Source organism: Prionailurus viverrinus, chromosome F2, assembly GCF_022837055.1.
Source record: "Prionailurus viverrinus isolate Anna chromosome F2, UM_Priviv_1.0, whole genome shotgun sequence".
Lineage (NCBI taxonomy): Eukaryota > Metazoa > Chordata > Mammalia > Carnivora > Felidae > Prionailurus > Prionailurus viverrinus.
The window spans coordinates 63,474,868-63,546,956 of NC_062578.1; the positions used below are offsets into that span (position 1 = coordinate 63,474,868).

At 41.8% G+C, this 72,089-nt stretch overlaps 1 protein-coding gene across 1 annotated transcript; it reads left to right on the forward strand.

The window, feature by feature from the left end:
• Positions 1 to 13,278: 13,278 nt before the first annotated feature.
• Positions 13,279 to 42,199, forward strand: MAL2 (mal, T cell differentiation protein 2). Its single transcript, XM_047842750.1, has 4 exons — positions 13,279 to 13,504; positions 26,710 to 26,880; positions 36,955 to 37,110; positions 39,934 to 42,199. Exons 1-4 carry the CDS (start codon positions 13,373 to 13,375, stop codon positions 40,003 to 40,005), a joined length of 531 nt encoding a protein of 176 aa, XP_047698706.1. The 5' UTR covers positions 13,279 to 13,372; the 3' UTR covers positions 40,006 to 42,199.
• Positions 42,200 to 72,089: the final 29,890 nt, after the last annotated feature.

Below are 72,089 nucleotides of genomic sequence, written 5' to 3' on the forward strand. Positions count from 1 at the left end.
GTGCTGTATAGGGGCACTGGGATGGCTCGGCTCATAATCTCACAGTCTGTGAGTTCGATCCCTGTGATGGGCTCTGTGCTGACAGCTCAGAGCCTCGAGCGTGCCTCACATTCTGTGTCTCTCTCTTTCTCTGCCCCTCCCCCATTTGCACTCTGTCTCTCTCTCTCAAAAATAAATAAAAATTTTAATAAAATAAAAAAAAAATTTTAAACAGTTCTGTATAGCCTCTTTGCAGCCCATTTGCCAATACTCCTGTCTGCATTGGAAGGATTAAAAGGCACAAAGTGACGTTCAAGTATCCAGCAATCATTACAACCGCCATCACCACAACAGACCAAAGGTATCGGCACCCACACAAGAGTCCACTGTTATCACACCATTCATTGGCCTGCCCTGCAGGCCTCGGCCTCTGGCTGGAGAAACTATTTACAGCCCCCAGAGAGCTCTCTTTTATACCCACAAGGCAAAGTTGACTTTTGTTTCGGTAAAGAAACTCTTTTTTTTACCAGTTCAATTCCATGGTACCTCTCCTCTTACTCACGACTGGTCATCAAAACCCATGACCCTCTTAGTCCTAGCTTCCATTTGGCAAAACTGTTGAAATGATGACAACAGCAAAAATAACAGCAATATGAAAGAGTGATCACTTTATGAATGTGTCTGATGCGTAAGTGCCGTTCTAAGACTTGACACATTTACTGCACAGTGTGCGGTTTTGTACCAATCAAGTTTTCGCTAAGCTGGAACTTCTAAGGCAGCTTGATGTCTGTAGCTTCTAAGAAACTCCTTATTCATTTACCCGTGCCAGGGCTGATGGTTGGTGAATTTCCCCCAATCTTTTCAGACCTTTATTTCTCTAGATTCCTCCCACTGTTGTGGAGGTTGGGACTCCTACATGTTTATACTCCTATTGTTTATTCCATGCTCTCACAAGGTTTCTACTCCCTGATTGAACATTAACTCACACTCATTCTGACTTTAGGAGGGAGGTGCTATTATTATTCCTACTTCACAGGGAAAGAGGCACAAAGAGGGAAAATTATTTTCCCAAAGTCATACACCTGATGAGTACTGTAAGATTTGAATCCATACTAATTTTTTGACTTAATATCTGGTTAACTATCATAATAGACTGCCATAACAGAAGATATAGAGAGACAGGCACTATATAGTTGCCATTCCAGTACATATAGATGGTATATATCATACATATCATATATAATATCGATACTATGTGATATATATATAGGATGCATTATAAGTAGCAGATATCATATATATATATATATATATTACATAAATTATGTAACTGATTATATAGAGACATTCAACTTATATATAGAATTTAACTCTAGGAATTTATAGAAATTGATTTTTCAACTGTTTTCACTAACAGCTAATAAATCACCACCTGTGTATAATTAAAAATATACATACATGTACATATATTCTCAACTGTATACATTTGGTATCTTGATATTAGAAACAATACTTGAAAAACCAGTTTCTATAAAATCCCAGAGCTAAACTGTCCTACAAACCAAAAGGAATGGGTGAAACTGCTTTTTTGGATAATATTGGTGCAAGAAAGAAAGAAAGAAAGAAAGAAAGAAAGAAAGAAAGGGCTGAGCTTATTAATGTTCAAGCAAGGATGAATTTGAATCGAGAAAGTTAAGTACTCTGCGTGGGAGGATCCATGAGACAGTATAAGGCTGTGAAACAAATTCAATGTTTAGAAGAAAATGATAGATAATTCCATTTAATGAGTATACAGCAGACTAATTATTGCAATGAAATATGTTTAATTAAAAAGAAGTCTGCTTCCTAATGATTATACTGACTGTAAACCAGTTTGGAAAACCCCAAAGACAGCTAAAGACGATATATATAAAGGCTACAAGGAAGGTTTACACAAGAAGGGTAAATAAATGCATCTACTGTGGTCTAAAGTAAGCATTCCAACTATCCTAGGCTCTTTTCATGTACTACTCCCTGATTTCTGAGGGCAATGCCCAGTTGGAAATAAAAGAAAGTCTTAGGAGAATCATTTAAATACATTTTGATATAAATTTGGAAAAAATATATTTTAATATAAATTCTTAGAAAATGCAACTTATAGCAAGTTTCATTCAGGATAGTGTTAAAATCCATTCACATAATCAAAACATTAACCAAATGTGTACAGCTCCAGTTTGTAGTGGGACTTAGCAATGACATGTAAAGCATGTTTTCACATCCTATTTAGGTCACACAATCATTGGTGGCCCAATGGACAGGGAAGAGCATAGCGAGTGGAGGAGAGCAGAATTGGGGGTTTCAATCCAGGGCTGCAAAAAGGTGACCCTGCCTGGATCCTCCAAGAGATTCTGAGAATGTAATAGATGAGATCATCAACACAGATTAATAGCCTTTATTAGATGCAAAGTTCAAGGATTTTTTTTTTTTAAAGCAGGAAGGTCTTCAGCTTCCCATCTTCTAGAATATCTCATCCTTCTACAAGAAGGACAATTTTGAACACCTAGAACAAGGACAAAAGATTTCTTTTTTTCCAAAAGTGCCAACTTCTCTGAGGAAAAGAATGCTATGATTTATTACTATGTTTGCCATGGGTAGGGCGTAATAGGTAGTGTAACTCATGCCAAGTATTTACTTTACCTAACTTTTCTGTAAATTATTTTCCTCACTTCAAAAAATGTATCTTCATTTGTCTCCTTAAAAATCACAAGTCACGGATTTCTGCTATGATTTCTTGAAAGTCTATGCCTTCATATGTGAGATAATTAGAGGAAAATTAGCTTAATAGGCTATATCTATCCTTGGATAATCTTCTAGTGAGGTCAGATCTGATTGTGTCTAAGGTTTGAAGAATAATTACTAGTACAAATTCCCTGGGGAAAGATTTTTTTCTCTCTTCTGGTGTAATGAGGGGCTCAATGTAAAATTGGTCAGATGAAATGTGTTTGGGTTTTTTCCCTATAAAAATAATTGTAACACCTGCTCTCTCTTGCCTTTGTAAACATCAACCCATTTTTCTATTATATGGGTTGAAAGTCATTTTCTATCGGATACATTTAAATAAGTACCAAAATAAAGAACAAAATCATGTATATTTCAGGAATAATTTCATGACTCATGTATTATTACTAATGATGTTAAACGTTCATTAGGTGCCTACTTTGTGTTAGGTGCACAAAGCATGGAAAGCAATAAATGCTCTCCAGATAGGTGTCAATCTACAGAATAATACTGCCTCCCTATAGAAGTGTAGTTAAAAATATAAAGACCAAGGACTCATGAGAATAAATGACATTTTGTGAAATGTGAAACTAGAATATTTCTCCATAAGTTTCATAAACTTGTATACCTTTTACCATGCTTAGCAAAATAATTGAGCATTCACTAAATATTTATCACACCATCATATCTGAGAGCATTTTACAATAAAAAATTACATCTTCTGTTTCATTCCACTTTACAATAACCCAAAGGTAGATAAATACAGGAAACAAATACAGGAAAATAAACCCATTTTATGGGTGAGAAATGAGCCTCAGGGAAGTTAAATGATTTGTTGAAGATAAGGAAGCCCTCACCGCACTGCTTTCCCATTCACTGTTGGATGGTTTCAATATTCGAGTGCCAATTTATCTCTGAGCCCCAAGTTATCTCTGTAAAACTTGTGCTTTATAAGTTCGCTCTCCTCTAACCTTGCATTGTCCTTATGAGGTTCTTAGGATAAAGTTCATAGTCTTAAGTGTGACCTAGAAGGCCCTGACGAACCAAACCTTCACCTAACTCCCTGGCTTCATTTCAAGGTACACGGACTTCACTCAGTTCTTATCACCAAGCTCCTTCTTAAATACCAGTTTTCATGTCTGTTCTCCCTTTTGTTTATGACACCCCTTCCTCCTCCATCCTTCAGTCAGGCTAGCTTTTATTCACCCTTTGGGTCTCTGCTTAAGTAGCTTACTCTTCAAAATTTTCCCCAACTTTCCACATTAGGTGAAGACCCTGTTATTCATTCACATACATTCCATATATAAAGAAAACATTTGTCAAAGTCTTTTTGGCTGTCCTGAAGATGGACCAATTCCTTATTTGGTCAATTTCCCAAAGTATAAGTTATAGTGAAGGATAGAGCCCACCTCCCATTATGGAGGGCTAAAAGTAGATACTTGTTCCCTCCTGTCTTTTAGCTAGAACACAGATGCATGGAAAATTAGATGCACCTGCTTCCAAGCTCAAATGAGAAGCTCGTGACTGAAAGAAGCATGGACAGAAGAGAATTTATCCCCAGTATGGTGACAATGGCTGTGCTGACACCCAGTTTTGAGAAATCACAGAGACATCAACAGGATTGTTGTTGATGGTAGAATCCTTGATCCCATTCTGGCAATGTAAGGAGTACAAGTCATGGATCCTGGTGATTAGTGGAGTAGTTGGTAGTGTCCATACTTGACTAGTTTTGTAGCTTAATTTTGGGTGTGACCCAGCTATGCATCCACCCTTATCCATTTTCTCAGCTTGGTTTCCCAACACTCCTGACAAATCTATAAACTAACACATGTCTTTTCAGTAAATTATATTTCTGTTTCAAGCAGCCAGGTTCAATTTCTGTTGCTTGCAACTGAGAACCCTGAAAAAAAACACTATTTCCCTTTTAATCTTATGATTTAAAAGGAATACATATTTCACTGATGTCTGCTTCCCCAACTGAACTATATGCTGGAAGACTTGTACTTTGTCTATTACATGAGCCACAGCTGTCTAGCACAGGTTTGTCACATAGTGGACAAAATCAATCTGCTGCATGAAAACAGTGAATTAATATCTGCAAAGCACTGTGCCTAAGTGATAGAGAGGGTAGGGGATAATAAGGTTCAACAATGGAAAATCATATATATGATACTCAATAGAGAGGATCTGTTTATAATGAATTATAAACAGCCACACACACACACACATATATACTAATGAATGTATATATACATATGAACTAATGAATGACCATTATGTAAGATAGAACGTGAAAAGTGTGGGAAAGACAGAAAAGTCAAAAGGAGAAGAAATGAAGGCATTATGAAAGAGATATCTTTCAGGCAGGATCTTGAAGTGTATATCAAATTTTGATATTCAAAATTTGGAAGAGGGATTATTCAGTGAAGTCTGGACACTTGGAGGGATGAACAAAGACACGGAGGTCAAAATGCAGAGAATGTAATGGGCACCCTACTAACAGCTATTCTGGAGGGGGAAAGCTATTAGGGAAGAAAATGGCATGTCTAGGCTGCACTATGAAAAAGTCAAAATTACAGAATTATTTAAAATTTAACAGAGTAGAAAGAGTAGACCAAAAAAAATCAGGTTTTAGAAGCTGTGGGTATAATTCAAAGGAGAGGTAATAGGACACTGTTGTAAATAGTAGAAACAAATGAGTGAGACAAATTATGAGCCACCAAGAAGGTGGAATTGCAAAGATTTGGAAACTGGCTAGGTATGGGAAGTTTTTTTTAAAGAAGAAAAGTTTTTTAAAAGTGAAAATAGGGGCGCCTGGGTGGCGCAGTCGGTTGGGTGTCCGACTTCAGCCAGGTCACGATCTCGCGGTCTGTGAGTTCGAGCCCCGCGTCAGGCTCTGGGCTGATGGCTCAGAGCCTGAAGCCTGTTTCCGATTCTGTGTCTCCCTCTCTCTCTGCCCCTCCCCCGTTCATGCTCTGTCTCTCTCTGTCCCAAAAATAAATAAACGTTGAAAAATAAATAAATAAATAAATAAATAAATAAATAAATAAATAAATGTGAAAATAAAGCATGGATAACCAGGAAAATGGTACTACCAAGAACAGAAGAAAGAAATCATAGGGAAAGGTGAAGTTTTATAGAGAAAGATCAAAGTTTTTTGTAGGATATTTTGAGCTTAAGGTACAGATGCATTCCTACAGGAACTGGAAGTAGAGGTCTGGAGCTCAAGAGAGAAATCAGAGTTAGAGGTCCAGATTAGGAACAGAAGCAGATGCTGTCTTCTAGGTCCCCTCAACTCCCTTTATATCATTTCTGTGTACCCTTCTCCCCAGTTCTGTGTGGGTTCAGGCATCAGCCTCTGTGGCCCACTTTGGAGGACAACTGTGAGTTACTAGAGGTGTACTACCTGCGTGTGCAGATTGCTACAAGAGTTTGGAGTTTACGTGCTCTTCTCTTCTGTCCTTAGCCCTTTCTGGTGCCAATCAGGTAAAGAAGTATGAAAGCCTTGCCTTGAATTGTGCAACACTGAGATGTACCTTACACTCCAATTGTTCTGCAAGATCAGGTTGACTTATGCCTGAGATCATACCCTTGCCTGACCTCCTCCCTTCCCTGTCCTGCTCTAATCCTTTCCAGTCTCCTATAAGAGCACTTCTTCACTGAATCATTTGTATATGAATCCATTTCTCAGGGCCTGCCTCTGGGGAACCAGAAGGAACACAGGGAGTTGTTCTCACAATGTGGCTCAAGTCCTCCATATTGCCACCGATGTTCTTCCTGTTTGTTTTATCAATTTTTGAGTGAGGGGTGATGAGATCTCTGATTCTAATTGTGGATTTCTCTATTTCTCCTTACACTCTACTGCTTATGCATCACTTATTTTTAAAACTCTGTTATAAGTTGCATAAACTTTTAAGAGTTTTAAGTTCTCCTGATTAAGGGATACGTTTTATCATTATGATATTACCCTCTTTATCCTAATAACTTTGTTGTGATTGAAAGTTATTTGGTCTGATGTTAATATAGCCCCTCAGGCTTTATTTTGATTACTCTTATCATGGTATGCCTATTTACATCCTTCTACTTTTAATATGTTTGTGTCTTTATAGTTAAAGCAGGCATGTTTTAATCGGTGTGTAGTTCAGTAAGAGTGAACCATAATGTAAAGTATGGACTGGGTGACTAACATGTGACAACGTAGGTTCACTCTTTGTATAAAACGTACCATTCTGCTGACAGATGCTGAAAATGTGGGAGGTTATGTATGCATGGGAACAGAGTGTACATAGGAAATCTTTATATCTCTCTCAGTTTTGCTGTAAACCAAAAACTGCTCTAAAACAATAAAGCCTTAGGGGCGCCTGGATGGCTCAGTCGGTTAAGTGTCCAACTTCGGCTCAGGTCATAATCTCATGGTCTGTGGGTTCGAGCCCCACATCGGGCTCTGTGCTGACTGCGCAGAACTTAGAGCCTGCTTCAGATTCTGTGTCTCCCTCTCTCTCTGCCCTACCCCTGTTTGTGCTCTGTCTCTTTCTCACTCTCAAAAATAAACGTTAAAAAATTTTTTAATAAAAAAAAACAATAAAGCCTTAGAAAATAAATTTTAAAAAAATTTAAGTGCATATTTTACCTTCATTTTTGAAAGGCACTTTGAAAGGCAACCAATCTTAGGTTGGTAGTATTTGTTTTGTTTTTTTTCTCTTTTAGTAACTTAAACATATTTTACTCTCTTCTTGCTTGCATTGTTTCCAACAACAAGTCTGTTGCCACTCTTATCTTTGCATCTCTGTATGTCATGTATCTTTTTGGCTTGCAGCTTTGAAGGTTTTTCTCTTTATCATTGCTGTTAAGAAATTTTATTATGATATGGCTTGGTATATATTTCTTCATGTGTCCATTGTCCATAAGTTCACTGAACTTATTAGATCTGTGGATATAAATTGATAAAATTTAGAAATCTGTCAGCCATTATGTCTTCAAAATTTTCTCTATGTCTTTCTTCCTCTTGAGATTCTAATTGCAAAAATATTCAAACAAGGTTCTCCCACTGATCACTATACTTTCATTGTCCAGTATTCCCTCCCTCTGTGTTTCACTTTAGTTCCTGTTTCTATTTCTGTGTCTTCAGGTTAACAAATCTTTTCATCTGCAGTGTCTAATCTGTTAATCCTCCACGAGTATTTTTCATCTTCAACATTGTAATTTCCATATCTAGAAGTTCAATTTAGGTCCTTTTTATGTGTTTTATATTTGTTTCTTTAAAAAAAATTTTTTTTACATTTATTTATTTTTGAGAGACAGAGTGTGAGCAGAGGAGGGGCAGAGAGTGAGAAGGAGACACAGAATCCAAAGCAAGCTCCAGGCTCTGACCTGTCAGCACGGAGCCCGACACAGGGCTCAAACTCACTAACCACGAGATCATGACCTGAGCCGAAGTTAGACACTTAACCAACTGAGCCACCCAGGCACCCCTATATTTGTTTCTACATGCTATACTCAATCCTTATTTTTTGAACATGGCATACATTTATACTAACTGTCTTAATAATCTTTCTACTAAAATTATCATCTGTACCATTTCTGGATTTGTTTATGGTGGTTGATATTATCCTCATTATATTTCATATTTTCTGCTTCTTTGCATGCCTTATAGTTTTTAACTGGATGCCAGACATTGCGAATCTTATCTTCTAGGGTGCTAGACATTTTTGTATACCTTAATATTCCTGAGGATTGCTCTGTGATTCAGCTGAGTTATCTAGAAACAATTTGAGCATTTTGAGGCTTTTTAAAAAGCTTTGTGAGGCAGGACCAGAGCAGCCATTCACCTAAGGCTGACTTTGTCCCAGTACCAAGACAATACTTTTCTGAGTACTCTATCCAGTGCTCCATTAATTAATCAATTTTTTGCTCTAGTTCCTGGAAACAAAAACTGTTCCTGGCCATGTATGAACTCCTGGAATTATTCCTCTGCTCCCTTGGCATGCTTCTTCCTTGGCCTCAGATAAGTTACTTACCTTCATGTGTTGATCAGCATTTATCTGAAGATTTAAGGAGAACGCTTTGCTGACCTCCCAAGCTTTCTCTGAATGCAGCTCTTTCCTCTAGTATTCTGTGAACTCTAACTCCTCTGGATCCCTCAAACCCAGCTTCACCATCTCAACTCATGAAGACAGCTAGCCTCCACAAGGCTCTTTCTCCCCCATACTCTGGAAACTTGCTCCTCAGTGACTCAGTGACTTTTTTCTTATTCCTAAGCAATCACTACCCTGCACTGTCTGATGTGCAATGTCCGAAAACCAGTGTTTCACATATTTTTTCTGGAATTTGTTTCAGCCACAAAGATGAATCCAGTCTTGGTTATTATATTTTGGGCAGAAGTCACGTGTTGCTGTTTTTGGTAATAAAGGAACTTTGTAAGTGCTCATAGAGGGGAAAAGATTGACTGTAAAGTAGAATTTGAAATTGAAGAGAGAGAAGGAAAAATTAATGAATGAATTTCCTAAAGGAAGTACAAAGGAGAAATAATGAAAAGCTGGGATGGGACTTAACTTTGGATAAGGAAAAAAAAAACCACTTCTTCTGAGACAGGAAGAAAGTAGGAGAGTAATAGCGATAAAGCATAGAAATTTAGACGCAGGCTTCATTTGGTCAACTGATACTACGTGCACTCCTATTATGTAATGTGAACAAATCTCAGCTCTTTTCTGCAGGGTGGGTCAGGGGATGGAGGAGGAGAGCGAAGCATGACACCCAGCACATGTCTCCCCCAAATCACCCTCATTCCAAATCCTCCCTCCTGAGCTTTCCATATTCTTGATAAAAGTGAGTGTTTTGTAGATTATCTAATGGGCTCTTAATCAACTTCCTTTAAAACTTCTGGTGGTCTGATTCACAGCTCACATTGGTAACTGGTATTTATCATCTTTTGGTGCCTCCACTGATCTTTTCAACTTAAAATCCTGTTATATAACATTACCTAAGGGGTATGAGACAAGTGAAAATACAATTTCAATTTAGCAAAGCAAGTGTTCTGTTCTGTAAGTGTTCTGCATATCAGGTTATGGAAATACAGTGGATGGGCCGGGGCCCTACATAAAATTCAAAGGCCAGATAGATAAGGGGAGTAGGAGTGGTAAGAAGGAAGGATGCTCCATTAGAGGGAGGAGAATGTGTGAAGGTCTGGAGGCAGGAATTTTTGGAACTGCAGCTGGATTAATAGGACAGGTGAGGTCAGAGAGCTCATCAGAAGCTACACCCCCACAAATACCCTGAATGCTTTCTGGGGTGTTTGGAATTGATCCTGAGAACAGTAGGGAATCCTAGGGGAGTTTTAAGTAGAGGAGTGACTGCAATCAATTTTGTGGTCAGAAATCATTCTGATATCAGTGTAGAGACTATACGGGAAGGAACAAGACTGTTAGAGTAGTTACTGTGACAAGGGATACTCTCATATCCTGAGATAGAAGGAGAATAGTAGGGATGGAGAGAAGTGATATATCCTCGAGAATAAGATGGTGGAACTGCCAGATCTTATAAGTGATTAAATATGTGGCATAAGAGGAGCTACCAGGGGAAACACCCAGATGTTTGTCTTGGGTAACCGGATTGACGGCCCTGTTTTCAATGAAACAAGTATTACTGGTTAGATGTCCTAAAACTCCTTGTAAAGTAAGAGATAGTAGGGACGGTTGGAATGGTTTAGACTTGCTTTCGTTCACTGAACATATTTGTCTACTGTGCCAGGCTTAAAGATGGGGAAAGTGAAAGAAGCTATGGGATAATAAACAAGACACGTAGTGGGGAGGGGTGGTGGCAGAAAGTGACAACCTCAGGAATCCTTAAGTCCCAGTCAAGGTTAGATAACATGAATTAGTGGAAGCAAGAGTCTTGGTTATGATCTTCTTTCAGTAACCCTGGACACTATGAAAGTAGCATCAGAGAAAGCAGATATTGATGGCGGGTGGAACCCAAGCTGCAGAATATGGGGGCAGTGTGGGTAAATTTACAGTAAAGTACAAGATGGAAGGCAATATCTGGGACTAACATGAGCATCTCTAAAATGCCTTCCCATGAGCATAGAAAGGATAGGGAAGCCAGAATGGGGCCAATGGGAGAATAAAGGCAAAGTGAAAGTCTGGAGGCCAATGCACTGAGAATGAAGGAGAGTGTGATGAATAGGAGACAGCCATCAGAGAGAATGTCAGCGTTGAAAGGAATGGCAGTAGTGAAATTCCAAAAGGTGTGTGCAGATGTGATTTCACTTCATAGAAGGCAGCAAGTGGTTGCGAGGCAAGATTGTTAGAAGTGTCATGAATATGAATGATGACATTCCAAAATAGGGGTTCCACAGGAAGTCTATGAACAAGGTAAAAGTCAGGCTGGAAGTCAGTTATGGAAACAGGACAGGGAAAGAGCAGAAAGTAAAAAAGAGCGCAGAGTCAATTGTGTGGAGGAAGAGACACCGTGGTGAGGTGGAGGTGGGGGTGAGTGCTTTCCTTCCTGAGTCCAGAGGTATTACTTTCATTAGAAGGAAACTGGTATTATCACGAGAAAGGAGGTATGGGTGGCGACCATGAGCAGGGAAAAACATTCTAAGAAGGGATTAATTTTCAAGCAAATAGTATGTTACAATAATAGATAAGAAACCTCGAGGATAATTCTTTTCATTCCACTGATCATTGTGGAAGCAGGTAGGAGAGGGAAAACAGGGATGGTCAGGGACACATGGGATAGCAAGGAACGTGCTGGAAGGGACACAGTGAAAAGTTTTCCCCTCAGTGGCAATTTTTAAAATAAGTGAAATTGAGGCTCTCTGGGTCATTTGTATTTCTGGAAACTCCAAAGTCATTTTAAGTTTATTGGCTAAAATTTGGGGGGCCCATCATAGTTGCTGAGCATCTCCCTAATGAAATTCTTTGAAGAGGTCTTCCCTTTGAATTTTCCTTTCATTTCTTTAATGTTTATTTATTTTAGAGAGAGAGAGAGAGGAGATTGTAAGCGGGGCAGAGAAAGATGCGGACAGGATCGAAAGCAGGCTCTGCACTGAGAGCGGAGAGCCCGATGCCAGGCTGGAGATCATGACCTGAACCGAAGTCTGACGCTTAACCAACTGAGCCACCCAAGTGCTCCCTTTTGAATGTTCTTCAAGTGCTTATGGAGAAACGTTAGGCAGAAAATACAATGTGATATGATACACAGGAAGATTATTCCCTACTGTCAGGGTCTGAACACAGAGAGAGTTCACTAATGAAACAAGTCAGAGGAGAAAACTTTCTATTTCCTATGAAATAACTAGCTCACATTAAATATCAGAAAGTAATGACGAAGAGGTGGAGAAGATGGGAGGAATATACAGAAGGTTTCACCCACACCCTGTTTTGTGGTTTTTGCCCTCATCCTGCCACCACACCTATGAGTTTCGCTTATTAAAATAATGAAGAGGTGGAATGACTAAAAACTGCTGACAATGCATAGAGCTATACACAGTCCCATAAAGGCTAGTACCAACAGACAAGATCTCTATTCAATTTGGGGAATGCCTGATGATGTTAGCTAATATTTTTTCCAGCTTGGTCTATCTGTGCATACTGGTGTGTGTACTTTTGTTTATCTTCAGCGGATCCTTGAGAAGATTAATCTCCTATCCTTCATTTCACTTACAAGATGTTGACATTAAAATCAAAGATAAAACGGGGATGAATTGGGGTAGGGAATCTAAACTATACATAGCATCCTTTTAAAAAAATCCACTTAAGTGTTTAAAAGGCAACAGCAATTCAAAGTTTGGAACAGGTAAAATCAATTAAAGTTTTATGCGGAAAATACAGCCTGGGCAACATCATAGGTACACAAGAGCACGATATGAACATGGGTAAAAATTCAAAAAAATAGCAGTCGTCATAGAAGCTACCATTAAAAGAGCACTTCCCATGGTCTAAGCTCTTTCCATGTTAATGTAATTTCGGTAATGACAGGAGGTAGATAGCCTTAACCCCATTTCACAGATGAACACACCACAGGCCCGCCAAGAAGCCTTTGCAGCATCCACCACCAATAGGTGTTGGAGCTGAGCCATCTGACTGCCCTAGCGGTGTTTAAAAAATCCCACTAGAGTCTCACTTAAGGCAGATCTACTCCACTTTTTAGGTGTGCCTAGTGACCTTCATTTTACCTGCCGAGTCACAATTTCAAGACTTGTCTTACAGTTACATTGAAGAAAGTAGGGTAGAGAAGTCGTGAGAGTAGGAGGAGGGGTAGGGCAGGTGGAAGAGAACAGGTGGAAACGAGGGGAGCTAGAAGAAACAAGTAAAGAGCAGGGCGCTGGCCCGCGGAGGGGCGAGGAGGGCGCGGGAAGGACCGCGCCGGGTGGCCGCCGCACCTGTGCACGTGACCGGCGCGGGCGCCAAGGCGGCCTCGGCGCGCTCACCTGGACCCACGTGACGGGGCGGGGCCCCGCGCGGCCCTAGACAGCGCGGCCACGCCCCCTCCGCGCGGCGCGCCGGGACCCCGCGGACCCGAGCGGCGGCGGCGGCGGCGGCGGCGGCGGGAGCCCGGGCGGCGGAGGCGGGCGGCGGAGGCGGGCGGAGGGAGGCGGCGGCGGCGGCGCGCAGAGACGCAGAGCGGCAGCGGCAGCATGTCGGCCGGCGGAGCGCCAGTCCCGCCGCCCCCGAACCCCGCCGTGTCCTTCCCGGCGCCCCGGATCACCCTGCCCGCCGGCCCGGACATCCTGCGGACCTACTCGGGTGCCTTCGTCTGCCTGGAGATTGTAAGTGGGGCAACCTCGGCGCGTCGCCCGGGGAGCGAGGACCGGCAGTGGCATCCTTGCTTCCCGGGGCTGGCTCCCTCTGCCCGCGCCCCAGCTCCCTTACATTCGACGTGGCCTTTACCTGCGCCCCTCCCGGGGTCCTGCCCTCTCCATGCCCAGAGCAGCCCGAATCTGGGCCCTCTCGCCTGGCACCTGTTACGCTGGCACCTGCTCTCCCGCTGGCGACAGAAATGGCCCCGAGGGAGCGAGCAGACGGCCCAGCGCCGGGGCCCAGGATTGGGGTCTTTGAGAGCGGAAGGGTGCTTGGGCTTGGGGCGCCGTGGAAGACCCCCGGTGGCTTGGCCAGGGGCCGCGCTTGGCTAGGGCCAGAGTAGGCTCTCTGGGCCTCGCCTGTTGCTAACCTGCCATTTTGTTGGGTGGTGCAAAGGTGTAGCCGATGACTGAGTGACCTGAAGGCTGCCACGACGTGAAAAGCCGGAGGCGGGAGGTGCCAGGAAGAGAAGGCGGGCTTAAGACCTGAGCCTACCCACCCCCTTCCCTTTCCATTGTTAGTGCCCTTTGGATTGGGGAGAGGAGCAGAGCTCTGGAGGCAGGGCAGGGAAAAAGGTCAAGTGAACCGTGCCCTTGGCAGTTTCTAATAAAGTGGGCCTGAGAGTGGCTGGGACGTTGGTGGGGGAGGTACAGAGGTGGCTGTCAAGTTCCTCGCTGCCTGCCTTTGCGCCTACTGGCTTCCGAGCCGACCTGTGCAAGTCGACACTTCTCAGCCCACTTTGTTGGGCCTAGGTGAAGGTGAGGTCACCTGCCCTGCCGTGCACCTTATTGGGCTAGAGATTTTTCAAACCTTTTTAAAGCTATTTTGTGGAGTTGGAAGCTTTTGGAGCTCTTTGTGGACCAGGGGGAATGTGCAAACATAAATTGGGCAACCCCAGGTTGCATCATGCCCTGAGAACGGCAGATGCAGAGTGCAGTGCTAGCCAGTCCCTGCCCTTCCTGTAGGCTGATGTTGTTTGTTCCCTATGGAGTTTTCATCTCTCTTTTCTCACCTCCCCTGAGTTTGCATAACCTGGATTTATTTGGTCGCTTCGGTTTCGCTTTTGTGCTTGTGGGGCCGGAACGCCTTGTGAGCATTGGTTTTCTGCCCTATTGTGTGAAGGTGGCTAAGGCGTGCTAAGTTAAGTTTAGCTCAGATTTGAATCTGCAAAAGGAGACAAGTGAGTTACAGGCTACGACATCAGTAATAGGATCGTGACTGCGAGGCTGGAAGAGGCTGGTTTTGAGTCTGAGCCCAGTTCAGAAGCATCTGAATGCTTGGGATGAGGCGCGGGCATCCATGTGAGGAGAGTAGAGAGGGGATGGCACTGGGCCCGGGCACCGTTGCGTGTGTGTGTGTGTGTGTGTGTGTGTGTGTGTGTGTGTGTAGGAGGGGAGACACTCTTAGAACGGTAGAAAGCTTGTATAAGTTCTGGGCTGCTTTAGTACCATGTTCCTCAAACTCTACTCATTTGCATATCGCTTTTAGAAGTTTTTGCCATATCTGCATTCCACCTGTTCTAGGATTTACAGAATGTTCACTTCGATTCACTTTCTAAACTTCAGTACCTACTTTAGCCTCATCCTAAGCAACAATATACATTAATTCTCGAATTTGATATACTGGGTATATTTTTTTAATATTTACTCAAATATATACTTTCGCGTTTGCATACATGTATGCATACATGTAAAGATATGTAAGAATACATGTATGTATATAGGGACCTGTATACATACATACGCAAAGAAGGCTCAAACACGTGCCATCACATCAAATACTGTGCCAAGGGCCATCTGTGGTCTTGTCATACTTTTGGAAACACTGCCTAATTCTGTGGGAAAAAAGTGGAAGTGATTTATTTTCTCTCCCCTGCCCCCATATCTCTTTATCTAGCCCAGGAGTTAGTTCTCAACTCTGCTGTACTTAATTACTTGGGCAGCTTTTAAAAATACGGTGGCTGGCCCAGACTAATTAAATAAGAATCTCTGGGGGAGCGCCCTGAGTCGGCTATGTTCTTCTAAAAGCTCCCCAGAGGGTCTAGTGAACACATGGCTGGGAACCCCCGAGGGTGGCCTTTACCAGGGCTCTGTGGACAAGACAGCCCTCATGCAAAGCCAGAGCTTCTACCCCTCCCCATTCTAATAGGGACCCAGGCCCAAAGCAGTATCCAGACTGTTCCCCTTATCTCTTCAAGTTTTCTTGTTGCTTTAAAGTGTTCAGTCTTCCACGGCTCCTCCTCAGAAATTCCTCTGCCTGTGAATGAGACGTGACAGTTTGCTAGGAGCAGTTCTAAACACCAGGTGATCTCCTTTCTGGGGGCCTCTTCCAGTGTTTCTGGATATCCCCAAACTCCTTCTCAATTTTGGCCTTCTGTTCAAATGCATTTGTCTTGGTGAGTTCTCTTTTTGCGTCTTGTTGCCATCTAAAGCTTGATGTGGGAAAACAGCAATTGACAAGTGGGCTGGGCTATCAGCAGCTGACTAAGCTAATGAAACCGTGATCTTGGAGTTCACTTCTCACACTAACTGGAAACTTTGCTCAGAAAATTCAGTGTCACAGATGGTGCCTATACTTACTGTGGTGAGTACTCAGTAATGTATAGAATTGTCAAGTCACTGTGTTATACACTGAAACTAATAGAACGTTGTATGTCAACTATACTTCAATAATAAATTTTCTCAAATTTTACATTAAGAATTCATTTTCATTCCCTCTTATTATATCCATGCATAATCTCTCAAGTGTAAGCCGTTTATTGAGAGATAATTCAAAAGATGCAAACAGTGCCTGCCTAATGGCACCAGGTAAGGCAATTTATAGCACTGGCTTCATAGGTGGAGAATATTGCAACCACATAGACGTGGCATGGTTTTTTGAGACAAATGTGGTCCACTCCCAGATATTTAGGTTGTCAGCTCCTATGTTTTTGCCCTGAGCTATACTTACCAATGCATGCTTGCCTTGAAGAGTGTAATACTAAGTTATTTTTGCAATGCTAAGTCTTTTAGTTTAGGATGGAAAACATCACCTTCAGAGTTACATTTTCAAATTCTCTCAGTGTTTCCTGGTTTAGTGTTTTCTAAGTCTTTTGTCAGGTACTGATTGAATACCTACTGAGTGCAAGACACTCGTCTGGGGGGAAAAAAATGGTAGACCCTTCCTCACCTGAAAAAACATCTAACCTAGTTGAGATGATCTGCATAAAAATAACTGCCATTCAGGGACGAGGTGAATATGGAGAGTGAGCTACAGCTAAAGTGTTTTCCAGGCAGGTCTGTTTATAAGAAAATGAACGTCAGAGCATCTGTCCTATGGGGCCGAACAAGATACTTGAGGTCCCTGTCCTCAGTGAGCTTACCTTGTATAATCCGCAAGATAGATCAGATGTTACAGTTAAACATGGAAAAGAAGAAAGGTCAATATGTTGAATTCAGTGCATTGCATGGTTTCGGTGTTTGGGAAACTATCCACATTCCCCAAGATGTTCACTAGCGTTTTTCTTTATGGGAGATATTCTAGGACTCCTATTCACATGCTCTGACCTGCAGTGGTGTGGATGTCCCAATAACTTTCACTCATCCAAAAAATAATTAAGAATCTGCTATGCATCAGGCCTTATTTTATGCCCTGGGAATAGGATAATTAACATAGCTCCTGCCCTTAAATTCGTGTATAGTGAAGTATACAGTCAAGAAAGAATTCCAGTGTCTGAAGTGATAAAATTGGTCATGAAAAGTACTATTGAAAAACGGGGTAAAGCATATCTGGCCACTGGGGAGTCCGAGCCAGGCAGCTCGCATGAGATGGTGACACAGGAGTTTAGTCTTAAGTGATGAGTAGACATTCAGTAGACAAGAAAAGTGGGAAAGAGAATTCCAGGTAGAAACAAGGGCATGTGTAAACGCTAGAGACAAGACAGACCATGGCACGAAGGTTCCAGCAACTGTTTTTGTTTTTGTTTTTTTATTTTTTCTAAATTTTTTTTAATGTTTATTTTTGAGAGAGAGACAGCAAGGGAGCAGCAGAGAGAAAGAGAAGGAGACACAGAATCTGAGGCAGCCTCCAGGCTCTGAGCTGTCAGCACAGAGCCCAATGCGGGGCTCGAACCCATGAATCACGAGATCATGACCTGAGCCAAAGTCAGAGTCGGATGCCCAACCGACTGAGCCACCCTGGTGCCTCTGGTTTTTTATTTTTTTTACATGACTCATGGGAAGGTGGCAGAAGAAGGAGAAAGAGCAGAAAAGGCCCGAGTTGTGATTTGCTGAGAACTGACTGGACCAGGCATCACATGGGGAGCTGCTGAAGGCCAGGGGCAAATGTGATCGTACTTGTGTTTTAGAAATCTTTGAGTACGGGCACCTGTGTGGCTTGGTCCAGTCAAACGTCCGACTTCAGCTCAGATCATGATCTCGTGGTCCTTGAGTTTGAGCCCTGCATGGGGCTGTCTGTCATCAGCACAAAGCCAGCTTCAGATCCTCTGTTCCCCTTTCTCTCTGCCCCTCCCCCACTCATTCCCTACCCCATCTCACAAATAAACAAACATTCAAAAAAATCTTTAAGTGGTGAAGTTTGCTGATAAAACAGAGGCTGAAGGCAGATCAGTTAAGGGACTTATGTCAGTGGTTTGAATGAGGGATAATGACAATGACAAATGACAGAAGTACAGAAGAAGAGAGATCTGACCTTTAGAAGGTCAACCAAGTATGTAAAGTTTGACATGTTCTGAAGTGAAACTACGGTAAACTTAAATATAAGATGTAACTCAGTGGAATTACAGCAGGAGCACAAAAGTTAGAGGATGGTGGGGAGGTAGGGGCTCTGGAGCGGGCGTGCACAGAGAAACCTGTGGAAGAGATTTCAGGTTATTGTCAACCCAAAGTTTTGACATTATACTAACATATAAACAGTCAGATGTGTAGGGTTGTCTTTTCTTGCCCAGAAAATAGATTTGAGTTGCACAGGGACACTGTGTGTTTGCAGCAGTGAAGAGGGGCTCTCTGTGGGTATGTTTCCTTCTCTGTGGGGGTTTTAATTCTCTAAGTAGGATTTTCCTTTTTCCTCTGGGTTAGAAATCTCCAGCCTTGTGAAAAGAGTCCTTAAAACTGCATAAGAGAAAAGGAACTGATGCCCTTGCCAAAGATTATTTTCGGCACTTGCTTCGCCCTGACTAGCAGCCCCTTACAAAATAGGAAGAACTACAGCTCAGAAAAAGTTACATCAGTTTCCTGAAACTCTTCACCTGGAGCTCCAGAGGAAAAGGTCAAGGACAGGAGATTGGTTTTGCAGAGCCCTACAGAAATGTTGGACGTGGTGGTAGGAGCCGTGGCCGTCGCATGTCTGCGTGGATGTGTCCGCATAGAAAAGACTGCGTAATGACAAGGACAGGGACCGGGCTGTCATACACAGTATTGTGCATGCGCAGCACCTGACCCCTGCTATCTGATCTGGAGGACGGTCTGGACAGTGTGTGAAGATATTCTAGAGAAACTGGCTGGAGTGGACAAGGGCAGCTTTGAGGTAGATGTCCTGAGCAACTCTTAAAACATCATGGTTCTTCTCCAGGAATCTGCAGTCTGACCTGAATTTCCTGTGTCCTCTCTAACATGAAAGGGGCCATGTCCTTTCATATGTGACGTTCTTAACTTTTGTATAATGGCTTTCAGAAGGAGGGAGGTAAAAAGCAAGAAAAGAGGCATGAATGATCTGTGTGGTCCTTGCTGACATCAAGGCATTGACCTGCATGAATGTTTTTAACCTAGGTGATAACTAGTTACCTGCAAACAGGAAAAGAGGATTTGAAAAAAAAAAAAAAAAGAAGAAATCAAGGGCAGTTATAAGTAAGAATAAAAAGGGGCCAGAATTTATTTCTCCCCTATAAAGATGCACTTTCCATTTTAGGACCTTAAGTAGCCTCAGCTACTTAAGAAATTGAAATGGAAATTTGGGGCAGATGGGGAGGAAAGGCCTGTAGTAACAAATGCTTCCCAGCATCCTCAAACATATTTTTGAAATTTTCAAATGTGAATCTAAAAAGCAAAACTTCCTTTGCATTAGTGTGTTTTGTACCTAGGCCCCTTCCGTATATGCTATTTCCCATTGCTTCCCAGAACTTGTCTTGTTCTCCTTTCTCTGATTTAAAACAAAAACACCTTGCCAGCTTGTAGCTCTGAATCAGAACTGCACCAGGGCTAGTCCGGGGCCAGGACCAGTTTGGATGGATGTCCGCATGGTGAGAGAACAGATGGGGATTGATGGAGGGCTCAGGAGGGGGTCGGGTAAGGCACAAGATAAACACCACCCTGGCCAAGAGTTCCAGTCACAATTGCAGGAGAATAGGTGAATTGAACACATTTGAGGCTCGAAGAAGGGTAAAAATGGAGTGTCATGAGCTAGACTGGCAAAAGCTGCCACCTTCCCCATAACTTTCCATCCCCGCCTCCTGAGATCTTGCTAGTACAAGATCTGGGTGGGTGTTGCCAATAATAACTTAAAAATTGAGAAGTACATGTTCCTGCTTCACTAGACTTCATGCCGATTTTTGAACACCCACCATGTGCCAGCGAATGAGCTAGGCTCCAGACAGCAGTGTGTTCTTAGCATCTCAAGCTGCACTTCTGGATCATTTTCTTCTAGAACCATTCATTACACATACCGGTTGGTTTCCGTTTCTTTCAGGGAGAATGCAGTTGAACGTCTCCTGTAGAAAGCTGTCCTGGGTTCTGAGCGTACAGAGATATTTAAGGCAATGCTGCCGACTCTGACTTCACAATCCAGTGGGCAAACAGCCGTATGAGCCCATGATTTCAAACCAATAGATGTCAGTGCTACAGAGGATACACCTATCAGTAACCATGGAAGGACCAGGTGGTGGCATCCAGCCAGGGAAGTCTGTGTGGAAGACGTGCTGCCAGAGTTTAGTTATCCAGAGAAAACTTCGACGGCAGCATGCTAGGCAGAAGCATGAACCAGTGTGATGGACTCGTGTGCAGGGGGTAAGAGACCAGAGCCCGGAGTGCCAGGCGAGGGTGGCTGGGGAAGCAGCAGTGCCGGGAAGAAGGTGAGCTTGGAGTTGACTACAGTCCCACAGTGAACGAATTTATATACTTATGGGCTGCCTTGCAAGCACATCTATCTGCCGACCAAAGTATGTTCCCAGTTAAAAAAAAAAAAAAAAAAATCTTGGAATACAGGTTATGTATAAAGAGCTAACTGTAGGTCATCTATTCATTAGACTATAAATAGTCCCAACATACTAAACACTCTTTAACCATGTTTAAACCAAGTTTATTTATTTATTTTGAGAGAGACAGTGAGGGAGCATGAGTGGGGTAGGGCCAAGAGAGAGGGAGAGAGAGAGAAATTCAAGCTCATGGCGTGGAGCTTGACGCAGGGCTTGAATCCACGAAACTGTGAGATCATGACCTGAGCTGAAGTCAAGAGTCGGGCCCTTAACTGACTGAGCCAGCCAAGTGCCCCGATATTCTGAACTTTTGGAGGCCACAAACTCCTTTGTGATCCTGATGAAAGTTGTGTCCTCAGAAAACTGCACGTGCACTTTACCCAGCTGGATATGACTTTAGGGAGTCAGCACTCCCACATCCACCAAGCTACTCCACAGCAAAAGGATAGAAACCCTTTGGGGGAGACACAATAGCATAGTATCGAGAGCATAGGCTCTGGAAGCCAGGTGTCAGTTCGAGTCTCATTCTAACATTTATTAACTGTGTAACTTAGGGCAAATTATTAATGGCTATCTGCTTCAACTTATCTGCAAAATGGGAGTAATAATAGTAATTATCTCTGAGTGTTTGTGAGGATTAAGTTGGCACAAATAAAACCCTTAGAGCAGTTCTTGGAACATACGCATTCAATAAACGCTGGCTAGTATTTCTTTTATCCTCATTAGCTTCAACCTCTTAGTCAAACTGACTCTATAAAACCAGACTAAGAGACCATTTTTTTTTCCCTCTATGCTTGCTGGTGGGTTCATTCTCACTGCTACAGTGATGAAATGCTCAATATATAAATTTTTTTAATGTTTATTTTTGAGAGAGAGAGACAGAGCACGAGTGGGGAAGGAGCAGAGAGAGAGAGAGAGAGGGAGACACAGAATCCGAAGGAGGCTCCAGGCTCTGAGCTGTCAGCATAGAACCCGATGCAGGGCTGGAACTCACAAACCACGAGATCACGACCTGAGCCGAAGTCGGCGCTTAACCGACTGAGCCACCCAGGCGCCCCTGAAATGCTCAATATATAAATTGCAGGAAAATTGGAAACTTTCTGTTATATACAGAAAGTTCCAAACAATTAAATATTTCTCCTTAGGGGTAGTCTAACCAGTCCTTCCTACCTTCAGATTCACTTACCTTTCCCTGTTCTCATTCCAAACATTGACTAAAAATAGGTCAGAGTAGGGACTGGCCTGTTTACTTAGTGCAATAATAAGAGTGCACTAAGGTGAAGGTGTCAGATTGGTTTGAAAACTGTCAGCTAAGATGTTGGAGGGCATGTTTAAAAGCATGCTATTAGGAAAGAAGTGACATTTGAAAAGACATAGGCTATTTGCAAAATGAATCCTTTCGAGACACGAAACCATCCAAATAGGAGACAAGTCGCGAAGTGTGTCATCGCACAGCCAGGATGGCCAGAGTTGTTTCTGGCACAACACCCTGTTTTCCTGCGGGGTTACGGGTTTTCACCCATCCACGGTTTCTAGTGAAAACACGTTTCAAGTCCAACTCGGAGGGCTCAGTTCAGTGTGATGGGCGGATGAAAACGTCCGTGACTTTCTTATGGGAAGGCTTCAATCGAGTCACACCCTCGTGGGCTGCAGGAGCCAAGCTGAAGTGGTCAACACATGGGAAGCCACAAAGGAGATCTGTGGTTTCAGGGATGTGTAGCAGTTTAACAACTGCAACTCGACACAGACATGAACACTCCAGGTGGCTGCCAGGGACCCCTGAATTTGAGCGCAGAAGGGAAGGGGAAACTGAGACACAGGGGAAGGCTGACACCTACTTCTAGGAAATGTTTGCCTTTGCAACATACCTGGAAGTCTGGTTGTCTTTTTGTTAGAGCTTGAGGTACAGAGTCATGCGCCCCAGCTTTGTTCCTGAAAGAAATGTCAAAATGTGGTGCATTGGGGAGTTTTGTGTGTAATTATCAGACTTTTCAGGACACTACAGTGATGGAAGGCAGTGATAGACAAGAGGTCAGAATGTGGATTCAGATCCAAGAAGAGAAAACGTGGGCGGACACAGCACCCCATCCTTCTTTGCAGTGTGTGTGCTGTGCAGTTGCTACGATACTTTATCAACTGTTCTCCCTCAGATTGTAACCATTTTTGACTCTGCTTTTCACCTCTACAATCAAGGCTCCCTCCAGAGTCACCTCTACTAAACAGGGATGCTAATATTTACAGTATGGCTGGTAAATGCTCTCAGCTTAGTAACACCCAGGATTAGAAGAGGTGAGTGTGGTGAGCATTGGTAATATTATTAAAAGATCAGTCGTTACAGTTGCAGCCAGGTTGGGAAGCTCAGGAGAAGGGGAAGCTTTTGGCAGAAGGAAGTCGTGAAGTGAGGAAGAAAAAACTGTGTCAGAGCCCTAGTGACCTATATGCCAACGTGAGTCTGTGCAGTGAGGAAGGTGGAACTCTGTAGTGAGCTTAATTACGTTCTCTGACCCGTCCCTCCAGTATCTCCCAAAGCCACCGTGGTGAGCAAGACTTAAATCCGGATTTCACAGACTTTCCAAGCCCGGGATGTGGAGTATGTTTACGTGGGGGAGGGGCATTCGCACCCCTTCCTCCCTCTCCTGCCCCCTTCCCACACAACACACACCGCGAATGAGGAGGCCAATCTGTTCTCTTTCCATGTAAGTGCTTGGTTTCCTTCCCAAGCCTTTGAGGTGTTGGAAGGGCTCTGGTTTTGAGTAAGAACGGTTTATCTGTACTGTTTCACATCAGCATCTGCTGTCAGAGCCCTGGTCTGCCCTGTAAGCCTGCTTCAAAACCCGCCTCCCTGCCTCTCTTTCTCCATGCCTCCCATTAGATTTCTTCTCTCCTCTCCCAGCCTCTCAGAGCACACTGCATGGAGCTCTTTTTATAGCACTCGCCACAATCTGCTCCGGAATCAGCTTTGATGGTGTCTGTTTCTCCCTAATCTAGAGCTCCAGGATACAGAACCTCGCCTTTTTGTCTTTTTTCCCCGAGTATTCTTCTGCAATACCTGGCAGTAGATTTGAGGTCAACTAGTTTGAGATCCAGTCTGGGTTTGTTAAATGTTATGCCTAATTCTGGGGGATCATATAGCCCTTCTTCAGAGTGTCAAATTTATCATAATCCCTGTAGCATACATTTATGCTTTAATATCTGAGTCTGCCTGCCCCTAATAAACAGGTTCTTTATTACCCTGGTTGAATGAATAGATATTTATTAGTGATGTATATTTCTTAAATAGTATTTAAAGTAACGTAAGTTATTTGTGGTGGGAGAGTAAGAAAAGGTTACCAGAAAGAGGATGCTGAGAAAAAAGGAAACAATTTGAAGATCTTATCACCTTCGGATATTTAGTAGACAGTATGAAAGAGTAGAGAATCTTTTTAACAGGAACATTATTTCTTTCGTAACAACTAATCAGTTTGTGGTTAAATTTTTTAATGTACATTAATATTCATGACTTAGATTTATTTCATAAAACTTTGTGGGTTGATTGTTAATTTGTTTATTGTTATTTTTTTAATTTGAAATCAGGACTTCAGGTATACCAGAAACCACAACTGTAAATGTAATGATTGGTGCTTTAGTTATCATACTCAAGTGATAATTCATTATGCTTTCAAAAATATTTTTCAAAGTGGTAGTGAATTGTATGACTTGGCCTTTGTGGAGAAACTTGAATTAAACTTGTGGTTTTGACTTTTAGCGACTTGTGCAATTTGGATATTATCTACACACTTAAGCCAGATACATGGGATTACTGTTTGTTAATATGTGGAGCTCTAGCTATTCTTGGAAACTTGGAGCTTTTTTTACTAAACAAATATGGGAGAGCCTTCTGCCTGCCAGACAGACGTGTTTCTATGATATCACTTCCATGTATATGGGGGGGGGGGGCGGGGGAGGGAGGGGGGGCGGGGGAGGGAGGGGGTGCTGATTCCTACTTGCCTATAGGTTTCTTCAGAACAGGTTTCTTCAGCCTCAGCTTTTGGGTCACCAAGTCCAGCCCAGTGCCTGACTGACAGTTAGGAAGGGATCATTATGTTGATGGATGAATGGCTTAGGATGCAGAGGCCTATAAGGCGGCTGGCTGCCAAGAAGGTCTCATCGTGCAGTTGGCGTGGAAGCCAGGACATTTACAATTACAATTACATCAGTATAACATATCCATACAGGGAGCTTGCCCAGGGGACAGGGTACCTGAGCATGGGGTGGGACTCAGGAAAGACTTTGGGGTGTTGTCCTCTTCAAGATGAGCTATGAGTGGAAGTTTCTCAAATACTCATGGGGAGGGAATGACATTCTTGGCCAGCATATGTGAGGCCACTCAAATGGGAAAGTGCTTTGTCTTTGGACTATGGATTTTTTTTTTCTTTAATATGAAATGAGAGGGGCTTAGTGGCAGGAGACAAAGATGGGAAAGACAGGTTAGAGCATAAAGGGCCTGGAATGCCATGCAAAGGACGGGTAGCCTCTATTAGCAGTAGCATAGAGGAGAATTGCTATGGTTAGGTTCGAGAAACTGGCCGTCTTCACCCCAACACCATTCCTCCTCCTATGATGTCTCACTCACCCCTAGTGGCCCAAACCAGAAATCTGGGTTTCTTCCTTATCTGTTCTTTTGCTGGCATGTTCCCTACCTGCCACCATGCCTACTTCTAGGCATGAAACTAGAAACTGGAAACATTCTAGTTTCTGTCTAATCCACTCACTTTCCTCTGTCCTCCGTGCCCGAGTCTGGACTGTGCTCTGTGGCTCACAGTCTCCTCTGTGGTCCCCCAGCCCTGCATCCATTCCTCTCCAGCCCTGTCGCTCTCTGGCCAGAGAGAAGCATCTAGATACACGTTAGATGGTGCTCACTCCTGCTCAGGCATTCTGTGGCCTCCCATTGCCTTTGGGAGAACGCAGGACCCTTCAGCTCAGCATCCAGCCCTCGCCTGTGGCCACCCCCCATGTGGTCCCTGCTGCCCCTGTAGTGCTGGGCTCCGCTCCTCAGCTCCCCCCCCCCATCCCCCCCACCCCCAAGTCAGGGCTCATCTCCAGCAGGAAACAGCCTTCTCCTCCCACCTCTACACTCCCTAGCTTTGTCTTTTGGGTTGCTGCTACTGGGGCGTATTTCCTGTCTTTTCAGCTCTGGATTTTTAGAGCCCTCACTCGGTGAACCTGCAGTGCCCAGTATTTGCCCAATTGTGACAGGTGTGAAGCAGCATTTTACACACTTACTTGTCTCTTTCCTGTAAGAGACCAGGAATTCTGCGATGGCGGAGACCAGGTGTAGCTTGTTGACCATCTTATTCCCAGCATCTGGAACAGTCCCTGACAGGCAGCAGCTACTTACTGAATATTAGGTCTGTGCCCAGCATGCAGAAGAGTATCAAAAATCAGGTAGACCTTGTTCACTACCACATACAGCCGCTGCGGCTTTTACTCGACAGATGGGCAATAATCTCACATGTTCAAATAGGCCATGGTAAGGGCGGACATGTGGCCATTAGTGCTGACAGGTTAGAAAGTCATGGCTGATCTGTGCTAGTAAACTCTCTGAAGTGGTAAGAGCGGAAGCCAGAGGTGTGAAGAATCACAGCAAGGATAGGAGGTGAGGACCAGGCACAGATGAATTTGCAAAAATGGTTGACTGAAGAGGAAATAGTAGTTAGAAAGGCCACGGGGTCAAAGGAAGATATTTTTAGGTGATGCAAGAGTTCTGTGTCTGTTCATGGACTGAGAATGAGCATCCAACACGGAGGCAGGTGCAGAAACAGGTGTGGCTCCAGGTCAGACCTGTGCATGGAAGTTCTGGCCTTGCCCTTGAGGAAAGCAGGTGTCTGTGTAGGGGGCTTGCAGCATGTGTACAGGGGTCTGGGGGGAAACAAAGGTAGAGGTAGAGGTGTAAGCATGGACGTTCAGTTCTGTTGCCCACTCCTGTGACATCTTTCTTTCTTCCTTCAGCTGTTCGGGGGACTCGTCTGGATTCTGGTTGCCTCCTCCAACGTTCCTCTACCTCTGCTACAAGGATGGGTCATGTTCGTGTCCGTGACAGCTTTTATCTTTTCCCTCCTCTTCCTGGGCGTGTTCCTCTCTGGCATGGTGACTCAGATTGATGCCAACTGGAACTTCCTGGTAAGGGATTTTTAAGTCTATTTCAGGAAAATGAGAGAGACGTATAAATATCTTATTCTGTCCTGAAATGCCTGATCCCCTCTTCGATCCACAGTGAGAGAGAGAGGTCTGACCACCGGGTCTGCTGTGCTAGTGCCTTGCTGGACAGCAGGGTCCCTCTTTGTGAAATTTCTGTCAATAGAGCCGAGCAATCTGTTACTCCTTTATGAGTTAGGTGACCTTTACTCAAAGACTCTTTTATTTCGTACAGTAAATGAATTGCATTACAGTTATTGAACTATCGAAGAGATGCTTTTGGGGGATGGATGCTATGACATACATCTTGAAATTTTCCATTGATTTCTGCTTCAGATATTAAATATATATATCCTTTTCAGAAAACAAGGAGCGATATATTCTCTTCTCTAAATACTTACAAAAGGGGATAGTTTGTATTTGTTTTTAATTCCTGTCCTAAATTATTAAGAATCAGTCAATTTTAAGAGATGAATTTACAATCAACATAACTTTAAAAATTATGACACCATTAAATTGGATCCACTTACTTTCCCTTTTCCCATATAACATAGGGGTCCTTTTTCATGCTTATGCTTATTCATTCTCTGGGACCATTTCATAATGGCCAGTGGAGGTTGAATTCCAATCAGTTGGTAGCTAGAAATTTAAACCAAGCCTTAAATCAGGCTTATATTGTTCCTTTCAAGTATGGTAACATTGTATTCACCAGCTTTAGGACAGAGGCTAGGCATATTAAAAAATGTTCTTTGTTACAGAGTCTTAGAAGAACCATCATCCTAAATGTTACTAGCAGTGAAGTCTAGTGAATGTGGCTGCCCATTAACCCAGCCCAGGGGCAAATGGATAGTGTAAAAAGTTAAGGAGGGAGTGTGGTACAGTGGTTATAATCCTGCACAGGCTTTGAACTTAAGTCTGGTTTGCTTAATAACTATGTAGCCTTGGGCAAAATATTGAACCTCTTGGGCTTTCAATTTCTTCCTCTGTAAAATGGTAATAATGATACCTACCTCCCTTAGATGCCATTAAGGAATAATGGCATGAATGCATTCTAAAGCGCTCATCAGCTTTGTGATTTATAGTAAGTGATCAGCAATTGTCATAATTCCATAAATACACAAGGCTTGCAGTTTGAAACTTTAAAAGCCCTTCTGTTGAGGGATGCCTTGGTGGTTTAGTCGGTTAAGCATCCGAATTCGGCTCAGGTCATGATCTCATGGTTTGTGTGTTCGAGCCCCACGTCAGGCTCTGTGCTGACACCTCAGAGCCTAGAGCCTACTTCACGTTCTGTGTCTCCCTCTATCTCTGCCCCTTCCACTCATGCTGTGTCTCTCAAAAATAAATAAATGGTAAAAAGAGGAAGAAGAAGAAGAAGAAGAAGAAATAAAAATAAATAAAAGCCCTTCTGTTGAATTACTAAATTGTACACCTGAAACTAATGTTATACCGTATGTTAACTAGCTGGAATTTAAATAAAGACTTAAAAAAACATATTCTCATTCTCTCTCTGTCTCTTTCTGTCTCTCTGTCTCTCTGTCTCTCTCTCTCTGTCTCTCTCTCTCACACACATACACACACACACACACACACACACACACACACACACACACAGGAAATCCTGTTTCTGAGGTTGCTGCTGCAGTGTGTTCCTACATTTTTGCCTTGATTTCTCATTAATGATGAGAAAATATTTCTAATAAATGGTCAAGTGATGAAGATCAGAAATCTCAGTCTAAGTTATAGATAGACACTTAATCTCCTCTCCCTAATTGCCTGGCTTTCCTGTAATAATGTATGAATGAACCATCGATACCTAACGTTGATACAGCAGCAGCCTCTTTTGGCTGTATTAGGTTCAAAGATGGTGTTTGGCCACCATGTACCAGTATAGACTTCAGTCCTAGCTAATACACAGTCACTGCCCCCACCCTGCTACCTCTTCCCCAGTGCTGTGCTCCCCATCATCCTGGCCCTTCCTCTGGGACTTTCCCGGACTGCCGAATAGCTCAGCAACTAAAAGGTTAATGCCTGGAAAGGTAGTGAGTCTCCAGGAGCCTGCACTGCCCAGCATTCCTTCTAACTGGTTGATGCACATGCTGTACCAATGTTTAAATGTTTTGCCAACATCACTCCTGGTTTTATTAGACATACAATCTTTTTTTCATTTATTTAATTTATTTTCAAATTTTATTCAGATTCTAGTTAGTTAACATATAGTACAATATTGGTTTCAGGAGTAGAATTCAGTGATTCATCACTTGCATACAACACCCCGGCTCGTCATAACTAATACCCATCACCCATCTAGTCCAAAAAAACAAATAATCCAGATATGAAAAGGACAGAAGACATGAATAGAAAGTTTTCCAAAGAAGACCTCTGGATGGCTGACAGACACATGAAAAGATGCTCAACATCACTCATCATCAGGGAAATACAAACCAAAACCACGATGAGGTACCACCTCCCACCTGTCAGAATGGCTAACATTAACAATACAGAAAATAACAGGTGTTGGCAAGGATGTGGAGAAAGGGGAGCTCTCTTGCACTGTTGTTGGGAATGCAAACTGGTACAGCCACTCTGGGGAATAGTATGGAAGTTCCTCAAAAAGTTAAAAATAGACTACCCTATGATCCAGAATTGCACTACTAGGTATTTAACCCAAAGGATACAAAAATACAGATTCAAAGGGGTATGCACTCTGATGTTTAGAGCAGCATTGTCAACAATAGCCAAACTATATAAACAGCCCAAATGTCCATCAGCTGATGAAAGGGTAAAGAAAAGGTGGTATATATACACAATGGAATATTACTCAGCCTTCAGAAAGAACGAAATCTTGCCATTTGCAACAGCATGGATGGAGCTAGTGTGTATTATGGTGAGTGAGAGAAGTCAGAGAATGACAAATCCCGTATGATTTCACTCATATGTGGAATTTAAGAAACAAAATAGATGAACATACGGGATGGGGGTGGGGAGGGGAGAAAGAGGGAAACAAACCATGAAAGACTTGTAAACATCTGTTTTCCTTTTGTTTATATTGAGTCTAATTTTTGATATTGAGTTCGTTGTTAATATTCTTATAAATGTATTAGGTTTCCTAAACTTGTGTTCCTCCCCCCGAGCTGTAACGTTATATCTGTTGTTCGGGCAATAAAATGTAAGAGTGGGTTTTGGTTTTTTGGTTTTTTGTTTTTCCTAATTAAACCACTTTATGGAAGAGGCTGTTGAAATTGGAAGACCTCCCAGTCTGTTGCACGGCCCCCTGCAGAGTGTATCCTGTGGTTTTCTTAGCTGCGGCCGTCCACTCTGAGGGAGCGAACGGTGGTGGCCACACACAGCACACGGTGCAGCGGGGTCACTGCGCAGCCTGGTGACGGCAGCCACGTTTTACAAGACCTGGCTCACGCCTTCAAGGAGCAGACTTAAACGCTTGCCATGTTTCCAGAGGGCCCCTTTTGTTTCTCCTCTTGTGTGATTTTCTACATAATCAGTCATTTTTCGACCACATGGCTGCTTTTGGTGGGTTTCGTAACCTATGTTGTGTACTCCTAGCCAGAAAGAGTTTTGAGCCAAACGTACTGTGGGAGTTGCCACCAGATGGTAACAACTCTTAATTGCTGTGTTCTGGAACTGTTAGACATTAACTGCTCAAAAGATAATCATTTCCCCCAGTGGTGACAGTTTAATGCTACCTGCATACAATGCACAAAGGAAGCAGAAATACATTTTGATGAAGAATTTATTTTCTAAAAGTATTTGTTGTGGGATATTGACTAAAATATTCATAGCTTCTAACTGTTGTTGATCATGAGATTGAGTTAACATCCGTGGTGGTAGATGTCCTCAGTATTTTTCCCCAAGCTTTCTAGCTTCGGTATAAATGATGAAATAAAAATATAATATATAATATATGTAATAACCTATATTAAATGCGAAAAACTTGCCCTATTCTGAGAAAAGAAGCAGGTTTTCATTTTGAAATGGTTTTTCTGTACTCTGTGTGTGTGTGCGTGTGTGTGTGTGTGTGTAAAGGAAATAACACCATTCTGCTTAACTTTAAACAAGGGATACCATACTTATTTTCCACTTTTGGAGAGGAGGGGTGTGAAGGAAAGATATATTTTAGGACAATAAAAACTACAAAAAGAAGTCCTGTACAATTAAACAAATTCACTTTATTCCCCCAACATAGTTGACCCACATTTGCCCATTATGGACATCACTTAATACTGTGAATGTCTTGATCTGTATTTTCTGTCCTGACACTTCATTTACTTATTTGATCTTTAGGTCGATTCCTATGGGACACCATTTTCTCATTTTTTCAGATGAGAAAGCTGAGGCTCTGTGTGGCCATCACCCCTTTTCATGCTGCCGTTGCAGAAACCAGGATTCCCCTATTTATGATGTAGCTTTTTTTTTAACTAGTAAAAATTTCACCTTGAAGTGTGGAGCAAAACATGGGCTTAAGATAAGAATATGGGGGGGGGGTGTCATTTGTTGCTGAAAAAAATCAAGCTATGCTTGAGGCCATTTACCTGAGCAAAAGGTGAAGACAAGTGGGCGGCACTCTGGGGTGTATGAATATTGGAAAGTTTGGCAGGAGAGCAAGGGTATGCGAAGGAGACTCAAAGAGGACGGGGCCATCTGCTGATGGGGACGTGCCAAGGACTCAGGACAGGTGGTTCCCAAAGGGTGGTCCCTGACCAGCCGCAGCAGCGTCAACCTGGGAACTTGGTAGAATGTAAACTCTCCCATCCTACCCAGACCTACTGAGTCAGGAACTCAGAAGGTGGGGCCCCATAGTTTGTGTTTTAACAAGCTTTTCAGATGATTCTGAGGCATGCTTACCTTTGAGAACCACTGGTTTTGCATAAACAATCTGCGTTGTCCAGAATGAGCAAAACGTGTGGAAGACCTTCTTGCACACATTCCACACAGAACAGCAGTTGGAATAAGGTGACGAGGATGGCCAAATATAAACATGGGCGTGGCTCTCCAGTGGCGGGGGATCTTTACTGAGCACCTAATATGTATCTGGCCCTATCCTAGACCCTAGCAATAGAGTGGTGAACAACACAGGTCTGCAGTGGCTCTCAGAGTTTGTTGTAGCAGGCAGTGGCATTAAAGAAATGATTACACGATTGATGCATTAATCAAAATGATGTTAATGGCCAAGCAGGGAATGCTCAGGGTACTAGAAGAACATATCTGTCATCTCGGGTCCACTGGGAAGCGGACTGTAAGATGGATTTAAAAGTGCAAGAATTTTTTTTTTTTTTAGAAGGAGGGGAAGAGATAACACCTGTCAAAGGCAATGGGCAAGGAAGTAGGATAAAGCAGGAAAGTCTTAGAGTGGGATGTAGATTGGCAGTCTTGGCCAAATTAACGAGAAGCTGAAGAGCACAGTCCTTCCTTCAAAAGTCTTGTATTGGGCAAAAGTGGCCAGGCACCCAGCATCCCCACTGGAGCATCGTTAGCTGGGGGCTGCCAGGAGGAATGTGGCATTGGCTGAAACACAGCAGTAGGTCCCCAACCCACTGAAGCCGGAGCTGTCAGCTAATGCCAGGTTCTTTCTTAACGGGGAATGCGTGCAGTGCGTGATTAGAGGCTACTGTCCACTTCTTGCACCGGTGGACCCACTTCTCTGTGTCCGAGGAACTGCTCCTCCAAGGTTCTCTTCCTGAGTGAGCACTTAGGCCAGATGGACAAAGCACAGCCCCTCTAACTGGCGTTGGTCTCAGGGACACAACCGGTGCTCATCATCTCCCTCTTCCACGAGCCGTCTTACTGCCCTTGCTCGGCACTCAGGTCTGCTGGTCTCGGTGGTTAACCTGGCGGTGTCATCCAAACCCTCCTTCCTGAGGGTGGCTGAGCCCCTGGTAACCATATCCTTGTTTTGCTGCAGCTGTCCATTTTTAGTCCCAACCGGGCATGAGAGTTCCAAGAGCAAGATCACCTGAGTTCCACATGCACTGCCCTCCTATGTATCTGCAGCCTTCCCTTCCCTTGATGATACGGGCAAGCTACCCTTGTCAGGATGGTGATTCCTTCTCTTGCCTTTTGTTCCCCAAATTCACAGGCAGGCAGCATAGCTTATAGCTCAGTGGGACCCTTGCTGTATCCTCCAGCAGGAGTATACCCTTTGGGGGACCAGGGCCTCTGGACATGCAGAGCTCAGAGTCACAGGGGCAGCAATCACAAAGTCATCAGGTTATTGGGAGTAATAGTAAGTGGAGAAATTCCTGCTTCTACCCCTCGTTTCCCGTTCTTTCAGTGGGGATATAACACCATGTAGAAAACTCATGTGCCCTATACCTACCGCATCCCAAAAGATGGCCACACGTTCTCCAAACTGTGCCTTTAGCCAGTCATTCTGTCATGCTCTCAGGCCAGCAGCTTCTAAATGGTGCACTATGACACAACTCATGGTCATGGGCCCATTCCCACTCTTCCTCTGCTGAGAAGTTGGTCCTTTGGTCACATGCTCTGTTGAGTAGATGCCTGTGAATCAGGCATTCCGTAAGCCCCTGTATAGTGGTGGTGGCTGAGGCTTTCAGGAAAGGAATAGCTAATACAAACTCAAAATGAGTGTTTGATTTATGAGTATAAACCATATGCCTTCCAGGAAGCTAGGAGCCCAGTTTCATCATTTTGCTACCAGGTAAGGATTGTGCTATATCAAAGTCTCAGAGTTAGTCTCTGCTGTTGGCAGGTTCAACATTCAGAAGAGGCAGTAACTAAATCAGCTTTGGCCATTGGAAGTCAATGCTACTAGGCGTTACATAGCCTCCTTCTCCCAACTATGGTCGTTCTGCTCTTGGGCCCATAATGCCAGTAATCAGGTGGCTGGTGACAAAGCCTGGCTTGCATCAACTGGCTGGGCCAATTTTTCTGTGTGTCATTCCATGCCTGGATGCTGCTGGTGGGCATCACCATGTGACAGACAGATCACACTTCACACCAAATCCCATATGTCCATCTCCCTGCTCTGTACTTCCTTGTCTCAGAACTTTCAGTCTTTTATTCTCCCAGGGCCCTGACCATTACCACTGACCATGAGTCTCTGTATATCCTCACTCTGGGCCACTTTGTTTTCCAAACAAAGTACATGGCATAATGCACCATTCACAGTTCAACCCATTAGGAAAATATTCCCTAACCACTGTCTTTCAAAGCCAACCCTGACTGTGGCTACAGTGCACATATGATACAGCCACTGTCCCTTGTCACCTTGCAGCCACGAGTCATGCCACCATAAAGAAGCGCAGGTGTTTTCTTTCTCCTTCAGCTAGACATAAGGGAACCCCTCCTTCATGTGGCCACAAGTGAGTGAGGAAGGGGGACAGTTCCATTGTGGTAGGTGATTGGGGGTTCAGGCAAGCACCTGATGTGCCCTCTAGCCCGGCTCAGATTGATCTCTGATGTGCCACCCCCTCTTAAGGATTGCTGTTGACCTGTTTGGTGGTAGTTTTGACAGAATTCCATTCATGGTGGGATGTTCTGAATACTTAGTCCTTGGTGTCTCAAGTCGAAATGCTCCTTCTCCACGTGGGCCCCGTAGAACATCAGGAACAACTTGCTTTACAAGGACATGTAACCCCTTACTGCAGGTTACCTGCCTGACTCTAGAACTCCAAGTGCCTGCATGGTGATTTTCTCTCCAGTGTTGCCATGAATTCAATTCTTTTCCTCCAACACCTTAGGGTACATGTGGCCCTAGAATAATATGGGTAGCTGGACAGCATGGCCTAAGCCAAACAGAGTTAGGAGTGCACGAAGTTTACTGGATGGTTAACACCATGAAAGATGAAGAGGGAAGGAAAAGGGTTGGACAGGGAAGCCTTTACCACAGGTCAATTCTGATACTCCTGAAAAGGAGGGAGAAGGTAAAATTAGACAAGAATAGAAAGTTGGTGGGAGGTGGGGAAGGGTGCAAGTGGTAATTGGTTGTGGGAAGAGTCTCTCCAGCCACACGATTCTGTGTGTAAGGAGCATCAGCCTTGAGGCATAGAGTGCTTCCTAGCACCAAAGGCCGCCACCTTGAGGCCGAAGTGGCCGATATTCAGAGATGTGAGGGTGGCAGGAGATGAGGTTGGTGAAGATGATAAAGGCCTCATCGGACCAAGAGTGGCAGGCCATGTCACCAAACTCCTCGCCTCCTCAACGTAACATGAGCTGCTCCTGAGGATCCACCACAGTAAATTAGTTGAGTGCCTAATGATCTCAAACATATCCTCTCAATCTTTGTTACTAATTGAGATCCAGCTCTATTATTTTTAATCCCTAAAAGTAGTCACACGTGGACTTTGACTTTCACAATTAACATTGTTGAATAACTACATATATCTGAGCATTTCTCCTCTGGACTAAACACATGGTCAGCATGTAACACTGTTCTTAAAACTTTTGAAGGCACTGGTGAGTTAGCTTATGAATTAGGTGTTCAGTAGAAAGAATTTTTAGCGTGTACCTTTAATTCTCACTCCTGATGAGTTAACTTTTCCTTACTATTCTAGGTAGGGTAAGAACAATTCCTATGGATAATTTTGTTTGCTGAATGGGCATTTACCAAGGCAGAGCTGTGTTCTTTCTCTGTAACGTTGCTGTATCAGTAATAGACCATGTGATAGAGGAAAGAAAGTGGACTTTGGAGCCAGACAGACTTATGTGGTTTTGAGTTCTCCTTTCAGAAGTTCATCTTTGTATGATTTTAGAACAGTTATTTAATTAGGGGTGCCTGGATGGCTCCGATGGTTGAGCATCAGACTTGGGCGTGGGTCGTGATCTCACAGTTCGAGGGTTCGAATGCCGTGTCAGTCTCTGTGCTGACAACTCAGAGCCTGGAGCCTGCTTCGGATTCTGTGTCTCCCTCTCTCTCTGCCCCGCCCCTGCTTATGCGTTGTCTGTCTCTCTGTCTCTGTCTCCCTCTCTCTCTCTCAAAAATAAATAAACATTAAAAAAATTGTTTTTAAAGAACATTTAGTTAATTAAAAAAACAAAAAATTACTTGTTTGTAAAATGGGAATAATAAATGGTAGTTGTAAGGATGGATGATAATGAGTGTAAAGTACCTGGTATCTGGGAGCTGCTGACAGACACACACAGCAGTGTGTTGATGGATGTCATCAGTTCACGTAAGATGATGTGAATTCCAGTAGGGTCGCGCCTCACAATGCCAGCAATATACGAAATCACCTGATGACAATTAACTTTTGTATGAGAAGTTCCTATAGTTTTTGTAGAAGCCTATGATATAATATTTGCTTTTTTAGAATATCAGGAGATACGTTATTGAATTCTGTGATGTCATAGGTCGTCTGCATTTTTCAGTGTATGAGGTGACAGTCTCGTGGATGAAAATCATAATTGCTCAGAAATAAAAGACTTAATTATAAATGTGTGTATATTATTACATAATATATGTAGTATAATGTACTACAGTAATATTATTATCTAGTAACTATAAGAACAAGGTGTAATTTTTTTAAGTTTATTATTTATTTTGAGAGAGAGAGTGTGTGCGTGAGTGCGGGAGGGACAGAGAGAGAGAGGGAGAGAGAATTCCAAGCAGGCTCTGCACTGTCAGCACAGAGCCCGGTCGGGGGCTCAGACTCACAAACCGTGAGATCATGACCTGAGCCAAAACCAAGAGTCGGATGCTTAACGGACTGAGCCACCCAGATGCTTCAAACAAGGTGTAATTTAAATGTTGTTTTACTTGAATTTTAGGAACAGCATACGTTATTCCTTTTTTATGTTAATATTGATCTCTGTGGCACCTTACTCTATGCTGAAATTACATATTTTACTGGAAAATTTAGTGTAGCAGAAGGTTTGCCACTACCGATTATGGTGAATCGGTTGATTTTCCTTTGGATTTTGATAGCTTGACGTTGCTCAAGCAGCCAAAGCAAATGGTGAGTATGGTGAAGGATTGACTACATGTTCTAACCTTCCTGAACCTAAACCTCATCAACCGAAATAAGGAACAGGGGGAAAAAAAGTACTACTTTTAATTGTAGCTGTCTTTTTTTTTTCCTCTTTCAGGATTTTGCATATCATTTTACCGTGTTCGTCTTCTACTTTGGAGCCTTTTTACTGGAGGCAGCAGCCACATCCCTGCATGACCTGCATTGCAATGTGACCACGGCTGTGCAGCCACTCTTGAGTGATAACCAGTATAACATAAACGTAGCAGCCACAGTGAGTGTCGAGGAGTCCCGGTTACCAGCACCCACCCCTGCCCTGCGTTCGCTGTCATGGTCTCCCAGAAGCTCCTCAGGCAGCAGTAGTTTTCTCTAATAATAGCCATTGGCATTAAACATATACTAGCTAAGTATCTATGTAATAACCTGCTGGGCAAAGTACTGCTGTTACCCCTCGTGTTGTAGACAATGACGTTGAAGCACAGAGGCTGACGTTCGTGTAAGATGACAGCCAGTCCGTGGTTGTGGCTGGCATGGTACAACCAAGCCTACTTTGTGAAAAGAATTCCTTGTGCTTTTTACTTCCTGTAACTCCAGACATGGTAATTCATCTTAATGATAATTGTAATTCCTTTGAATTCAGTGAATATTTATGGAGAGCCTAGCACGAGGTAGGTAATTTGCTGGGTTTTGGGGACAGGGATGAACAAGGTGCAGTTCCTGCCACTGGGGAAAGTCCCCGTGAGTGAGGGGGTGAATACGCCAGCCAGTATGATAGATGACAGATGAAATACATGCCGTGGAGAAATATTTTGTTTTTTTTTTTATCTTCCTTAATTCATAATACTTAAGTGAGTTTGTTGTTTTGTGTTGATATGGGGAATTTGAAGACATATTATTTCTGTTTTTATAATCTTGAAAATGCCAGAAATCCAACTTACTCCCTGAAATGTGCCGATATTTAATATGACTATATAGCAAGTTAGCGACCCTCAAGTTTTACTCTTCTATGCAGACAGCACATACAGACATCCCAGGACTCCCCATGTGGTCATTAAAATCTCTCTGGAGCAGCGCTGTCCGGCAGCACTTACTAAAATGGTAGAAATGTTCTGTGTATGCACTATTTGATATAGTGGCCACTAATTAATCCAATTAATCCATTCATTTTAATTAATTTACACTTCAGTTTGAACAGCCACATGTGGCTGTGGCCGTCCTATTGAACAGCACAGGTCTAGAGTCTGGGTTTCAAAGGGGAGAGCTGTGATGATTCTAAGACCTCCTATCATCCCCCGGGTTCTCAAGCCTCTGTTACAATTTGTCAGAATTCATTGAGCATCTCCAATGATTAGACTGATTATAGATTGCAGCAGAAAGGAGCATGGCTCCAGCTTTGACAGGCTTATAGTTTAGATCAGTGTTTTTATACTTTCTTTTATAGGAAGTGAAACTGTCTCATTTAATGAAACCTTACTGAAAACCCAATGAATATAGAAGGCAAGAGCACAGATGCTCTAGTTGGATTGGGAGAAGACGTCCTTCCTTCTCTTAAGCCACCTCTGTCGGCCTCATCATCTCTGAGGCACTTTCGTGAGATCCTTATTACCAAAGACCACAGCTAGAAAGCCACTGGACTTTTAGCAATTTTATGAAGTGAAGAAAAGTTCAGGGCCTTGGAGTTGACTTTTTTCCTACCAGGTGTCCTTCCTATTAGTCCTCAATTCTCACAGAATTTTCCTTTACTACTTCCGTCCCCTCCTTTTTAGTGCTGCAGGCTGTCTTCGCACTACCTGCCAGATCCTTGTACTAGCACCAAATTGGTCCGTTTATAGTTGCCTTAAGATCCTACTTTCATAAGAGTAGCAGGTGCTCAAGGACTTGATGATCCATGTCATTAATTTCTCACTAATGTTCCTTTGTCCCAGGAGCCCAGTTTTCAGTGTTGCCATGTTGTGATTCCATTGTGGCTGACGCTCTTCTGTGACTTTGTCCCTGTTATCCTTCCCTCTCTCTGTGCCTAAGGGAAACTGCCTTAGTAAACCTCTACATGCTTTCCTTCTACATTACATAGCAGCTCATCCATATGTTCTCATAGAAGTAAACCTTTAGTTGCTGAGTTTTAATCATACCTAAATGTATGATTCGTTCTTTTGTAACACTATATTGAGTCCCTCACTTTATTTTTTATTTCAATATACCTGAGAGAGGAAAATTCGTTTTTGTTAACAATAGATATCAACAGTGGTCATTCTCATTCAGTAGACGATGTCTAGATTAGAGACGCATCAGAGAGACAACCAGCAGAAGGCAGCTGGGGAGAATAGCAGAATGGCAATTAGAGAATGGTCACATCCTGTAGGTGAATCCGATATTCCTTCTCAGAGCTGGAGTTTTCTGGTAAAGGATTGCTGCACTAAGTCTTAATGTTTTATCACATTTAATTGCTTTGTCTTATAGTTTTCTATGGATCATGAGTTCAAAAAGGATGAGGAGAATAGCTACGGTTTGTTTATATGCACCAAATGCACTGATGTACACGTAGCTGTTGCTAAAGAAATCCTTGTCAAATAGTAAGGACAGTAATTCAGAGTTCAGTGCGGGTTTCAGAAGTATCTCCCACGCCAAATGAATCTGTTGATTCATTTCTATGGGTTTTCTTGGTTTACTTCTAAAATCCCTTTCCACTGTCACCGGTAGGATTTTATATATCCTCCAGTTCTCATACTTGCACTTTTCTTGCCCATGAGATCACTGTATGAATAGACACCTCGCAGCGAATTTTTGAATACGGTATTGAGAGTTTCATAAATACTTAACAAGTGAGCCCAGCATGTGAACAAACGTTAAAGCTAGGCCTGTCCACAAACGAAAACATTATTAGGGGCTAGAATGTTGAAAGGAAGGGTTAATGATGTGAGGGGATTAGATGGTAGTACAGTCATCAAAAAGATGAATGAATATAAACCATTTCCGTAAGTGTTGAAGTATCTTTAGGTACTTCAGTCTTCAGATAGTTGTTCCTTGGGATGAGTGGGTTTTTCTAAAATTAAAGTCAGTGTTATAAATCTGATGTGAGCTTTTGTTTCCTTTTTCTTAGATTTTTGCCTTTGTGACGACAGCCTGTTATGGTTGCAGTTTGGGTCTGGCGTTGCGAAGATGGCGACCGTGACACTCCTTAGAAACTAACAGTCTATGTGTTGGTTTCATTTGTCTACGTTACGTGTCTGATCAATTTGGATACCATTTTGTCCAAATGTAATAACATTCCAAAAGCAACTTGTTTATATAGAGAGAGCACCTAAGGACAAGTTTTGGTTCATTGCATGGATGGAATTTTAATTTTATTATGATGATAAACAGAGAAGTGGCCTTTAATTTTACATCTGCCTCTTTCCTTTTTTAAGAAAATTTTCCCTTATATCCATAAAATATACCGATATTGTTCATGAAAAAGAGGTATATCTTTTGTTTGGTTATTGAGTCACCTAAACCTTAATTTTACTAGGTAACTAAAATTTCATAAAAAGAAAAAAGACACATTTTAAATAGTCTTCCCACTGAATTCTGTCTTTTTAGCGTAAAACAGAGATTGGCACCATTTTTCTGTAAAAGTCCAGATGGTAAATATTTTAGGCTTTGTGGGCCATACAGTCTGTGTTGCAGCGACTCAGCCTTGCTGTTACTTTGTGAAAGCAGCCATAGACCACACATCAGTGAATGAGCGTGCCTGGGTTCCAACAAAACTTTATTCGCAAAGACAGGCAGCAAGCTGGATTTGGCCTGTGGGCTGTGAGTTAACGGTTTGCCGACCTCTGGTGTAAAACCTTAGTTCTATGTTACGTATTTTATTGAACTGATCCTGAAAGCTATAAAACTAGATAAGCCACATAATATTTAGCCTCATTATGCAATAATCATATCACCTTTGTGTTGATGGTCAAGTGCTTACCCTTGAGGTGGTGGATGGTTGCTCAAGCTAATTCAAGCAGAGTCTTGGATACAAGAAAAAGTAATTTATGAACTAAATCCTAGTGGCCTAATCTGACCAAGGGTCTCTTAACAGCTGAGCAAACCTGTCATCCGGCATCCTTCCAATGAGATCCCCAGACACCCCTCACCACTCCTGGAACTGGTCTCTTCTACTTCTGTCTTACTTTGGATTTATTTATGCTTCAGCATACAGCTGTTTGTCCCTGTGCATGAACATGGGAATATTCATGTGTGGATATGTGAGGCTCTACCAAATAGAACTCCCTGAAGAGTTAACTTTTTACTTCTCATTCTTTTACATTACTTTGGGTTAAATTTCAGTAGAATACTAAATATAACTTAAAGTTGTAACTTCTTATGTGTTTTAATAGTAGCCCAGACATTTATGTTGGTTTGCATTGGTGACAGATGTACAGAATCCATTTTAAAACAATAGCCATCATAAAAACTTGTCTCTGACTGAATTGCACAGAAAATATTTGAATGCATCTGTTAGAGGTATCCTGGTTGTGGCAAGTGCCAAAATGGCTTGAATGGGAAAACAGGTAAGAGTTAGATCCCTCTCCCATGACACATCCAAGTGGGGTACTTTTGTCCTGCCCCAGGAGGGCTGCCTCCAGGAAAAGAAGGCTTTTGATAGTGCTAAACCTTCAGCCCTTTGCTTCTGTGGCTGAATCATCCCCTAAGAGTGCCATGTATAAGTTATGCTGGTAGATTTCATGGACGTAGAACAGTCTTGAATGAGTAACGTGATCAATGCTCAGTGATCAGATGCTGTTTATATAATCATCTCCAAAAAGAAGAATCTTCTTAGAGTTTGGTTTGTGATATAGAGACGTGTTTCAATATGTGGCAAGAAGAAATCAGTCTTATGACCTGACTTCCATGTTTTTTCTAGCACCGTACCACACACTTAAACCTGTATTATGAATTGTATATTACAAAGTCATAAATGTGCCATAAGGATATATAGTCCATGCAAGTTGGAATCGTTTAAAGTTAGTCTGCTAGATTTAGTTGTGAGATTTTATTTTTGTTTCCAAAGTATAACAGGTTCGTGCTTGGTGGCATTAAATTAAATGATTTCATGAAATGGCTTTGGTGGCATTTTTGTAAATGGATTGCTTCTAGATCATTAAGAACCAAGCCTAAAACTCATCTGACTGTGAATAGTTATATTTGTAGATTAATCGTGTTCTGGGTTTGTGAATTGAGTGACAAAGCACTTGAACAAAAATTATGGTATTTGAGAATTCTTTATATATGCTGTAGAAATGAGGAAGTATTGGTTGGTTTTAAAATCTGGTAACTCCATGATGAAAAGAAATTTATTTTATAAGTGTTATGACTCTAATAAAGTATTCATTTGCTAATCTTTTTTGGTCATCTATTTTTTATACAGTTCACTTTGAAACTCAGTTAAAGGTTTGATATAAACTTGACAGATTTGGAATTTCTAGACTCATACCATATAAAAATTCTGCTTTAAACCTTTCTATGTAAAAGATGGTCTCTCAGGAAATGTCAGTGAGCCTTTTTTCTTTGATGAAGGTCAAAGAGGTAAGTCTTTGGAAGTCATATTTTAAAGGAAGTTAAAATTATGCTCTATTTTATTTTAAAAGCGTTTATATAGTGCTTAATATATGCCAGGCAGCGCTCTAAGCATTTTTTCAAATATCGCTCATCATCTTCATCCTGACCACTCTGTGAAGTAGATAATATCTCCTCTTAAAGATGAGGGAACTGGGGCACCTGGGTGGCTCAGCCGGTTAAGTGTCCGACTCCTAATTTTGGTTCAGGCCATGATCTCACGGTTTGTGAGGTCTAGCCCCACATCGGGCTCTGCGCTGACAACGTGGAGCCTGCTCGAGATTCTCTGTCTCCGTCTCTCCGCCCCTCCTCTGCTCGTGCTCTCTTTCTCTCAAAATAAATACATTAACCTAAAAAAATTAAAAAAAGAAAAAAGATGAGGGAACTAAAACAGACCTAAGGAGCATCCAGGGTCATGTGCCTACCAAGAGGGAAAGCTGGCCTTTGGACCCTAGTAGTCTGGCTCCAAAGTTCAGGCACTCAATGGCTGTGCATCCCTCAGTTAAAGATTTTACGTATGAATATATATATATATATATATATATATATATATGATGTATAAAATATATGATACATATATATATATATGACCCTTTTTTCCCCTAAAGAAGTTTTTAGCAGAATGTTTAATTGTGTTAGATGCCATCTTTTAGAACTTTTTTTGTCATAACTAAGGACTCATGAGTTTAGCTGTAAGAATTTAGGCCAAACCTGCCATATAAGGGAAAAGTTAGGCAGCTTTGGTCTGCAAAGGTCCCCAGAGTGCTTGACTGCCTGTTTCTCTAGTCCGTTAATTCTGACAGGGACTGCGGGGCTTCGGTCTCCTCCGCTGCCTTACATCAACGTTGTCAGCTCCTCATTGACTCTTACATCAAGAGTCAGCTCTTTCCTGAATTGGCCTGGCTTCCTGATCGGCCCTGGAGCTGACATCGGGAGGGTCTCTAGTCTGAGACCCCCCATTCGATCTTCATATGTAAACTCTGAATTTGCACCTCTGCATTTGCCAGAATCTGGAATTCTGAGCCATCGTCACGAAGGTTCTGTCTAACATCATGATGCTTCAGGTTTGTCATTGAGTGAGCCAGTGTCAGGTGGCAATGGAATAGATTCATGGGGGACGGGTCCAGAGTTAAGGGGAGGTGATCATCTTTAGAACATGTATGCATTTTGTTTAATGCTCTGAAAGTTTGGCTTTTTGAGAGAGTACTAACTGTGCCCTGGGCAGTAGGTCAAGACTAGTCACTTTCTCTGGAGCATTCTTCTCTCAATTACTTGCACGACTTGTTCCCTCACCCTCTTTGGGTTTTTGCTCAATCATCACCCTGAGTCTCATACTGGCACACTCCTCCTCCATACCTGCATTTCTCCTAGGCACTTACGACATACCTTTAAATATGGCATAAATAGAAATAGCATATATTTTACGTACTTACTGTATTTGTCCTCTTCTCCACTAGGATGTAAGGCTTATGGAGAGGAGCCATCTCTGTTCACAGCTCTCTCTCCAGTGCCTAGAAAAGAGCATAGCAAAAATCATGTACTCAGTAACTATATATTGAATTGGCAAATGGATGAATGTTGTAGCATTACCTACTTTTGTGTTCTAATCAATATACTCTATAAAAATTGATCTTGTTAGCACTTGCAAATTTCTAGTGTAAAATAACTAGGCATTTTTCACCTAGCTCTGGATGTATTTAGGGCAAATTCTACCTTACAGGTTCCCTAGTGATTAAATATATGTGTATTGTAAAACTGCCTTATAATCAGTCTTCTATAGCAGAGGAGCTGTGCATATAAAAATGAGGCATCCCATGTAAACACATTAGGTCATTATTCCAGCCTTTTTCATGACAAAAGATGTCACTGTAGACTCAACTGACATAGTCCTCAAGGCATCATCAGAACTAAGAATTAATGGTCAAAGTCTGTCATTTTTCTATAATTACGATGGGAGTGGAGGGCTATGGCTAGTGGTGTTTGCTAAAAATTACAATAGTCACTGTTCTAAGACTAACAAGAGGTGGAGATATCTGTATATATCATGTGGCATTTTGATTTTTTATGTCTCCCAACTCCAAGTTTTATCCTCAGATATGCGTGAGAGGTATTCCAGATGAAGGATATTGTTGAATTTTCTATCTACAGTTTCTTGTATCATTCTAAGTACGTCTTCTGTCCTGAGGCAATGTATAGTTTTGCCAAAGCATCCGTGTACTGGGCCACATTGCCTTTTCATGAAATTGCGCATGTTATTTCTTATTAAATATGCCATCTTGCTGAATACCCTAAAACTTTTGTGTGGAAAATTTTTGGAATGTGAATAAACTCATTTGTTTATATACATAAGTATATAAAATATTTAACAGTGGTTAACTAAAGATTTGTTACTTTTGAACAATTTAACAGTTGTCTCAATTTTTGACCATGCATACCCTATTTATGTATATGAAATATGTGAATTAGTGTCAACTTATTTTAACTATTAGTAAAGCATTTTAATTTTAAATCATAAAATACAGTTAAAGTATTTTCTTGTATCATGCTGTGTAATAAATTTATCCTGAATATTTCTTAAGGCACATATACTCATTTTGGAGGCCATAGGAATGAATGGATCATTGATCCAGAGGTCGGATTTATCTGGATTTATCTCTTCTACTGGTGTGATGAAAGTTTTGAATAAAATCAGAGAGGAAAATGTCTAATATAGGGTCTGGCAACCATAGACATTGTCTTTTATCAATATCTTTGGTTTCCTAGCGAGATGATAGGTACTGCTCCATTTCTTTTGAGTGGAAAATTGCCTGTCTTTCAAAAAATACTCTGGTCATATAAATTTTTATGAAACGAATATATTCTCAGCAAATGCATAGGATACTCTGCTCTTTCCCAATGTGAGATGAGTAGGGGTTGCCTCAGATAGTTTTTTTAAATAGTTATATTTCCAGTGTGCACTAGGAAAGTATAAGTTGCACATCAAAGGCATGATTTCATGGATATTATTCTGCATGAAACTAAACATTTAAGTAGGAAAAAATATTGCATTAAGAGCTGTGTGACTTGAATCACTTTATTTAAGTTTATATATTTATCTACAGTGGTGATCATATATACAAGCCTGTGGCAATAGTTCCTTTGGGAAGAAGAACCCAAGATTTAAAAATACAAGAAATTGATTGGAGGTAATGCCTATGAAAGATAAAGAGAAGGACAAATAAGATTAGGCAGGAAGAGTTTCAGACCGTGTTCTAGTTATGAGAAAAGTCTCAACCAACTTAGGAGGGAGCTCCCACACCAAGATCGCCCATAGAGCACTCCCACACTCGCTAGGAAGAAGGAATCCTGTACCAACACGATGCTCTGTCATTGGCCTTGGATTGCCCAGAAAGAATGTGATCTCACCTCCTCAGCTTAAAACCTGAAGGAATATCCTAAGCCACCTGCAAGTGGAGGCTGTCCAATAACTGCCCTCCCTGTGGATGGTAACCTGTTGGAGAGCTGAATGGCACACTTGGTGACTGCCACTTTCTGCCCCTTTGCCGTATAAGTCCACTTCTCCATACCTGTCCTGGGCGCCCCTCCTCTGAGGTTCCAGTGGGCCTCTTGTCCTAAGGGAAGGATTAGAACAAGGAGGTTAGACAAACTACTAGCTCCATCACAGCAGTTAGCCTTGGGGTCATCACTGGTACCCATACTGTCTCTGTGATTATCCATTCTGACTTCCTAGCAGCTACCACCAGCCTCTCCAGGTCTGGGTCACTGATTTGGTGGTGTGACTCAAATCCCTAAGTGGACTAAATTCCTGGCAGCGATACTTTCTACAGGTATGGGTCACTGCCCTTGTCCACTCACCATCACTGTCGGGCAAGGAAATACCAAGAAGGTACCTATGTGTATCACCTGAGTTCCATACACATTCCTCCCTGTCTCCATTGTGTGATAGCCCTACTCCTTCCTGACCAGGATCAGTTACCCCTGTCAAGATGGTGAATCCTTTCTGCCTGTTGGTTTCTAAAATCCTAAATGCCTCAACAGAAGCCACAGCTTATGAGACCTTTGCTTTGTCCCTGGCAAGAATGAATTTCTCTTGAGGATCTGAGCAGTAACCATGCAGAACCCAAAGCTGCAAAGGCAGGCAGTAACAAGTCCATAGTGAGTTATGGGGAGTGATGATAAATGGGGCTACTCCTGTTCCACCTTCTTTTGCCCCAGCCCCATGAGTCCTTTTGAGGACATAGTGTCTTGTAGAAGTTTCAGATTCAAGGCATATCTAGCATCTAGGAAGATGACTCCCCACCCTCACAGAGTATTGCCTCTGTGCTGGTGCTTCACCTCTGCTTTCCACAGGCCATTTCAGGCCAGCTGCTTATGGATGCTGCATGGTCTCTCATGATCAATGACTGCCGTCACAGAGCTTTCTCCCTGGTTAGATGCTATGTTGACTGGGATTCCACGCTTATGGACCAGCACTCCATAATGTTGTGGTGAATGAGTTTGTAAACATTCTCACCTCAAGATATTTTTCCTCTTACAAGAGGAGCATGAGCTAAAACTGGAGAAAACATAGGGTTAAATCCTCATGACCTTGGGTTAAACAGTGGCTTTGTGGATATGACAAAATAGATAAATTTAACATCAAAATTCAAAATTCTTGTGCATCAAGAGACACTGTCAGAAAGACACTGTCCACAACTTACAGAATAGGGGGAAAAATTGCAAATCATATATATGGTAAGGGTCTAGTATCTAGAATATATAAATAACTCATAACTCAACAACAAAAAGCAACCCAGTTTAGAAACAGTCAAAGGACTTGAATGGACATTTCTCTAAAGAAGATACACAAATAGCCAACAAATACGTGAAAAGATGCTAAATATCATAAGCCACCAAGGAATGAAAATCAAAACCACTTCACATTCACTAGGGTGGCTGTAATGTTTTTTAGAAGAAAAATAACTAAATTGGAACCCTCATTAATCACTTATAAGAATGTAAAATGAGGGGTGCCTGGCTCAGTGTAAGCATCTCTTGATTTCGGTTCAGATCATGATCTAACAGTCATGAGATTGAGCCCTGTGTCCATCGGGCTCCACACCCAATGTGGAACCTGCTTGAGATTCTCTATCTCCGTCTGCCTCTCCCCTGCTCATGCATGCTCTCTCTCTCTCAAAATAAATAAAACAAAATAACTTATTTCTAAAAAAAAATGTAAAATGATACCATCACTGTGGAATGACACTTTGGCAGTTCCTCAAAATATTTTAGCAGATATTCAGAGAGTTATCACATGACCCGGCAAGCAATTCCATTCCTAAATATATACCCAAAAGAGTTGAAACAGATATTCAAACAAGTACTTGTACACGAATGGCCATTGTAGCACATTGGGAAACAAACCCAAATGTCCATCAACGCATGAATGGATACACAAATGTGGTCTATCCATATAATGGAATATTAATAAGTCATAAAAAGGAATACCTGCTAAATGTGGATGAACCTAGAAAACATTATGCTAAGTGAAACAAGACAGACACAAAAGGTCACATATTGTATGACTCCATTTATATGAAATATACAGAATAAATCTAGAGACAGAGAACAAATTAGTGGTTGCCAAAGGCTAGAGGGAGGCGACATTGGGGAGATTCTTCTCCCTCCCCACTGTGAGGACACAGCGAGACAATGGGCTTTCTGCAAACCAGGGAGAGAGTCCTCACCAGAAACTGTCTCTGCTGGACTGGGATCTGGGACTTAGAGCCTCCAGAACCATAAGGAAATACATTTCTGTTATTTAAGCCACTCAGTCTGGTGTTTTGTTCTGGCAGTCTGAGATGACTAAGACAGGGTGCTGTGCCAGAACTTGGGTCTGGACCTCAAAGAAGTATCCTTTTTATGTCAACCAGAATACGGACCAGAACAATATTCCTACACATGGAATGTATTGGCTTCAGAAAACCATGGTGCTTCCATCTTTGTGGTTAAGAAAGCAAGACGCAGCAATTTGACTTCTTTAGAAAGGGTGCTCCAATATGCTGCTGACTACAAGTTTTGTAAGAAAAGGAGGGTCCCTGAATCTTTGCAGGGTTTCTCTCATGCCCTCTGGAGTGCACAATATACCAAGGTCTTAAGCTGGCTCTTGTGCTCATCCTAATAGTATTAATGTCATGTTCAGTAAAATGTGCTGTGGTTATGTCAAGATCGTCCAGATCTCTGCAGACTATATCATGGCACATAACAGAAAATTTATTCTAGTTCTGGACACATCTGTGATGTGTGTTACTATCCGATCCATGTGAAAGCCAACTGTTTCTGATCCCCTTTTTTGATTAAGATGGAACAAACTCCTTCACCTTACCAAGTGCCTGACATCTTGTCTGGCATGCCAGCCACAATCAGGACCATTCTATGGTCATTCACAAAGATGTTTCTGATTCCTTCAGAGGCCAAACTGTTGAATTAAATAGAGATATGTTAGGGACCTTCTCCCCTGCATCCTTAAAATCCTAATGATGGCACTATTCTAGGTCATATCCCTTCCCCCAGAATGTAATATATATATATATTTTTTCATTTAGTATATTGGCTGAGGGGCTGTGCAGTTTCAGAAGCTTCCACTTGGCCTCTCCTTCTATGATAGCTCTTAATCTACAGACCAAGGATCCAATATGAAGTTTACTCTAATTGCCAAGTATGGTAAATCCAGTTATACATTTAGGAACCAGGAAGATGATAACCAAGTTGGTTCACACACATAGTAGGTTCTTTGTAAGCTGGATTTTGGCCAGGAATCTATTGTCCCCCTATGTCCCTACTCAAACAGGGATGATAATCATGCTTGAATCTCCAAACATCCATGCCAACTCAGCCCTTCTGTCCAAAGTCCCTCAAAATATCTTGCCACTCTCCTTTAATCAATATTAATCACATGGAGAAGGATCAAGGGTATCATTATAGTGTACATCTGAGGTCCTTCCTCGTGGGGAGTTAGCCACTTCTTCAGTTAATAAGTTTCCAGGTCTGAAAATAGGTTCAGGTTGTGGGCTGAGCAAGAAAAGTGAATAACTGCCAACAGTTTCATGCTCATCCATTTTCTCCTGTTTTTGGCTGGATGTAATATGCAGTACTCTCGTTGGTTGCTCATCTGTTTTTGCCCCTATGGGAGCCACGTTCTACTAACCAACTGCATAAACTCCAGTGGGTCAAGGCTGTTTTTGCCCCTACAGGAGCCACGTTCTACTAACCAACTGCATAAACTCCAGTGGGTCAAGGCTCTGTGATGACCTCTCCCAAAATTTATAGCCCCCCCCCCGCCCTGGATTTGGGTGGTTAAGTATCACCTGGATTCTATCATCCTTATTTCTTTTGATGAGTCAAGCTCTGTAAATGTCTTGCCTACCCACAGTTCTATTTTTTAAAGGACCTTCTTAATGACATAGAATAACACTAGCAGGTAACATTTACTGAACATTTATTAGGTGCTAGTTACTAATCTAAGAGTATTAGATGTTTCCCATTCACTCTCTCCAATAACCCAAGACACTCTTATGATCACCTTTTTCCAGGTACAGAAATTGAGGACCCTGAAATTCTGAGACTTGTGTAAGATCATGCAGCAAGGAGCACAGTCACATTTCAAACCTAAGCAGTGTGGTCCAAGAACCCAGTAAGTACTGGGATCCAAAACATTTTTAAAGATTACAATTCTGAACGAAGTGCAAGGAGTTGAGTAGATACACACTTTTAGGTGTTATCATAGCCACGAATTTGGTCGATAAACACTGGAGAAATGCTGGAGTATTTTACAGTGAAACACAAACTATTTCCATGGATCACCAGCTACCTCTTTGTTTGCACTTCAGTCTGGTATCAGCCTTTAGAGCTGCCAGTAGGGTACTACAGAGGGCACCAGGCAATGAGTGTGTCAGTGAATGGAAATCAATGCAATTTCGGTGTCCCCGGCTCCACTGAGTCCTGCCTTATAGTTTATGGGATCTGAGACAAACCTGTCCAGAACTCGGATGAATTCTGGTCACGCGCTAGATAGCTCTGGGACAGCCCTATTGATCAAATGACTCTAAAGCATGACTTCATTCCAACACGGGGATACTTTTTTGTGGAGTTTGTTTAGTCTCGGTTTATATTTGCATTACAAAGTCACAAGTAAGAATTCTCTTTCTGTCCTGTTGTTTTTCGCTTTCGATCCCTTGGCAATTTCCATTTCTATGAAATTCAGGTTAGTCTAAGAGCATGCAGTGCTAAAAACCCATGTTCACTTTTCTTTTAGCTGTTTTTCCATCCAACCAGCAGAGGGCAGTCAGAGTACATGTTAGAGACTTCAGAGGCAGCTGCTTAAGGGTGGGGGACTGCAGAAAGGTTTTCCACTTTAAGACGATGGCCTCTCAAGTCCCTTTCCTCAGGGTAACGTGCAAACCCAAAGTGTAAGGCTGTATGCAGCATGCTGGTCTAAGTTAAGAGCTGAGAGCTAAGGCCTCTCTTGAGTCACTAGTTAAAACTTAATCATTAAAAAGCATAGATAGCAATAATTGTCATCAGAATGCCTGTTTCCACAGTGGAGAGGGACTAAAAACATCAGTGTCTTTCATGTCCTTGAGATACTCACTATATTACAATTAAATGTCCCCTTTTCAACACCTTTCAATCTCTTTCACTGTTCATCAAAACGCAATTGTGGAACGTACTCACTGGGCTCCGCTTGCAAAAGTTGGCCATGACTTCTGAGTTTGGGCATTGCTCTTCTAGCCTTCACCTTATACCCCTGTGGTGATTGAATTGTTTATAACACACACTGAAGGCCGTCCTGCGCTTCATGCAATAATCCAAACTATTTACAGTGCTGCATCTTGTGGTAAACTTTCTCATTCCACCTTTGCCTTCTTGATTGAAGTCACTGTGATTCTCACAACAAGCTTGGTCGGGTGGTGCCATGATGGAAACGGAGTTCGGAGCCAGGTGGGACTTGTTTCATATTTTGGCTCAGTTGTGCGATTTAGAGCCAGTGTCTTAATTTCTGGATCAGTTTTTTCTCCAGTCTGGCAGATGAGCAATGCTCTGATTTTATTGCACGGTAGGACTTGAAGCAGAAATTGCTATTGCTGTTGTTTTTGCCACTGATATTTTGACCAAAGTAGCAAGGTACTAACCAGTGACATCCTCCCAAAGGGTAGCAGAGACTTTGATTCATTCTGGAAATACAGACAGTAGCCCAAAGAAATCTGGTTTTTAGCTAACAACCCTATTTTCAATGTCAAGGAGATAAATTAATTTTTGTTTTCATTCACCAAATAAGGTCATATTTCTCAAATTTCCTTTTTTATATAAAACCTTTTCCTTCTTTATGTCTTCCTTCTCTTCAGGAATACCAGCACCAAAAATAAGAAATAATAGTAAAAAGCATTTTTAGTACTTGTAGTTGACTCTGAATTCCTCTTAGAAGGAATTCTAATTCCTCTTAGAAAGGAATCTAGTTTGGTCTTAAAGAAAGAATGTTTCAACAAATCCCACATATGTAATGAAAATCTTTCTTACATGCTTTGCATATTACGTTATGTTTTACATATGTAAATGGCATGCAGAAATCAATCTACCAATTTGAACAAAACACTTTGACAGGTATAGTTTGTTATTTACAACAATCTTCTAAGAAAGCAGATATGGTTCACATTCTACTGAGAAAATGATGTTAATGGTTCATTAGCTCTAAATAGATCTCAGAAGACAGATTTTTTCAGACTCCTAGTCTAGTGCTCTTGCTTCAGTACAGCATCATCTTCACAGCCCTACCTCAGGCAATCTAAATATGGGTGCATTTATAAGGGACCCACAGGTGTACCATCCCTATTCTCAACGAGTGTACAAGTAGCTGATGTAACATCTTTTGACCACCTTTACTACTACAAAGCATAGCAGATTTATAACACAGCCTGGCAACAAAAAAAAGCAAATTCTTACATCTTCAAAATAATAACACTTTGAGTGCTGTTTAATTTTTGGAAGGCACAGTGAAACTCAGCAAAACTGAGGACTATGTAAGTGCATGCCATCATTTGGGTGATACAAACCAGGATTATTTTTTGCAAAAAACCTGAATTATAACTATCTAGTTTTTTCAGTATGAATGACAAGCATTTGTGTGTTTGTTAGTATACTCTTTATTCTCAGGGAATCCTAAAGAATGACAGGGACACTGGCATCCTACCTAGTGCTGATACTTAATAAGAGATTGCTAATAAGAGTGTTATAAAGGTATAATACATATTTTTAACCATGTGCCACAATATCATGGGCCGAGTGTATGGCAGGGCAGTATGCTAGAAGCCCTCCTCATATTGTTTCATTCAATCTTCATGACAATCCTATGAGATAAGGGCTGTCATTATTAAACCAGTCCAGATAAGAAGGAGAAGGCTCAAGGAGGGCCCCTTTGCATAAGCCAAAGGCTTTTGCAGGAAGATAATGAGAAAATGAGGTCACAGTGGAGGTCAGGAACAAATTATAACAGGCCTTGGGTGATAAGCTATAGGTTTAATATTTTATTCTGTAAGCTCTGAAGAAACACAAAGCAGTGCTTTAGTAGGATCATTCTAGCTGCAATGTGTAAGGGCAGATTGAAGGAGGAGAGACTGGAGATCTGCAAGCTAGTGCTATAATTCAGACATGGAGAGATAATGGTCAGGGTAGGAGAAATAGGGAGAGGAAGGAAGGAAGGAAGGAAAGGAGGGAGGGATTCTGTTGGTGATGGGGTGTGTAGTGCTCAGAGGAAGTTATCAGGATTTAGAGGCAGAGAGAATCAGGACTTCGGGTGCTGACGTCGAAGAAGATGGATGAATCAAATTCCTAGTGGTGTAGGAGTTGCTTTTTAAAAATCAAACTGATGTCAAACTGTATGTTTTTACTCATAAATGTGACATTCTAAATGAAAAAACAAACAAAAAGTCTTTATAGTTAAAACTCTGCATGCCTTGGGTAAATTCCTAGCAGTGCTATTGATGGAATACAGGAGTGCTGATGCATAGGGGCACTTGTGCCCCAATGTTTATAGCAACACTTTCAACAATAGCCAAATGATGGAAAGAGCCTAAATGTCCAAACTGATGAATGGATAAAGAAGTTGTGGTTTATATATACAATGGAATACTACTTGGCAATGAGAAAAAATGAAATATGGCCTTTTGTAGCAACGTGGATGGAACTGGAGAGTGTTATGCTAAGTGAAATAAGTCATACAGAGAAAGACAGATACCATATATTTTCACTTTTATGTGGATCCTGAGAAACTTAACAGAAGACCATGGCGGAGGGGAAAGGGAAAAAAAAGTTACAGAGACGGAAGGAGGCAAACCATAAGAGACTCTTAAAAACTGAGAATAAACTGAGGGTTGATGGGGGGTGGGAGGGAGAGGAGGGTGGGTGATGGGCACTGAGGAGGGCACCTGTTGGGATGAGCACTAGGTGTTGTAAGGAAACCAATTTGACAATAAATTTCATATTTAAAAAAAATTTTTTGGGGGCGCCTGGGTGGCACAGTCGGTTAAGCGTCCGACTTCAGCCAGGTCACGATCTCGCGGTCCGGGAGTTCGAGCCCTGCGTCAGGCTCTGGGCTGATGGCTCAGAGCCTGGAGCCTGTTTCTGATTCTGTGTCTCCCTCTCTCTCTGCCCCTCCCCCATTCATGCTCTGTCTCTCTCTGTCCCAAAAATAAATAAACGTTGAAAAAAAAAAAGTTTAAATAAAAAAAATTTTTAATAAATAAATAAATAAATAAACATTAACATAAATAAATAAATAAATAAATCTCTGCTGGTCCTCAAATTTTCCAGATGTTCCGTGATTCTGAGTACATAGTAGGCTTGCACTACTTGGGGCCCAAGCAATGAATTGAGGTCATATGACCTCTGAGATTAAAGATTGTTACTGCGGGGGCACCTGGGTGGCTCAGTCAGTTAAGCTGCCAACTTTGGCTCAGGTCATGATCTCATAGTTCGTGGGTTTGAGCCCCGTGTTGGGCTCTGTACTGACAGCTCAGAGCCTGCTTCAGATTCTGTGTCTACCTCTCTGTCTGCCCCTCCCCTGCTTGCGCTCTGTCTCTCTGTCTCTCAAAGAATGAATAAAAACGTTAAAAAAAAAAAAAGATTGTTACTGCAGAAGAACCTCACTTATCCTGAATGATATACTAGTTGTTTGAATCATGAAAAAATTAAAAAGGAATTTCCTAGAGTTAATTAGCCAACATTTAACATTTCAGGAAAGTAAAAAAAAAAAAAAAAAGAATGCTTTATAGGAGCCTGTGTGTGTGTGTGTGTGTGTGTGTGTGTGTATTCCTTCATTCATTCCTCCATTTGACAAAAATCTACTGAGGGATATTATGGGTCAAGCATTTTTTAGGCAATGAAGATATGAGTTTCTTGGCCTCTGCTCACAAAGAACTAACGATCTTATGAAACAGAATAGACATCAGAAAGCATGTTATACTACATAATATAAGCAGAGTGCTGTAGGTGTGCAGAGAGGACACTAATCCCAGGTGGGTATGACTACAACAACTTGCTAAAGGAGCAGGTTTCTAAGTTGAGTCTGAATTACAAACGTAAGTTAATCAGGCATTTGAGGGGATGAGCAGTTTTAGAAAGTAAGGATACCATGTGCAGAGGAGCAAAAGGCAAAATGGCTTGAGTGTGTTGGGAGAGCCACAAATAGTTCCTGTGACTAGGGCATAGAGTGAGAGCCAAAAATGAGTCTAGAAATTAGAGGTTTGGCCACTTGGAGTTTAGTATCTACATAAAGAAGTTTGGACTTGAGGGTGAGGAAAGCCACAAGATTTGATGCAAAGTCATAACTTGATCAGATTTTTCACTCAAGAAAGATTTCGCGAATACTGACAGAATAGGTGGACTGTAGGAAGTGGTAACTGAAAACAGAGAATTGAGTTAGGAGGCCACGGAACAAATCCAGGCAAGAGATGATGGAGTTTAGAATAAGATAGTGGCAGAGTAAAAATGGAGAAAAAAAATGCATAGGGAAGATATAAACTAGGTGTAATTGATAGAGCTGGATTCTATCTCGAGCACCTGAATAAAAGGGGACACGTTTCACTAAAGTAATCTATGGGAGTGGGGTTGGGGGAAAGGGAAAGTAATAAATTCTATTTGAAACTCATTCGCACGTTTGAATTTGGAAATGCCTTGCCAACGACAAGTCCTGATCTCAGAAGAACCATATAAGCTAGAGAGAGGTACAGCTTTGGATATGTGAGCGTACAAGTGGTGAGTGATGCCTGGAGGTGATCTCTAGCTCACCATGAAGAAATGTACAGAGGGAAAAGGGATGAGAACACTGGCACATCCAAGCAGGTGGAGGAAAAACAGCCCAAAAAAGAAACCAAAGGGCACTCTCCAGAGGTTTAGATACAACGTGGCTTGACATAGTCAGTGAAAGAGAGACCTAGGAATAGTGACCAACCCATCAAATGCTGTAGAGGCATGAACTTGTTGTTGGCTGTTCCGTGGAGACTCCAAAGCAATGATGAGAACACAGCCAAGCAGCCAAACTAGGTAGAAAGTATTTATGTCATAGTCACTGAACACCTACTAGAGACCGGGTGCCGAGGAAAAAAACAGCAGAGTAAATTCTAGGTCCCTTGACATGAAGAAAAACAATTCAATTCATTCTGTGACATTTCAAAATCCCAGGTCTTTCCTTTGTCTTATCCAAAATGATCTCAATCCGCTCTATAGGTACCTATGTACCTATAGGTCCATAGTACTTTATCCACAACTTTAAGCTCCAAACAGCTCTGGAAACTGTGTTTTGTTTTGTTTTGTTTCAAGAATCTGACCTGGACAAATAAGAGGTTATTTTTAGTCTTTATTTATCTCTTAATGTGAACATTCATATGTTTGACTGCAGAAATATTGATCCAGATGATTATAACGTACTGTACTGTACCCCACTTATGGTCATAAAATACACGGCACGTGTTCTTTATTTGCTTCTTAAAATCTCTCCCCCTTCAATAATTAAATTCCAAAACACATACGATGTGAGATTATGGACATCTAGAATTAAAGCACTTTATTAAAACACCTCAGAAAATAGACATTTTTCTTCTTTCTAGATTAGATACTTCTGATGGGAGCCATATATAATATTTATTTTGAGTGTGAAACTTTCTGGCAGAAATCAAGTCCTTGCACTAAACAATAGTCTATTTGTCCCTCTCTATGGCAACTATCACCGCTGTGCCACTGCATTCACTCCGAGTACAGCAGCAGAGACTGGAGGGTGCTCCTCAGCTTGCAAGGAGATGTCCTGTCCCGGAGCTGACCTCACTCCCCTGAGCGTTCTCTCTGCTTCCTTCGCTCTATGGCCCAGGGTCTGCTGGCTCCCTTTTCTGCCCTGCACCTGGGCCTGCTTCCGTTTTCTTTTCCATGAAATCTTAGGCCAGGAGACTCTTCCCATTCTTATTTGGCAAGCTTGGGATCATTACCATTTCAGAGCTGGAAGAAAATTCAGAGAGAGCATTGTGTTTAGTCCCCCTCCTTGTAGAAACAAGGACACTGAGGGGCAGAGAAATGAGGGGACTTGGCCACATCGCCCAGGTAATTTATGACCAAGTGAGGACTTCAATCCAGCCTGCTATTTCACCTTCCCAGCTCAAGGGAGCCAAACATCAGATGCATGGGTGCAGTAGGTTCTGTAGCGGACACTTTTGTTTGCTTTGTTTGTTTGTTGGATTATTTATTTTACTCTCCAGTTTTCCTCTGGGATATCACTTCCACATCTTTATCCCTGTGGTTCAAGCAAATGCACTCAACTCCCTAATTCCATGGGTAGCAAATAACTGGAGCCAGGCCAGTCACAGAAATGAACTCTCAAACCAGTCGGACAGAGATCTGGGAAGCTTTGGAACAATTACCAAGAGGAGGGCATATGTGCACTCTTTAATCCCCATTGGACTTCAGTGGCATCTGGGACCACATGGCCCAGAGTTATTTAGAGCCATCTGACTATCACATGAAGCCAAGAAGGGAAGCCAGAGCCTAGAGGTGGAAAGACAGGGTGTTCTGATGACACTGAGTTTCCAAATTCTCCCATGCCTGAACCCCTTCTACCTCTGATTTTTTCAGTCACATAAACCAATTAATTTCTTCTTCTGTTTAAGCTCATTCGGAGTGGATTATCTGTCACTTGCAAACAAAAATTCCTTACCACATAAAATGACCTTTTATAAAGCCTCTTCAAATACTGTCTGTTTGTGGTTTGATGATTTTTTTCTAAAGGTCTGGTATTTCTGGAATCTCTGAAATTCAATAACTTGCGGAATTGAGGTGAAGTGAGGAAATGCACAGAGGGAAACTTGTGTCTTGATAATACGCTATAGTTTCTACTCTACATAAATGATAGCATTGCACATTTTACCGAAGTCCTATGTTCTCATTTTATGCTGGGTGTGTGACTCCATTTGCTTAATTTGAAACGTATGCAAGCATCCTAACTTTTAATGTTGCAAACTGAGCTCTGGCATTGGGCTTTTCTGTTTATTTGTGTTTATAAATTGTTCTTAAGAACAAGAAGAGTTACAAGGGTGTTTTTTTTTTAATGTTACATAGTTTTTTTTTAAATAAATAAGTCTTAAGAGGTTTCGTAAACTTCAAACCACTGTAAAAGAATGACATGATATGAGCTAAATGTAAATGAATCAGAAACTTCCAGATTAAATTTACCTTCAAATCCACATGAGTTTATAGACCAAAGGGAAGCTTTGATATCTTAAAAAGCCCATGGGAGAGTGGGTAATGTTTAACATGTTGGTCTATGCCAAATTAGGCCCTTTTTATTGAATAGTTATCTCCTTTGCATATGGAAAGGCCTCCCAAACAGGGTGTTTTCTTGAGTAAAATCAATGGAGAAGACAGCTCACGTACCACTACTCAGATGAGATGAGCCCGTCGCAAGGCAATTTCAGGTTTAGGAGAAAAGGACACGGTTGCTTAAAGACACCAACAGCAACTGATTATGCACATCTTCTTTTGAAAGGAGACTTCAGTCCCCTTGTTCAGTTTCCAAACCACCTGCCTACTCATTTCTATTCTCATTCTTGGCTTTGGCCGCCTGCTTCTCCAACCTTATGCCACTCTCCTCTTTCTTAACGCCTGTTTAGCTATATATCATGCTCCTTTCTCTATCTTGAACTTGTCAAACTCTTTCATGCCTTGGGTCCTTTGCATTGCCATTCCCTCTATCTAGAAGACTCTTTTGATGACTCCTTGTAAATTGGTCCATATGATATTCTCAGAGGAACCTTCACTGCTCATCCTATCTCCATGCCCCATTATTCTCTCTCATATCACCCTATCAACTTCCTTCATAGCTGTTATAACGATTGTATGTATCCTATTTATTGACTCTTTTGTCTGTCTCTCCCTTTTAAAGTATAAGCACCTGAAGTGAAGAGATCATTTTTTTGTTTGTTTACTGCTGTATCTCCAGAGCTGTGAATAGTGACCGCCACATGGTGTACAAACAATAAATATTTGTGGAATGAATGAGAGGGTGAAGGAATGAAGGATGAAACTGTACAAATACGCTCCTTCACCTAAAGGATTATTTATAGAAAGGGAAGGTTATTGTGCTCAAATGTTAGCTAGTCTAGATAAGGTTGAATAAGCAGGCTTGTCTCTATTTGTTTAGTTTCCATTAAGTTCCATTAAGAAAAGCAACATGAACCATGACTTCATGATCCATAGCCTAATCTAAAAAACATTAATACTTCATCAGGAACTGCTTCACCAATGACCACACACTGTTAAACTGTCTCTACAAATTAGGAAAAACCAAACATCCAGGATTCTAGGGTACTAGGATGAGTTCTATGATTTTTTTTACCTTGGACCTTCTCTTAGAGATGAACCAGGAGTACAGCTTGCCCTAAGTTTAAGGACAAACACTAACTGCCCACAGGAGAAGTGACTCAGTCTTAATGGAAAACAGGAAAGATATCAGGCTGGATATTGTCCATAGTAAGATCAATTATTTAAAACAATACGTCAGTTGCCCTTCTATCTATGTGTACTCACAAAATAAATTGAACAGAAACCATAAATACATTGCTTCATTTAATTTTATGACAACTCAGGGGTGCCTGGGTGGCTTAGTTGGTGAAGTGTCTGACTTTGGCTCAGGCCATGATCTCAGGGTTTGTGAATTTGAGCCCTGCATCAGGCTCTGCACTGATAGCTTCAGATCCTCTGTTTCCCTCTCTCTCTGACGCTTCCCCTCTCATAAGGGCACATTCAGACACATGCAGTCTCTCTCTTTCTCTCTCAAAAATAAACATTAAAAAAATTAACTTTATGAAAACTCAGAAGACAGGAATAATAGGCATTTCATATCCGTATTTTCGATGTGAGACCCTAACCTTTCCCAACTTCCCAAACCAGAAATTCTGAAGACAAGACCACTGGTTGCTACTGAGAGACGAGAACACTCATGGTGTCTGTAAGCCTAGTGAAAAGAAAAGCCTAGTTTTAAGAAAGGGAATAATAAGGAGCTTTTCTCTATACTTCTCATATAATTAAAAATCGATAACTTATTGTGTGTAAAGTTCATGCTGGGTTTGGTGGGTGACACAAGAGTTTGTACGACAAAAATCTCCTGACCAGGAGCTATCGACATAGTTGGTAAGATCAGACATGCACACATAAAAGGTTTTGTAAGAGTTGCAGATTCAGATCGTCGGTGCTAAAGCAATTAGGCAGAGGCGGAAAAGGAGGGCATCAACCCACGACTGGAGTAGACAACGAAAGTGCTTCTTGAAAAAGATGCAAATTCAGCTCAGCAGAGCCAACTCAGACACAAGGGCTTGGTGGATAAAGTCTTCACATAAACACTGACAAGGGGGAAAGTACGCCATACTTGGGGAAAGAAACTGACTTGGACAAAGGGTCTAACTTGATGGAGAGAAGCTGGGTTATAAAGAACCTTAAAGCCAAAAGGGCACCTGGGTGGCTCAGTCAGTTGAGCACCTGATCTTGATTTTGGCTCAGGTCATGATCTTGTGATCATGAGACCAAGCCCCGCATCGGGCTCTGTGCTGAGTGTGGAGCCTGCTTAAGATTCTCTTCTCTCTCTCTCTCTCTCTCTCTCTCTCACACACACACATACATATACACACACGCACACACACACACAAATCTTGAAGCCAAACTACAGAGGTCAAGGTGCCTGGTGGTGTCATTAGAGGCAAACATATATACAGCAGAGGAAGAGGAAAGTGAGTAAAAGGGAAAGATGTAGACAAGAAATGAAAGGGAAGAAGGAGTAGAGAAAAGGAGAGAAAGAAAAAGAAGAAGTGTTTTATAGTAGAGGGTGAAGCTGATTCCAAAAAAAAAAATTGCCATTTTTCTTCAAAGACAACTTATTTTCTAATTTTTTTAATGTTCATTTATTTTTGAGAGAGAGGCAGAGCACAAGCACAGTGGGGTGGGGGTGGGGGTGGGGGTGGCAATGGACAGAGAGAAGGAGACACAGAATCTGAAGCAGGATCCAGACTCTGAGCTGTCAGCACAGAGGCTGATACGGGGCCAAACTCATGGACCAAAGTTATGACCTGCGCTCAAGTCGAACGCTTAACCAACTGAGCCACCCAGGTGTCCCTAAAGACACCTTATTTCCTAAACCGAAAACACTAGGACAGATGACTGGCTGCTATAGAAAATTCTGGGTGCATAGCTACCATGTCCATAGGTCAGACTGCTTACCTGTACAGCCTTTGAGGCATGTTTTTAAGTTAAAGCCTGATAGGGTTTTTGTTGCTGTCATTGTGTTAATGGATACGTGCATCCTTCAAGCAACTATAAATCATAAGCACATCTTCCAACAAAATTAAGCTATTCTTGGAGACATCCACCTGGTATCTGGGCATTGAGGGAATGAGAGGCAGGGATAGAAGCACCAGGAAATTGAGAATAGAACTAACGTCACCTAATTTAGGAGATGGAGAAGAGACCACCAGAGGTGGAGCTGGGAAGTGCCCTATGGAGATGAGGGCCTTGGCTGGCAGGAAAAGGGAAAACAACTAATGAGGGCCTCACAGGATGGGTGCTAAAAAATGTGTTCTTTTATGTCTTAGGAGAATCCCAAGAGGAATTGTTACAGCCCCTCATTCAAATGGAGGGAAAAAAAAATTAAGTAACTTATCCACAATCACATGTTCAGTGGTAAGTCCAGTCTGATTGTTCACATTGCTGAAATCCATTCCTTCCGCTCACCCCCACAGCCATCCTTTCTTTTCAACCCATTACAGCTCTTGCCGGGATTCCTAGTCACTCACCAAACAATATCCCTGACTCCAATCCTGTCCGGCTACAATCTATTCTCTGTGCTGCAGCTAGGTGAGCTTATCAAACCAGAAATCAGATCAACTCACTCTCCTGCTTGATCCTTCCAAAGACAATATGTTTTCCTCTGACCAAAAGGCCAGACTCCTTAGCCATGGCTATAAGTGGGCCAACCATACAATGTATCTTCTTTTCGGGTGCCTGGATGGCTCAGTCCATTAAGCATCTGCTTTTAAATTCTGCTCAAGTCATGACCCCACAGCCTCTGAGTTCAAACTCCCTGTTGGGCTCTGTGCTGATAGCATGCAGCCTGCTTGGGATTCTCTCTCTGTGTCTCTCTCTCCCTCTCCCCTGCTCCTCTCTAAATAAATAAATAAACAAATAAGATACACTTTTTAAAAATGTATCTTCTTTTGAAAGAGAAGGGGAGGCTACTAAAATTAACCTGGGACAAGAGGCATGAATGAGGACTGTCACACGTAAATAAGGACATGTGATCTCTTACTAGAGAGCCTTTCATGACCTGCTCATTACTTTCCTACTCACTCTTCACCAATTCCCCATGGCCTTCTTGTACTCTTGCTGTACTAAACTACTGGAAATCCCTACATCATAGTATTTTCACCTCTGGGGTCTTAATACACACTTTCTCATTATCTCATCTCTCTTCACCAATTGTTCTTCACCCAGCTACCCTTTAGAACCCAGACCAGAGTTTATTTCCTCTATGAAATTCCCCCCACCCCAACTCCTTGAGGCCGGATTCAGTGATGGTTTTTTTGGTTCCATTTCACCATGTGCATGCCCTAGGGTTACATTTAATAGATCACACACACATCTGCTTCCCTGTACACCTTCCCCTCTGATTGGATGCTTCTTTACTGTAATTAAACACCTAGTACATAGTTCCATTCCTACTATAAAGGAGGCATTTATATAGAGGTTTAATAAATACATGTTGAGAGGATAAATGGGTACATGGGCAATTGAAACAATAAAAAAAATAAGTTGTTTTCCAAACTTGTAACCCACTGATATGATTCAGTTTTCATTTCCTTCAAGGTGAATGATTTCCTAGCCTGGCTATGCATCTGAATCACTGAACTGGGTTACCAGATATTGGGGCTAAAGAATCTGTATTTTTAGCAAGATCTCTGGGTGATTCTTATTCAACCCTCGTCCAGTTGGTCTGGATTTAAGAAACTACGTCTCTGCAACGATCACCTGATAGATTTACTTTATTCTCATACGGTTTGTTCTGGTGGAGAGAAATATTAACCCTCTATTTTAAAGTGAGAAGTTATTTGCCTTGGAGTTATTAGGTTACAGTATCTGCAGTCTCAGGATCCTCGGTGCACTAATGTTTTCTTAAAAGAGTTCAGTATACCGAATTGATATGAAATGAACAAAGATACATCTATTCAGATATGAGTCCCAGGGTTCCCACTCCAGATATCCATATCTCCAATCTGGGAGCTGGCTCCTATTGGCTCGCTCCTATGGTCAACATTTTTAAGATAAGAAAGATTCCTTAGAACAAGCCAGCAGCCAGGAGTGGGGAGAAGGCAAGAGTTCTCCATGGGGAATACATTTGCTGAATTTTTTCAAATTGCCACATTTCCTATCTTTAGCATTTGAAAAATATTGACTGTACTGAAAAGTTTTAAATTTATGGCAGGTTACTGGGGATTTTTCAGTGTAGCCTGATCCAAGCATTCCCTTTGAAGTAGTGCCTATAATATAGTGCACTTCACCAAAGAAGAGAAAAGAAAAATAGTCCGTCTCCTTGAGAACAAGAACAAACGACTTGCAAACATGAATGGAAAGCCTACTTTCTGAGTAGAGGACCTGAGCTGTTCAGCACAAGTGACCAACAAAGCCATGACCTACCTCCCCACCTCATGCAACCACAGCTGGGAGACTCGACAGAGCAATGACCTCTCTGCTGACTTCTCAGTTAGCCTCCGGCCTGTCAACTGGCAAATAAGAAATCTCAAAAGAGGAAGAGCCGTTGGAGTTCTAAATGAAGGCAGGAAAATGAAGGACAGAAGACAGACTCCACTGCCTCTCCTGCTGCCAGTTTGTTGTAAGTGTTGGATGAAGCACTCAAGTTCTGGGCTGAGTATTTTATCCCTTCATAAAAATAAGCCTCGCAGCTCTTGCCCAACTTGCCAGGCCTAATGACCACAATTCAATGCCATAAAATGCTTTGCATTCCTTGGTGAAAGCTGCCATATAAAAGGTCAGGATACCAGCCTGGGCTTGTTTTGTTCCCGGGATTAAAATTTTGAGACTACAAATTTGACATTATTATTTTTAAAAACCTCTCAAACAAGGCTGAAGATAGATTAAATACCATCTAAGGCTTTGGTGACTTCACCCATAGGCACTTGGGTATACTATGAATGCAGGATAATGGAGAGGCTTTGGATCTCCATGTAGCAGGAAATTGGTGATATATAAATCAGGAGGGCTTCTCTGTAGAGTATAAATGAGAGGACAATTGAAAAACGAGCAGCTGTACATCAGGGCAGGAAGAAGCATAGGTGGCATTTAGAAAAGGAAAATGAGTGTATTTAAATAGAAAATCTAAACCAGGAAAGAGAAAACTTCTGATGTAGAGAATTTGAAAGAGATAATAGGTATTTGAAAATGTCAAGCAAAAAGATCTTGCTCATCAGTCCAGTTAAGAAGATTGAGCACATGTGTTTTTTTTTTAACTTTTTGTTTTGAAATAAGTTTAGATTTACAGAGTAGTTGCAAAAAATAGTAAAGCAAGTTCCCATATACTGTTCACCAAACTTCCCCTAATGTTAACATCTTACATAACAATAGTACAATTATTAAAACCAGGAAATTAACATTGATTCAATACTCTTTTTTTTTTTAAGTTTATTTATTTATTTTGAGAGAGAGAGAGAGAGCACGAGCAGGGAAGGGACAGAGAGAGAGGGAGAGAGAGAGAATCCCAAGCAGGCTCCACACTGTCAGCACAGAGCCCCATGTGGGGCTCAAACTCATGAACTGCGAGTTAATGACCTGAGCAACATTGATACAATACTCTTAACTAACCTACAAACTTCATTCAAATTTCCCTGGTTTTCCCACTATGTCCTTTTTCTGCAGGAGGATCCAATTTAGGATCCTACATTGAACTTCACTGCCACATCTCCTCTGTCTCCTCCAATTAGTGACAGTTTATGAGTCATTTCTTTTGCTCTTTACCTTGTCATTTTCAAAGAATACTGGTCATTTATTCTGTGGAATATTCTTCCGTTTGGGTTTGTCTGATACTTCCTCATGTTATATAGGAGAAATTGGGCCAGGATGTCACAGAAGTGATGCCTTGCCTTTCTCAGTACATCAGATCAGGTGGACACTATGTTGATATGCCTGATTACTGGTGACGTCAACTTTGATCACCGGTTAACACGGTGCCTGTCGGAGTTCTTTGCTATAAAACGCTTTCCCCCATTGTAATTTATGATCAGATTATGAAGAAATATTCTGAGATAATGCAAATATAATTTTCTTAAAAAAAAACAACTTTATGTGTATAGTGCAGTTTTAGGGTCACAGCAAAATTAAGGAGAAGATAGAACTTTCCCATATACCCCTTACTCTACACATTCATAACCTCCCCCATTTTCAGTATCCTGCCCAGAGTGATGCAGAGTGGTATTTGGTACAGAGGGGTATTTGTTACAATCAGTGAACGTACATTGACACCTACTAATCACACAAAGTCCATACTTTGCCTTAGGGTTCACTCTTGGTGGGGTACATTCTATGGGTTTGGACAAAAGTATAATGGCATGCATCTATCATTATAGTATCATGCAGACTCTTTGCACTGCCTTAGAAGTCCGCTGTGCCTCACCTATTCATCCCTCTATAACCCAACCATGGCTCTTTTTACTGTCTCTACAGGTTTGTCTTTTCCAAAATACATACAGCTGGCATCATAAAATACGTAGCTTTTTCTGATTGGCTTCTTTCACTTACTAATATGCATTTAATGCTACTTCCGTGTTTTTTCATGGCTTGATAGCTCATTTCTTTGTAACACTAATAATATTCCATTTTCTAGATGTACCACAGTCTATCCATTTACCTACTGAAGGACATCTTGGTTGCTTCCAAATTTTAGCACTTATGAATCAAGTTGGTATAAACATTCATGTGAAGGTTTTCACGTGGACGTAAGTTTTCAAGTCCTTTGTGTAAGTATTAAGAAAAAAAGATTACTGGATCATATAGTATGCTTAGTCTTGTAGGAAATAGTCAGAACGTCTTCTAAAATGTGCCATTTTACATTCCTACCTAGCAATGAATGAGAGTTCCTGTCGTTCCACACCCTCCCCAGTACTTGGCATTGTCGGGGTTCCAGATTTGGGGCCTTCCAAAAGGTATATAGTAGTATCTCATGGTTGTTTTAATTTGCATCTTTCTGATGAAATATAATGTATAGCATCTTTTCATACAAATATGCTTTTAGTCACACACTTTTGCTCACTAAGTTTAACATTTATCAAGGGTTCTTATGTGCAAAATTATTGCTGTTGGTTTTGCCGAATGATAATTTTTCTATTTCCCTTGTCATTTCTACATTTAATAAGAGTACAATATTGTTTCAGTGAGGCTTATTGAAAAGATTTTCTGAGACAAATAGCTTGTACTTTATGGCAAGAGCCTTATTCTAGCCCTAGAATAAGGGGAAGAAGCTTCACATTCTTATTTGTATTCCTTTTACCAAAGATGGTATTTGCAAACTCTCCTAATACTTGGTATAAATAGAATTCATCGTGCCCAGTTAGGATATAAGTGGAATTTTCATTTAAATGGGCACAGTCTGAAATAGCAACTTAATGATAAAACTTAAATTCTCATATTTATAGGTCCTTTTTTATTTAAAAATTCAGCAATTAATCTTGAATTCCATATTCAATGCTACGTACTATAGTTAGCACTAGAGATATAGTACAGACTAATACAGACATGTTCCCAGCCCTCATGGAATTTTTGGTAGAACAGAGGAGGCAAGTGATAATATAATGCATTGAAATTACAATGAGTTCATAAATGGAAAAGAACAGTTCACTCTATAGAAGAATAAATGTACCTAACCTAGTCTGGATTGGGCAACTGATCTGATCTACAAGGGTGTCTCAGGCAAAAAAAAAAAAAAAAAAAAAAAAAAACACAAAACTAAAACCCTTGATAGGATGATAGTGTATAAAGATAAATGAGGGGTGTGAGGAACCGAGAAATCATGAGGCTGAGGAAACCATAAAGGGAAAATCTTTGCAGGCCACTTGGAACATCTGAGAACCATTAGTATTGACCAGGGAAGCAACGGAAAGTCACTTCAGAGCTTCTAACAGAGGTGCAACAGATTTGCGTTGGCAATATCTGAAGACTACACTGGCAGGCTGGGGGCAGACTGGTTACAACCGGCTTAATACAGGCTATGAAAAGACCATTTGGGAGTTTAGTGAGGCAGCACAGACAAGAGACAAAACTATTTCAGACTTAGGTAGTGATCATAGAAGTGGAGAAAAGAAGAAAGATTCAGGAGATGCTAAAAGGTAGGATAAATCTGGGGCACCTTAGTGGCTCAGTCAGTTAAGCATCCAAATCTTGGTTTCGGCTCAGGTCATGATCTCATGGTTCGTGGGTTTGAGCCCCACATGGGGCTCTACGCTGACAGTGTAGACGCGGACAGTGTAGGCGCTGACAGTGACAGACTGCCTGGGATTCTCTGTCTCCCTCTCTCTCTGCCCCTCCCCTTCACTTTCTCTCTCTCTCTCAAAATAAACAAGTAAACATTAAAAAAATAAAAATAAATAAAAGGTAGAATAAATCTGGACTTAGAACTGGATGTGAAATATGGGGGAGACAGACATGCCCATGGTCACCCCCAGGACTCTGGCTTGGACAACTGAGTACACAATGGAACACTCACTGAGATAGGGCAAGTAGAGGAGGAAGTTGGTTAGGGAAGCTCATGACTTCAATTTTGGACATAAACAGTTTAGGAAGAAGCAAGTGTAAATGTTAAATGGGGAGTTGAATGTGTATGTCCAAGCCCCAGGAAAAAATTGATGCTGCATGTGTGGCTTTTGAGGTTATTTTTTTTAATGTTTATTTATTTATTTTGAGAGAGAGTACACATTCACAAGTGGGGGAGGAGCATAGAGAGAGAGAGAGAGGGTGAGAGAGAATCTCAAGAAGGCTTCGTGCTGTCAGTGCAGAGCCAGATGTGGGGCTCTATCTCACAAACCATGGAACTGTGACCTGAGTCAAAATCAAGAGTCTGATGCTTAACTGACTGAACCACCCAGACACCCCTGCATGGACACTTCTGGTCTGTCTTTGTATCAAACAGTCTTTCAGCCGCCTTCTGTACAGTTAGCGCCTCCCTCTGTTCCAGTTAATGTATTGCTATATAACAAACTACCCTGAGACTTACTGACTGAAAACAACGTATCATCTTTCATAGTTCTGGATTGACTGGACTTAGCTAGATGTTTCTTGCTCACAGTCTCTTATGCAGATGCAATCAGATATCTGCTAGGCCTACCACCATCTGAATGCTTAACTGGGGTGAGCCAACAGGATGGATCGTTCACATGGTTGGTGGTTCAGGCTGTCTGTCAGCCAGGGAGGCGCGGGGCTCAGCTGGGGCTATCTCCTGGAGCATCTACGCTTGGCTTCTCATGCCAATGTTAAGTGTGTTGTCTCTCAGCTCCAAATCTACCTTTCCCTACCCTTTGGCGGGATACCGCGACTGGACCCTGCAATCAATTCTTCATTGCCAGCTAGTCAAACGTCAGGCTTTTCACAGGGGGCTTTGGAGTGACCCTGGTATCCCTGGGTGACAGTGGCAAGAAGACACTTCTCTTCAGGGTTGTGATCTCCATTGTTATCATGCAGCCTGAGAGTCTGATGGTCCTTGTGGACAAGCTCCAGATGCACCCTCAGATCACACTCTGCCCCTGGCCACCATTGGCGTACTTGCAGCCGGCAGCTTCAGCTGTAGCTCTGTTGTGCACTCGGGCCACGTGTTACCACCAGGGCCTCCTCTGGGCAGCCCCAGCTTGCTCCTCAACCCTCCTCTCTCACCTTCTTGCCACTTACAAGCTGTGTCTCTGGGGTAGTCACAACCGCTTCTAAAAAGTTCAAATCTCAGCACTGGGGAACAGGACTCTCTCCTAGTCCGAAATTCCTTCTCTCATCTTAGAGATGACAGTTTGCACCTGCTATTTCTTGGCCTCTGAAAATCCATTCTTCTTTTAGTAGTTGACCACCTCTACTAGTGACAATTACCTACATTACATTTTCCCTGTTCTGATAACAGGTGTGGTTTCTGTCTCCTGACTAGACCCTTATTGACTTACCGTTCCATGTGATGTGGCCAGGACCTCTCATAAGGTGGGTTCCTAGAGAGAGTGACTCCAGGCTTATCCCTAGCTTATCTTTTCTTCCCTATATATATTTATCTTCAGTTATCTCATCTAGTACCTGGTTTAAAATAGCATCCAGATGCTGATGGCTCCCAAAATTACACCTCCAACCCATACCCCACAGAGCTCCAGCTCGTATCTTCAGCTATGCACTTAACCCCTCTAATAGATAGTTCAAACAAAGCTTGTAATTTCTCACATCCCCAAACAAATTATTTCAAGAAGCCACCACTATTTGTTCAAGCTAAAGGAAGAAAAGTTACTCACCATTCTCTTTCCTTCTCCCTGCCCTCCCCTGACTCCAATACATAAGTAAATTGGTTCCATTTTCTTTCCAAAGTGCATTGCAAAGCCACCCACCCACCCTAATCTACGTGACAATCATCCCTCTCTGACCTCCCAATACCCCTAACCACCTCTAATGTTATCTTCATACACCAACCAGAATAAACTTAAAAACCTAAGTCAGTCATGAGTTTTCTTCAGTGATATCTTACTGCACGGAGTAGACGGGCCAGCATTTGGAGAACACTGTGACTCTGTAGAGAACTGGAGACTATTGGCCTCCTGCCTCCTCCTTTAAACTTAACTGATTCTTCCTCTCACTCATTCTGCTCCAACCACACCACCCTCTTGAATTCCTAGAGCAACTAAAGCCTTTTCTTTCTCTGGACTTCCAGAGTTCGTTCTCTGCCTGTGATGTTCTTTTTCTGCCTTTGCACGTGGCTTAGGTCTCCAGAGGCCACTCCTCCCACACCCTAACTACACGTTCACTCTTTGTGTTTCTTTCTTGGTGTGATTAATCAGTTTTCAGTCAGTTCCTTTTTGATAATCTATGTCCTTATTTATGGAATATAAGCACGATTTATCAATTCTACAAGTATTTTACAAGTTCTTGCTATGTTTCTGATGTTTTTCTGGGCACTAGAATACAGCGGTGACCAATATCCTGCCGTCTCAGAGATTACATTTGATTTAGGTAATCAGTAAACCAATATAAGAGTGTAAGAAAGAAAGTCCAATTTTATTTAATTCCAAATAAAAACAAATAGCAGGGCCTACATCTGAAGGGAAATTTTCCATCTTGCTTATATTGCTAAGATTCTTTGATAAATTTCTATAATGTAAACTTTAGGCAATAATCAAGGCAGCTCTGGTGGGCACAGAATATCAATGTGGGGAGATGCCACTTACATGGCCTGTTTACATCTCCCATTCTGCTTTTAACATAGAAGGCGGTGGTGACATTTACTTGTTTTCCTTAGTCGTTCTTGTAGATTCATGTAGGTGTCTCCATCTGGAGCTGTAATTCAAATCTGCATTGAATGCCAGCCAGAATTTGTAGAACACTGTGAATTTCTTTATAACAAGCTCATAGAGGATGGTAGCTGGGGTGGGGAGGAATAGCTACCCAGGCTTCCATGCATGTGGATCCCAAACCCACTGAAGACTCCAGAGAACAAACAAGAAATGCAGTTAAGAATGAACATACCATGGACAGAACACAACCTTGGGCCACATGAGATAGAAACTCACATCTCATTTAAGTAGACAAAAGGACAGAACTTTCTAATTTTTTGAAGCCACTCACCATAGATTATCTGTGTATGGAGTTGAACTGTATAAAAAAATTCTAACTAAAAAGAAAGATATATTGATCACAGTGAACCTCAGAAACTTAAAATCATTGCTCCGTAGAGCAACATGGATGATAGATACCAAAAATCAAAAGCATGAATTCCCTACACAATGTCCCTGCCAAGCTTTCTTTTGGATCATGTTTATACACTTATGATGCCAAAACACTCAGTTCTTTTTCATCTAAAGACACTTCAGGCTGTTAAAAAAAAAACTTTTACTTATGCAATTCAAGGGTCTCTAAGCTGCTAATATGAAACTTTCTGGACATCAGTTTTCATTAATGCAAAAGCAAAAGGACTCAAGCCTCCATCCTACATACTTGAAAATTTTAGTTTTCTTACAATAGTCTGGGGGATGATCTGTGGGTTCACTGGGCTTCCTGGACCTTCTGATTTTAGATTCCTGCTCACATTGAATGCACCACCCAGATTCATTATCTTACTTTTGGAGGCAGCTGTTCATTTGTCACATTATTGTGCCCCAGATGTGATAGCCTTGCCCATATTTCATTTCTCAAAGCACCAACTACTAAAAGCCGTTTATGAAACCTGTTATTGTAAATTGGTGGGGTCACAGAAGGAGAGCAATTATGAGATATGACAGTTATGAAGTCACTTAGTCAACACACAGGTTCAGTTTCTCACTGGCCGTTCTCCTCAATCTCTGGTCTTTCACTACCTCTCTCACCCTCTCTATGAGTCCTCTCTCTCTCTCTCTCTCTCTCTCTCTATCCCTCCCTCCCGTCTTCCCTCCCTCCTTCTCTCTGTCTTCCAACCTTCAATGTCCAGAACTGACATCTAAAAATAGTCAATTCTGTCTTACCTTATTATGGAAAGTAACTCTCTCTAGTTTCTCCCACTCAGACTAGTTTTGGTGTAGAAGATTATATTTGTACAGTAAAATTGTATTATAGGGTGTTTTTTGTGTGCAAAAGAACAATTTTCTCACGTTGATTAACCCTATTCCCTTGATTCCTAACGTAACCAGCTCAAACTGTAACTAGCTTTAAAATATCCCAGACGTCTTCCCTAAATCCTTATGTTGGCCCAAAATGTGTCTTCTTGATGTTTCTGTCTATTGATTTTTATTCCATGATGGTTACTGATTTTTTACTAATGTGCTAGGCACCAGGCTGGGTATTGAGGAATTTAAAGACCCAATTCCTGTCCTCAATGATCTAGAGACAATGCAAAAGCAATTAAAA

Coding starts and splice junctions, on each gene's coding strand:
- MAL2 (XM_047842750.1), top strand. CDS start 13,373: ATGTCGGCCGGCGGAGCGCCAGTCCCGCCGCCCCCGAACCCCGCCGTG. Junction 13,505..26,709: donor CCTTCGTCTGCCTGGAGATT/GTAAGTGGGGCA, acceptor TTCTTCCTTCAG/CTGTTCGGGGGACTCGTCTG. Junction 37,111..39,933: donor ACATAAACGTAGCAGCCACA/GTGAGTGTCGAG, acceptor CCTTTTTCTTAG/ATTTTTGCCTTTGTGACGAC.